General features: G+C 37.6%; 3 protein-coding genes across 9 annotated transcripts; all 3 read left to right on the forward strand.

Moving 5' to 3' along the window:
* The first annotated feature begins 2553 nt into the window (after positions 1 to 2553).
* Positions 2554 to 3072, forward strand: LOC145805272 (uncharacterized). Its single transcript, XM_082900382.1, has one exon. The coding sequence runs from the start codon at positions 2554 to 2556 to the stop codon at positions 3070 to 3072; it is 519 nt and encodes a 172-aa protein (XP_082756508.1).
* A 12337-nt stretch (positions 3073 to 15409) lies between these two features.
* HGL1 (heteroglycan glucosidase 1) lies at positions 15410 to 31795 on the forward strand. 4 transcript variants are annotated; one of them, XM_082901831.1, is made up of 23 exons: positions 15410 to 15966; positions 16645 to 16955; positions 17091 to 17159; positions 17239 to 17376; positions 17471 to 17588; positions 17973 to 18055; positions 18405 to 18500; positions 18630 to 18798; positions 18891 to 19033; positions 19109 to 19195; positions 19325 to 19510; positions 20202 to 20369; positions 25006 to 25126; positions 25226 to 25295; positions 26103 to 26190; positions 26303 to 26423; positions 26867 to 27060; positions 27186 to 27294; positions 28022 to 28177; positions 29438 to 29540; positions 30451 to 30624; positions 31003 to 31148; positions 31356 to 31795. In XM_082901831.1, exons 2-23 carry the CDS (start codon positions 16710 to 16712, stop codon positions 31547 to 31549), a joined length of 2979 nt encoding a protein of 992 aa, XP_082757957.1. In that variant the 5' UTR covers positions 15410 to 15966; positions 16645 to 16709; the 3' UTR covers positions 31550 to 31795. The 4 variants fall into 4 exon arrangements, with proteins under 4 accessions (XP_082757957.1, XP_082757958.1, XP_082757954.1 ...); XM_082901828.1 differs by having other exon boundaries at positions 15654 to 15966; positions 16673 to 16955; XM_082901832.1 differs by lacking the exon at positions 18405 to 18500.
* Positions 31796 to 37805: 6010 nt separating this feature from the next.
* LOC114294898 (protein NLP7-like) lies at positions 37806 to 42903 on the forward strand. 4 transcript variants are annotated; one of them, XM_082901833.1, is made up of 5 exons: positions 37806 to 38114; positions 38219 to 38727; positions 39195 to 39245; positions 39360 to 40254; positions 40370 to 42903. In XM_082901833.1, exons 1-5 carry the CDS (start codon positions 37904 to 37906, stop codon positions 42790 to 42792), a joined length of 4089 nt encoding a protein of 1362 aa, XP_082757959.1. In that variant the 5' UTR covers positions 37806 to 37903; the 3' UTR covers positions 42793 to 42903. The 4 variants fall into 4 exon arrangements, with proteins under 4 accessions (XP_082757959.1, XP_082757960.1, XP_082757961.1 ...); XM_082901834.1 differs by having other exon boundaries at positions 37807 to 38114; positions 39170 to 39245; positions 39357 to 40254; XM_082901835.1 differs by having other exon boundaries at positions 37807 to 38114; positions 39170 to 39245.
* Positions 42904 to 72089: the final 29186 nt, after the last annotated feature.

Below are 72089 nucleotides of genomic sequence, written 5' to 3' on the forward strand. Positions count from 1 at the left end.
TGAGCGAGGGCACCGTACTGAGGATTGTCTGCCTCTGAAACAGCATTTGGAGGAGTTAGTGGCTGTCGGTCACTTGGACCGTTACATTGACGAAGGCGTCAAGGTCGTGCCCCACGCTCCGGCTGAGCCAAATGGTTTGGCAAGCACTTCCACAAGGCGTGATCAATGTGATCCACTGTATCATCAAGCCAGCAAAGGCATGCGAGCTCCGAGGGATGATCAAAAAAGCAGAGCATATGAGGGAAGTCCTGTCTATTCAGTCTGTGGTCAAAAAGGACAAAACCGAGGTGAAAAATGTGCTCAGATTTTCAAGCCGGGATCTTGAACGAATTCAAACGCCGCACAATGACACCCTGGTGGTCACCTTTCGCGTAAGGGACTTCGACGTTAAGTGCATTCTGATCGACTGAGGCAGCTCGGTCAAAACCATGTATTATGACGCCTTCAAGCAACTTAAACTAAGAGATGCACACTTGGCCCTAGTGACTTCACCACTGGTCGGTTTCAACTCTCAACCGGAGTGGCCCATGGGAAAGATCATCTTACCGGTCAAAGTCGGGTCAGTGGTTAAATAAGTGGAGTTCTGGGTGTTAAAGGTGCCTTCCATATACAATCTTATCCCAGGCAAAGGATGGCTTCACGCCATGCAAGCCGTGGCATCGACCTACCACCAAGTTATGAGGTTTCCCTCCATTACGGGGGTGATTGAAGAGATTTGGGGTGATCAAGTCATGGCCAAGCAGGGTTTCGTTGCCGTAAATGGGAGCCGAGCAGCCAAAGGCTTCGTGCAATTGATCAAAAGACCAGAAGATCAAAGTGTCCTGGATGATGTGGGTACCAGGATCGAAGAAAAGGCTGTTGAAGACTGGGTGGAGGTACGGATTAAGAAAGATAATCCTGAGAACTTCTTTCTGTTGGGATCCAGTTTGACTGCCTAAGAACGGCTAGAGATAGTGGAGTTTTTGGTGGCGAATATCGAAGTGTTTGCATGGACACCTTATGACATGCCTAGCGTCGATCAAAACTTTATTTGCCACCAACTCAACGTCTTTCTAGATGCTTGGCCTGTTATTCAAAGAACGCGGAGATCGGCGCTGCTTCACGTCGAGGTAGTGGCAGAAGAGGTCAAAAACTTGCTTGAAGTAAGGGCAATCCGGGAAGTGCACTGCACTCGGTGGGTTTCTAACACGGTCGTGGTACCAAAGAAGTACGGCAAATGGCGAGTTTGTGTTGACTACAAGACGATCAACCGCACTTGCCCTAAAGACAGTTTCCCCTTACCCAGAATTGACCAACTGGTGGACCTTACTACCGGCCACAACCGACTCAGCTTCTTGGACGCTTACTGCGGTTATCATCAGATCGCCATGCATGAGCCTGACCGGGAGGTTACTTCTTTCACCACACTAAGGGGGTTATTTTGCTACCGGGTTATGCCCTTCAGGTTGAAGAACGCCGGGGCAACCTTTCAAAGGATGGTCATGAAGATGTTCGCTCATTTACTCGGCCGAACAATGGAGGCATATATCAATGACATGGTTGTGAAGAGCAAACGCGAGGCCGACCACCTGTCTAACTTGGCAGAGATGTTCGCTATTCTCAAATAACATAAGTTGCGTCTGAATGCGTCAAAGTGTGTCTTCGGCGTGGGGTCGGGAAAATTCTTAGGCTTTCTAGTCACCAACCGTGGTATCGAGGCGGACCCTTCCCAAATCAAGGCCATACAAGAATTAAAGCAACCCAACTCGATAAAGGATGTGCAACATCTTGTCGGGATGACAGCCGCGCTTAATCGATTTATAAGTCGGTCATCAGATCGTTGCCACTCTTCTTCCGAGCCTTGAAGTCTAAGTTTTCATGGGATGAAGACTATGACAGAGCCTTAGCCGAGCTAAAAACATACCTATCTTCCACTCTACTTTTGGTCACGCTGAAGCACGGTGAAGAACTCTATCTTTATTTGGTTGTTTCTTAACATGCCGTAAGTACGGTGCCTGTTCGGATAAAAGGCATCCAGCATCTACCGATCTTCTACGTGAGCAAAACTTGCTCCCGGCGGAGTCGAGATACTTGCCAGTGGAGAAACTTTCCTTAATACTAATGATGGCCTCAAGGAAATTGGCATACTACTTCCATGCTCACACGATCATGGTGTCTACCGAATTCCCTTTGAAAGCCTTGTTTAAGTGAGTAGACTTCTCTGGTCAAATCCTGAAATGGGCAGTCGAGTTGGGGCAATTCGGCGTCAATTTTCAACCCTGAACTGCTATCAAAGCCCAAGAATTGGCCGACTTCATTATTGAGTTCTCGCCCGGAATTCATCCAATTTGCCCGGTGGATCTTGTCGGTGCAACTGAGCTGCAGAGAATAGGCATGGTGAAAATTGCACAGCCTCCCATCCAACCGAATGTTGAAGACGACGTGAAAGTTGTGCGCCCGTCTATAGAACTATCACTCGAAGGCCCACTTTAGCCTGGTAATTCGCTGTCAGATTTGGGAATAACAGGGCAACCTATTGGATCCAACGCCGCATCGCTACGGGGAGATGAAGACATGCTTGTTACAATCGTCAACGACGTGCTCACCATGGAACTAGCCGAACAGCCGAGCAATTCTGATCACTTGGACTTTCAGACATCCCAGGACCTCGCTGAATGTTGGAAACTTTTCAACGGCGAAATGTGGAAACTTTTTGTGGATGGCACCTCAAACCGGCATGGAGCCGGGTTGGGAGTGGTCTTGATCTCCACAGACGGGCTAACTATTGAACATTCCATCACACTAGGATTTCCTGCGTCAAACAACGAGGCTAAGTACGAAGCGCTGCTAACCGAGTTGAAAAGCACACTCCAAATGCAAGCATCTAAGCTAATGGTCTACAGTGACTCCCAACTCGTTGGAAACAAAGTTTCTAGGGAATATGAAGCCAAAGATAACAAAATGGCTAAGTACCAAACTTTGGTAAAAGAGAAAATCAAGAAATTTCAAGCCATAAGAGTCCAACAAATTAGCCGAGAAGATAACGGTCGGGCAGATGAGTTAGCCGGTTTAGTTTCCATGGCCGACAAATAAACTCCCTGTAGCTTGGTTTTTTTTGCTCCCTCTTTCAGAAACTCAAAAAGAAGCCCTACAGTTTGGACTCCCGTGGTTCTGAATCTAATCTCACAAGTGCAATGTGAAACTGATAAACACCAAAGAGTTCAAATCCGGCAAATCGTTTTGAAAAATTGATTTTGAATCAAAAGTACCAAAATTAGACTGCTTTGCCAAATACAGAGTTGCCACCTAAATATTTTATTTTTGGAAAAATTTAGGAAACCCATGACTTGTGCCAAAGGCCACGTGTCTGTCATCACCAAAGTTGCCTCGGCTCGGGAAACTTAGGTACGAGAGGGGAAGGTCATGGATTGAGCACCCTCGCTCGTCTGATCAAAAATTGGCCTCTACTAATCATGATATAATTTTTTATCAATATTACGTGCTCTTATTTCGGTTATTAAACTAGCATTACTAGGTGATGCACACAAGCAAGTATAGACTAGTTTGCTCAAGTTGAAACAATTCAATTCATGTTTGTTTGCGAAAATGGTTTGAATTTGCCACCTCTAGTGGGCTTAAAGTTTGCGGATTTGCCACCAAATATAGTGGGCTTAAAACTTATTTGCCACTTAACAAAGTGGGCTTAAAACATACATTCGTTGAATTGTTCTAATTCAGGCGACAAGCCTTCATCCACAGGCATTCGAGCAATTTATCAAATAAGCATTTAGCCTCATGGAAAGCATGCTAGACATAGCAACATTTAAACTCATGTAAGTATGCTAAAGTATTAAAAACTCACCTAGTACTCCAAGCTAAGAAGATATGTGTGATAACCCTGTTGCGTATTATGCTAATTGGTCCTTATTATGAATATGATTATGTGTTTGATATGATTTTGTGTGCCATCTATGTGAAAATATGTGGTTTTGAATTTCTATCTGTTCACCGTAGGAATATCTGTTTGATTATCTGCTTTGGAATTTAAATTGAAGGCCCTATCGGCCACAGAAACTGAAATTGACTGCGCCATTGTGATTGGCGTAATTTTTAGAGCCTACGGTGAAATTTAATTGGAAATTGATTCGGATCAAATTAAATAGATTAAATTAATGAAATGGTGCCCAGTTATTTAATACTAAAGAAATGTATTTAAGGGAGCTTTTAAAGGGCCATTATACACTCTCATTTTTGTTTCTTTTGAGCTCAACATCTGAAATTATGCTCTAAAGAGAGGGAGGAGCCAAATTTAGTGAGAGAGGAGGCTCAAGGTAGAGATTTGGCTAGGGAACTTGGTGATCTTGAAGGCACACTCAAGAATTTACCAAAAATTGGAAAGATTGAGCTTCTAGGTGAGTAAATTCATGGATTCTAGTTTGTAACTTTGTGAATTCGAAGTTGATTGATGATCAAGAACAAGGATTGTGTTATAAGTGATGAAATTGAAGCTAATGTGTACATGCATGCATAGAATTACCATGATTTGGCATAATCAAGCATGTATTAAGTTGAATGTGGGAATATGAGCATTGAAACATATATGCAAGTATAGTTTTGTTGATTTTCATGATTATGAGCATCATTGGTGCTATTTGAAAGGGAATTGAGGTCAAAAATTTACATGCATATTTGGTTGTTGGAAATATGGAGCTTACATGAAATTTGAAGGCATGAGTTTGAATTAAACAAAAGAAGTGTTGGATAATTTGAGAATGTGACCATGATTTTGAGCAATTGACCTTATCTTGCTTGTATACTCATGATATATAATGTATTTGCATGTTTTGGAACCAAAATTATGAGTTTTGAACCTTTGGAGGTCGAGTTTGAGCTCAAGAATAAGTTCTGGAAAACCCAGAATTCTTGACGTCCGCTTGAGTGGGGGAACCGCCGCTCAAGCATAAAATACGAGCTCCCAGAATATTTTGCAGACATGATGTTTGCTCGAGCGGGGAAGTTCACGCTCGAGCGGGGAGCTATGTAGAATGACCTTCAACTCGAGAGTCCGAATTCACGATCGAGCGTAAAAATGAGGCAACCAGTACTTTTACAGACCTAATGGGTCTGCTCGAGTGGGAAAGTCCACGCTCGAGCAGGGACCCCTATTTTTGAAATTTTGTAAAGATATTTTGTGTTTCGTTTTCCGTTCTCTTTCACTTCTAAGTACTCTTAGGCATGCATTGAGCATTATGAATGAATTAAAAAAATCAGAAAGAAGCCTAAAGACGAATATGTGAATTAAGAACGAATTGGATTGTTTGTGACCCATTGTGTTCATAGAATGTGTAGGGTCGAGCTCCAGGGCAAATCATCCAACCGATCACTGTGAGTAATATCTTAATAAAGATATTTTGAAACATGTTATTTGTCCAATTACTTATTTCTCTATAAGTTTTATGAGTTTGTCGATTTGAATTGTGGACAAATGTGTTGCTATGCCACATGGTTGGGCCTAAGGCCGTTTGCTATAAGTGAATGGGCCGAAGGCCAGTTTGACATGAATGAATGAACGGGCCGAAGGCCAGTCTGACATGAGTGAATGAATGGGCCAAAGGCCAGTTTGACATGAAAGAATGAATGGGCCAAAGGCCAGTTTGACATGAATGAATGAATGGGCCAAATGCCAGTTTGACATGAAAGAATGAATGGGCCAATGGCCAATTTGACATGAATAAACGGATGGGCCAAAGGCTAGTGGACATGAATGAATGAATGGGCCAAAGGCCAGTTTGACATGAAAGAACGAATGGGCCAGAGACTAGTATGCCACGAATGAATAAATGGGCCAGAGGCCGTATGACACGAGTGAATTAGGCCCGAGGCCGTATGATGTGTTTGGAACCACAGTCACTTAATCTGTATTTATATATATATGCTAGATAGAAATACGAATTGGGCCCAAGGCCGTTTGAAGCACGTTATTCTAAATACCGTTTGTGTAACTGCTTTATTTGATATTATTCACTGGGCTTTCGCTCACGCTCATTCATGTACGCTCATTCATGTGTTTGTAGGTGAGCTAAGAGAGGTCCAAACCCACCCTTAGTGAAGTTTGTGTGGAACAACCAAGGTTTTGAAGAGTTAGCCCATACGTCTCACGCACGAGACTCGTCTTCGCCCTTTTGCTATTTTATTACATTTTGTCGTGTTGGCGAGGACCTTGGATTATGATTGTATATAGTTTCGATTGACTGACCTAAACTTGAATGATCCTGTATGTACGGAGCTTTGTGTTAGTACATAATTTGATGTGAGTTATTAACATGTATATGTATAGTTTGTTATGACGTGCCATATAAGCACAACTCTATGGACAAAAGTTTGAAATTGCTTCCGTTTGGCCCTTTTACTCTGATGAGTTATGTTTTATTTGGTTTGAGGCCGTAGGTAATCTTGTGATTACTGGCTGGTTATGTCCTTAACCCATGGGAGCGGGTTCGGGTCATGACAATATGATTTAGAAAAATATGCATGCTTCCTAACTATACAAAGTGCCTAATGCAACACATGCAATATGGAATTAATAGGTTCGACTACTAATATGGCATATGAAACAATTAAATAGCATGCGGCTAAACATATATTCAAATAAGTAATTGAAACAATAATGCGGTTTGAATGATGCGCCGAGTCTCGGTGTATTCAATACAAGATGAATGTATGCAGGCATAAGGTATGCTAATTTAAACATGTTCTTAATCTAACCAACAAAAATGATTAAATAAAAGGGAGAAAGACGTGAGGTTGAAAGACATACACATTGTTACATTTTGCTCTCACGAAGGAGAGTCCGAATGAATAAAGCTAAGTTAACTAGTAACTAATTAGGGCTAAGCTAATTAAGCTAACCTAATTAAGCTAATTATTACAAACCAAAATAAGAAGCTAAACTAATTAACTAATTATTACAACACTTGAAAGATTTAACTAGTAAGCTAACTAATTAATTTACAACACAAACGCAAGTAAACTAAGCAATTAACATTCCTAACCATGCTGCCACTACTCCGCCTCGGGAAGTGGAAGATGCATATGCTCGGTTTTTGCCCGAAAAGACCTCCACTTTGCTCTTGAAAGCCTCTGTTTGCAGAGTTGAACATTTCCAGAACCTTCATGCCCTAACTTACCAACATTCTGCTAAAGTTTACATCAGTGCCCAGCTGGCCATGGATGAATGCTGTCAGCCATCTGCCGGCCAAGAAGGTGGCCTGCCGGCCATAGATGATGCACTGTCGGCCATGGATGGTGGCCTGCTAGCCACTGATGCACTGGATCACCATGCTACAACAGAGTACAAACCGAGCAAAAAGAAGGTTTTTCCAAGGGTTGTCTGCACAATTCACCTCTCATTTTCATGGACAAATCCAAAGAGTTGTGAACTTAAACCACAAACCACCAATCTAAGGAATTTCATTGCATAATGGCTTGTGATTCAAGGTGTGCAAGCTCAATGAATGCAAAACAAGACACTCAAGAACCATCACCCTATCATGCATGATCAAGTGCAACGGAGACCTAGGACACTTGAGACAGTTGATCACTTTGAGTATGAAATGTCATAATTTTCCTTGTGTTTAATTAACGTCTGATTGAACACATAACACACAAGTTATTATCTTGCTCAATTTTAGTCCCAAGTTGTTAGTTATTCATTTTAACTTACCAACCATTACTTAATCTAATTAAGTCCAAAAGGTGAGTTAGAGTCCTCTAATAGAAAGAAGGCCCAAAACACAAGTTGCTTTGGGTATGAAAGAAGTCTCATACCGTTGGTAATGAACCCCCAAAGGGATTAAGTATGAATCCTCAATTCCACACTTAGGCGAACAAATAACTTGAAACAACTTTCAAAGCAAAAAGAAAAACCAAGAAATGAGGGAGGTTACAGAGGTGATTAGTGCTGAAACAAAGTGCAAAACAACACCAAATTCTGCAATCAACTCAAACAAGAGGTGCTTAATAGCCCAAAACACCAAACTTGTGAGAACTATTACATTACAACCATACAAAACAAGGCTCAACTGATCCAAACAGCCCAAAATAGAGCTAAAGCAGTTTAAAATAGAGGCAAAAACATATGCTGGAATATAGCTACAAAAATCTAGAAAATCATGCTAACATATGGAGTTAACTAGGCTAGCAAACAAGACACAAGGAGGAGAGGCTAACCCCTCCATGAATTCTATACAAGGAGATCTAGTCCTTCACGTGTGGACAGATATAAGCATCTGTGCAAACAGTTGGCAAAAAATATCTGCAGAAAACACTGGTGGCCAGCAAGCCATCAGTGATGGCCGGCAAGGCATCATTGATGGCCGACATGGCACATCAATTGCCGACAGACTAGAAGCTCTGGCCGGCAGCCCTCATAGATGGCCAACAGGGCACCAAAGACTGCAGGGGGGAGAGACAAGACATGGTCCAAAAAGGAGACAAAGTGGATGCAGGCTCTGAAAGGTTCAAACCTGTGGTGTTCCGCTGAGGACTTGGGGCACTCGGCGAGCAATCAGACTCGTTATCGGATGTACCTGCAAGAACATCCAAGTCTTGAAGGGCCGTAAAAAATATGATGTCTATAACCTCAACCCTCTCCTAATTGAATTCCTCCCAAGACCCAGTATTGAAGACTTCGAGCAAATAAAAGTTCTCTGTACCGAGCTAGGCCCTTCTTGGATGGACCCTATCATTCTTTTCCTTAAAGAAAGGATCCTGCCGACTAACAAGAAAGAGGCACACAAAATCCGAGTAAAGTCTGAGCGGTTTTGGTTTTCTCCATCTAGTGCTTTGTATAAGAAGTCTTTCGCCGGTCCATACCTCAAGTGCGTTCACCCAAACATAATCGGTGCTTTCCTTTACGAGATCCACGAAGGCATGTATGGAAGCCACATCGGTGGGAGATCTTTAGCTTACCGCACTATTTCACAAGGATATTGGTGGCCGTGCATACAGGCAGATGCACAGAAATATGTGAGAAAATGTGAAAAATGCCAGAAGTTCGCCCACCAAATTCATCAGTCGGCCAGAGAACTCCTATCTCTCACACGTCCTCGGCCTTTTGTAATGTGGGGGCTTGACATAGTGGGACCACTCCCAACTACGTTGCGAAACCGCAAGTTCTTTATAGCTGCGACAGATTACTTCACCAAATGGGTCGAAACAGAGCCCTTGGCAACAATTAAAGAAAAGGATGTAAAGAAGTTTGTCTGGCAGAACGTGATAATGCGGTTTAGACTCCCCAAGGCTTTGATCTCTGACAATGGCACCCAATTTGATGGGCGATTGTTCAGAAGATTTTGTGAGGAATTAAAGATAGAATTCTATAATTCCATACTGGCCTACCCTCAGTCCAACGGCCAAGTCGAAGCATCGAACAAAACCATTCTAGATGGGCTGAAGAAAAGGTTAGAGAAAGCCAAAGGAAAGTGGACCGAGGAACTTCTAAATGTTCTCTGGGCTTACTGAACAACACCAAGACGCTCAACTGGGGAAATGCTTTTCACCTTGGCACGTGGCATAGAAGCAGTCATCCCATTGGAGATCGGTATGCCCATAATTCGCAGCGAGAATTTTGAGCCCAACTTAAATGCCAAAGTCACTGCCTTAGAATTGGACCTGGGAGAGGAACGCCGAGAAAAGACCCTGATCCGTGTCGCAGCGTATCAACAAGAACTATCCAGAAAGTATAACAAAGCAGTTCACCCTAGACCGTTCAAAGTCGGGGATTGGGTCTTAAGGAAAGTGATGGACAACACTCTTGTGCCGGGCGAATGGAAGCTAGGGGCAAACCGGGAAGGGCCTTACAAGGTAACCGGTCTAGCGAGTAAAGGGGCATACCATTTAGAAAATTTGGATGGCATAGCTATACCCCAGCCATGGAACGCAGTCAACCTGAAGTTGTATTATTTTTAGTTTCAATATTTGAATGTAATTTTTTGTAAGGGATAAGCATTCCCTTCCATTTACTAATGTAATTCTGTTAGTCACCATGTGAATTCGTGAAAGCTATGTGTGATAGTAATGAATTACTGTACACATAAAATTTGTTGTGAATTACAATGAACAAAGGGGCAATTGCCCTTCAGTCGAGGTGATTTCGCCCAGCTTAAAGAGTTGATGAATTGTTCAACTCAAAGTTTTTAGCCAAGATGATTTTGCTCGGCTCAAAGAGTTGATGAATTGTTCAACTTCAAGCTTTTAGCCGAGATGATTTTTCTCTACCATTAGAGTTGATGAATTATTCAACTCTAAGCTTTTAGGCAAGATGATTTTGCCCGGCTCAAAGAGTTGATGAGCTGTTCAACTCCAAGTTTTTAGCTAAGATGATTTTGCTCGGCCATTGGAGTTGATGAATTGTTCAACTCTAAACTTTTAGTCAAGATGATTTTGCTAGGCTATTGGAGTTGATGAATTCTTCAACTCTAAGCTTTTAGATGAGATGATTTTGCTCGGCTATTAGAATTGGCGAATTGTTCAACTCTAAGCTTTCAGCCGAGATAATTTTAATTGACCAACTCTAAGCTTTTAGCTGACATGGTTTTGCTCGGTAAAAGGAGTTGGTGAATTGTTCAACTCTAAGCTTTCAGCCGGGGTGATTTTGCCCAACTCAAAGAGTTGATGCATTGTTGAAGAATGTTGACGTTTGGTTCAACTTTAATTTGACAGTGATGATTTGTTCGGTTAATTTACTTAATGCTTGTCCGGTGTGTGTTGAACGATTGTAGGGAAGAAACACAACATATATTGCTAGAATACAAGAGATAAGTTGGTAAAAACTTTCATTAATGGAGGATTTAAGTACAAGATAAGGGGCTTGTAGTCTAGTTACAAAAGTTCAAAGCAAAAAGATGGAGAATTCATGATTAAACTAGGGAGGAGAGGTCGGCGAATTCATCTTTGGCTTCCTCTGTAGCGGCCTCCAGGTCGACCACGATAGCTTTTTCTTTGTCACCGATCTCCTTTTGGCCGGCCTCCGCTTTGGCCTCCTCTTCAACTTCTTCCTCGGCCTCCTCGTGCAGAGAGTTGAAGACTTCATTGGCATAAGGCACCGTATAGATCGCCAGGAAGGCAGGAGGAGGAGACGTGAACACTTCGGTTTCAGATCCTTGGCCTAGTTTTTCACAAGCAGCCTTCCAACCGGACTTGAAGAAGATGTCCTTGGTGGCTTCAACTTGTTTGGTATAGTTATCTTCGGCCTCCTTGAAGTCGAGGTTGTTGGCCTCGTCCACGACTGTCTGCTTTGTTTTTTTTCCGCCTCTAGCTCGGCTTTCAAAGCGTCCTTCTCTTGCTCGGCCCTACCAAGCTGGCCAAGAAGCCTGGCATTGTCAGCATTGGCAATCTTGAGAGAGGTCTTGGCTCGGCCGAGCTCAACCGAGACGTTCTTGCCAGCATTATTCAGCTCGGCCACTTTATGATGCATATTGACAATTCGGTCCATGACGAGATGCTGTTTTTGGATAGCCTACAAGAAAAAGAAAGTTAGACCAAGCAAAGAAATAAACCGAGTAGAGACTTGATGAAATTCTAAATCATACCTTAGTCATGGATTTGATTGCCGATTTCACGAGCCGGGTGTTAGGGACATGATCGCTCCCGGTCACGTTGTTCGCCAACAACAATGCTTTTGATAAATCAAAAGCCAAGAGGTGCTCCTTATCTCCCTTGACTGATGCGTTGGCCGAGATCTCTTTACCCTGGTGTTTGAACTTTGGCCTCCACGGAAAGGTGGACTGAGCATTCTGTACTTGCTGCTTAGTGCTTAGCTCAGCCACGAGCTCGGCGGAGGGGTTAGCCGATCGAGCCTGTTTACCAGCTTGGAGAGACTCAGTATGTGGAGTGGCCGTGAAGGCCAGGGAAATCATGGTCCCTGAACTATGGCCGACGGCTGGAGTAGGAGGTGGCACGCTCGGTAGCTCGGTAGAAGTGACGGTAATTAGGTTTTTAATCTAGCTCCTCTTTGCCATCTCTTCCTCTTTGGTTAATCGTATTAGGGGCACGTTTGGCAGAGTTGGGTCAGGTGGAGGAGAAGGAGCCCGAAGAAATTCTGTAACCTTGCTTTTGCGGAGAGTTAAATAACGATAGGTCGGGACGTAACCGAGAAGCTCGTGGCAATCTCAGTGTCTGTAACTCAGTGCGACCCTGATTGCCTCTTCATTCGAACACTGATAGTTGGCTTGTAACTCTTCGATAGCTGCAAAAGGAAAACAATTAGCTTGGCACAATTAATATTGACAGAATAAATCAGTTAAAAAGATGGGCTTACAAGAAGAACTGAAGTTCTTGCTGATGTACTAACTAAGCACATCAGTTGTTTCGTAGTTACTAGACACCCAGAAGAAATCATCATCATGCATGGCCTTGTCCGCGTGCCGGTCACTAATCGTTCTCTGCCCGATCTTATTTTTCAAATAATAGTTGAAACGTCTTTTGTTCAACCGAGCGTGTATTGACGCAAGATCTCGGCCAGACCCAGATTTAAACCAAGCCAATGATTTAACTCGGCCATGCCATTTATGATTCTAAAAGTGTTGGTGGATACTTGTGTTGGAGTGAGCCCGGTGCGTCTTAGGAACTCATAGATCAAGGGTTGCACAGGAAAGCGTAACCCTCCTTTGACTATGCTTAGCACGGTGAAGGGGCAGGACTCCAACCTACCCCATGGGTTTATATCCTCTTCGCCGAGCTCCAGATGCACATCAATCGAAATACCGTATCTTCTTGGAAAGCGGCCAACGCACTCGACGTATTAACTAGGAAGCAGTAGCGCCCCATGGGAGGCCGGTTTGTTCAGCACAACAGTGTTAAATTTGTAAATTTTTTCATGGTGGTTACTCGGTCTTCGAGAGCCCTTATGTTGGTGTGTCTGGTCCCCTAAGACTCTGCAATTAAAAACCAAGTGTAAGTGATAGCGCGGGTGCGCAAATGAGCTCGACTTTAGCTCGGTCACTTTGGGCGCAACAGCGCCTCAGTCTCGATGGGTAAACTCAACAACTCGGTCACTCAAGCAGACCAAATATTAGTCCGGTCGAGCGGTACAGCGCGTTTCTTAGCTCGATTTTCACCTAAGTTCTATAAACAAAGAACTTGCTCGGTTCACTTATGATTTTGGATCAAACGAAGGTTTGTAGCCCGGTCGGCCCTAGATTTTCACTTGTTCATCACAGAAGATGATGAACAGTGTCAAGGACAAAGCGGCAAATACAACTGGCCTAACTTCGTTTGAAGCTATGAAACCTACTGTTATCATATCCTAGACTCATCTATGGGAGTTGAGTTTGAGAACACAAGGAAAAAAAGAGTATGAAGAACAGTGGAGGGATTGAAGACTTACTGGCTAGGGAGTGGATCGTAGCTCCAATCTGAAAGATAGAGCCCTAGTGATGGTAGCAGAATAGAAGCGACTTGAGAGAATGTTCCGATATGAGTACAATCAATGGAACTCGAAGGATGGGTGTTCTAGATTACTAGGTCGTCTGAGAAGAAGATGAACAATGGAAGAAGAAATATGAAGGGGCGTGCGATATATGTATAAGAGGAGAAGATGCGCCAAAATTTGAAACTGAGGCGGCGACGCGTAATAGCAAGGTAAGTGACACAACACCAATCAGTGAACGTCACGTGTCGATGACACGACTGGTGTCAGTCTTGAAAAGATAGTTTGAGAGATCGAAGTGCCGACCGAGCAAGTCATGGGGCCGAGCGAACGATTCAGCAGGGCGAATGGTTGGAGGTAAATAACCGAGCAGTTGAGTGACCTCAGCCGAGAAGGTAATCTTGGTCACGCTGGCGCAGACGGAATTAGGAAAAAATTGAGAGAGAGGTTTATGACCTAATATTGGGTGGAGTTGGTTTGGGCCAGGGGCAAGTCCTTGCTCGGTCAGACGTTGGTTGCATTCTGGACCGAGGACTCAGTTCGGTCTAGTTGGGCCAACTTCGGATTGCCAATCCAGATGGGATATGCACTTTACAGGGTTAGACAAGATTAGCCCTTTCAACATCAAGGTGACTAAGTAAGAGCTCGGTCATGACTAAGGAGCTTGGTTGAGCCACGGTATAGAATTGTCATGGACATCGGACAAGAAGCTCAGTCGGAAGGTGATGACGCGGCGCTACGCCAAGCATAGCTTGGTGGGGAGTACTACGCGATACCACGGGACTGCAGGAAGGAGATTTCGCTGTCCGTACGCATCCATACCGTTTGATGGTTTTGTTAGATGGTGTTTAGCTGTATTAGCGCTGACACGTGGAGAAACGTGAGAGGAGAGCAGGTCCACGCGTCCAATGGGGAATAGGTGCAGAAGTGCGCGCAGAAACTATATAAACGGTGCTGCGCCCTTATATTCAGGTCTGGAACATCCTTTGGTCAGAGCTTAACTATCACTCTGTCTCCTCTCTTTTCTCTCTCTTTAAGCATGCTAACTTGACCGTCGGAGGAGTTTTTCGGCAATACACCGTTGGGTAGCTCACTTTCATTGTGTTCTCAAGTTTATCGGAGTGAAGTGCAGCTTGGTCACGAGGAGTGCAGATAACGTCGAACATTTGGCTCCCGTACAAAATCACATATAATTCTTGAACTCTCTTACCCAATTTAAGTTGGCTTAGATCGAAGTCTCAAGATCTTGTAAATGTCATTACAAGAATAACCAAATCTAACATCACTTCTGATCATATTTTGATTTATGATAAAAACAAATTATTTCACAAGCATCAAAGGTAACTGCCTATTATTCAATCTTTTAGATTTTTAAAAGGAAAATTCTAACAATTAAAAGTTAAAAAAAAAAATTAGGGATAATTATTTTGACTCATCATTGACATATGACCATATCTTCATTGTATTAAAAAAATTATTATTTGATTTAAATAAAATTAAAAATATATAAACTACAAACAGTAATTTTATTTTTATGTAATAAAATTAGGTTATTATATTGTTACTATGAGTGTTTAAAATTTGATTTAGTAATATTTATTTAATTGAAATTAAATTAAATTTTTAACCTCAATACCGGCCCAACGAAGTGGGAGGAGCGGGGCAATGAGACCCGCATAAAACCCGTCCTGTTATCATTCCAACGCCAATCACCAACCCAACAGGTGTGGCCAAAAGTCACTTGCGTGGAGATCAGCGAAAAAGCTAGAACTCCTCCCTAGCTAGTTGTCTCGTTCGAAAGACTGTACTGTGTACTTAAAGAAGTCACCAAGGATTCTCTAGAGTATTTTTTTCCTAAAGTTTCCTAAAGTGGTATATTGTGTGGTTGAGATTTAATGCTGAAAAATTGATGTGACTTGTCATTAAATCTCAACCAAACAATGCACCACTCTAGGAAACTTTAGGAAAAAAAAACTCTAAAGGATCCTTGCTCCAAAGAAGTGGGTTCACGTGCTATCTCATCTCACCAACTAAACTCTGGCTCCGTTTGACAAGAAGGTTTAAAATTATTTTAATCATAAAAAATAAAATAAATTATTTTAATTATAATAAATAAAATATTATATTTAATTTATAATTATTATATTATTTTTTTATAAAAAAAATTAAAAAAATTAAAAAATCATCTTCAAATCAAACTTTTTAATCCTAATTAAAATAACTAAAAAAACAAAAAAATTAACTCACTTCCCGAACGGAAGCGGCTCCATCAATTGTTGTTATCTCCAAAAACCCATGAATAAGCAATTTTATCTTTGCAAATAGTTCATTATTTAATTCAATTATTTATATAGCAACGGTTTTAGAGCACAAAACCCAATGGAAGCAACACCATTATTGAGTAGTAGTAGCAAACTAGGCCTAGCACTGGTTCTCAGACCCTCCTTTTCTTGGGTTTCATCAGTTTCAAATACGGTACTGTACACGGGTCCTCAGACCCACTTCGCAGCAACAACAAATTCAACAGCAATTGCATTTTCTCTGTTGCATTCGATCAGGTGAGGCTGTAGTTTGACTTTGTTTTCCGATTATTTCATTCACTTAAAAAGATGGGTTTCACTCACTTGGAAGAGAAATTAATTGGGTTCAGTCCAAAATCTAAAATTAGTGAAGCAATTATTAGTATGATCAATATTGTTGTTGATGTTGTTTCTTAAGATGATGATTATAATATGATATGCACATTTGGTTTAGAATATGATTCACTTAAAATGTTAGTTTCACTCAATTGGAAGAGAAATTAATTGGGTTTTGTCAAAATTATAAAGTTAGTGAAGATATTATTGGTATGATCAAGGTGGTTGTTGTTTTTTTAAGATAATGATAACAGTATGCACATTTGGCTTGGAATATATATATTTTTAATGCTTATGATGTTTGGTTTTGTTATTGTTGTTTTATGATGATGTGTAGAGTTTGGGTGTAGCTTCTAAATGCATGAACTGTCTATAAACTGTTGATTACACTATCTATGTGCATTTCTGTTCCAATGTAAGAATTGGGGGATTGTTAAAAGTAATGGGTTTGATTCTATTGGTAGTTTTGTGAAAGAGGGGTGTAATTTGTTGTCAGTGTCTATTTCTGATATTTGGGTTTTGACTCTGCTTAACAAAATGGACTTGTGCTTTCCAAAACTCGATATGTAATTCTTTAGTTTTCTTTGATCACCGGGGCAGATTCCTGATAAAGTTATTCGGGCTGCAGAAAGAAGAGGATTAACAAAAGGTTGATAGTGTCTAAGATGGCTGAGTCTGAAGAGATGGCCGTGACTTCTGATGTGAAATCGGGAAATATGGTTTTTGAGCCTGTTCTAGAGGAAGGGGTTTTCAGATATGATTGCATTGCGGATCATAGGAATGCAGCATTTCCCAGTCTTTCTTTTGTTAATCCCAAAGATAGGGACAAACCAATTATGACTAGCCACAATGTCCCTTCATATATCCCTACTTTTGAATGTGTTCTTGGACAACAAATTGTTCAAATTGAGGTCAGTTACATAACATCATTTATTGTCTTCCTCACCATAAGTATTTACTTTATTCTTTGTAGATATTTGTGGTTATGCATTTATAAATTTTGCTTCACATTTCACTGATGTAATTGAATTTTTGTTTTGATTTAGCTTCCAATCGGTACCTCATTCTATGGAACCGGAGAAGTTAGTGGACAGCTTGAACGGACGGGGAAGAGAGTAAGTTGAATTAGTTTGTGATCACTGAAAACTTTTGTTCTTGTTCTTCATGTATTGAGCAATTATCTTATATAAACAGGTTTTTACATGGAACACGGATGCCTGGGGTTATGGGTCTGGTACTACGTCCTTATACCAATCGCATCCTTGGGTGCTAGCTGTTCTTCCAAGTGGAGAGGCACTAGGGGTTCTTGCTGATACAACACGACGATGTGAGGTACTTGTGATTTTTTATTTATGTCATTTTGTCATGTATATGACTATCAAATGGATAGCTGCGTTAATGGTCAATTTTATTTTTTTTTATGCAGATTAATTTGCAGAAAGAATCAATAATAAAGTTTGTTGCTCCATCATCATATCCTGTCATTACATTTGGTCCATTTTCTTCACCAACTGATGTTTTGATATCTTTATCTCATGCAGTTGGTAATCTTCTAAAGCACTTTATAATTTGTTCATTAAATCTACTGTATAACGTCTTTGAATGCTTTTATTCAGCTCTCCTGTAATTTTCTGTCGTAGTTCTTGGAGACAAAGAAAGAGAGAGGATGCTTAAATTATGTACTTTTGATTCTTTTCAATTTTTTATCGTTTTCGGCCGCTGATACATTTGTGCTTTAAATAGCTGCTTCATTTTCACTGGAGATTGTGGTGTCTGTATTTACCAGTTCAAGAAAATGCAAACATTTGGATTTTGGATGATATGGCAGATATTTTTTTCTTTGCTAGTGTTCTGCCATTGTTGTTGTTGTCGTTTCCCACTTCTGGATAGTAACTTACTACCAGTATAACTGGTAATTTTCTCACCAGGTACTGTATTTATGCCACCAAAGTGGTCACTGGGGTATCATCAATGTCGTTGGAGCTATGACTCTGATGCACGAGTTCGTGAGGTTGTTACTTCTGCATTTAAAGCGCTAAATAAATTCTCTCTCTGTCTCTCTCTCTATCTGTGTATAAATGTTTGTTTGTGCATATCTATTCTTTTCCACTGTTTTTTTTGTTTTGTTTTTGGTATCTTATGACCAAGTTCACAATCAAGGTGGTATTTGACATACAATATATGTTTGGTTTCTTGTTTTTTTGATGAGTAAAAGCTGATCCTCACATTTATAATTGTGGAAGTCATTTTATTTTTAAGTTTCAAAAGAAAACAGAAGAAAGCTGTGAATTTTCTATAATTGCCTCTACTTTCTAGATATTTTGATCCTTGTAGTTTCACTTATCCATTCACATATGCAGATTGCCAGAACATTTCAGGAGAAAGGTATACCTTGTGATGTCATATGGATGGATATTGACTACATGAATGGGTTTCGTTGTTTCACTTTTGACCAGGCATGTCCTCATTAGACGATCTTAGTATATATATCCCTGGTACCATAAATGATTAGAAAATGGTTAGCTATTCCCTAGACCCTCCTGCCATTATTGACATGGAAAATGAACTATTGTGATTTTTATCAGGAACACTTTCCGGATCCAAAATCTTTAGTGAAAGATCTTCATCTCACTGGATTCAAAGCAATCTGGATGCTTGACCCAGGGATCAAACATGAAGAAGGATACTTCGTTTACGATAGTGGTTCTGAAAAAGATGTCTGGATTCAAACAGCTGATGGAAAGCCTTTTGTTGGTAGATCACTTTATGCCTTTACATTCATGCTTGACCCAGGGATCAAACATGAAGAAGGATACTCATTTTCAAGCTTTAACTCTGTTTTTTAGGGGAGGTTTGGCCTGGGTCCTGTGTTTTCCCTGACTTTACACTGTCTAAAACACGTTCATGGTGGGCTGGTTTAGTGAAAGATTTCATTTCTAATGGTGTTGATGGTATTTGGAATGATATGAATGAACCAGCTGTTTTTAAGGTGATGCTCAGAACTCTTCCTCCCTTGCTTGCATATTTTTTAATTTGTTCATGGTCTTAGCATGTTTCTTCACAGGCTGTAACAAAGACGATGCCTGAGACCAACGTGCATCGTGGAGATATTGAACTTGGAGGTTGTCAAAATCACTCGCATTATCACAATGTATTATCCATAGCTCTATTCTTATGCTTTACATTTTACATTTTTATAAAGATCTTCAGCCCCATCTTATGGTTGCCACTATGATAAGCTTTAGAACTTATATTTATTTATATTTGATGTCCTTTGTAGGTTTATGGGATGCTGATGGCACGATCAACATATGAAGGCATGAAATTGGGCAAGGAAAATAACCGTCCTTTTGTTCTTACCAGAGCTGGGTTTATAGGTAGCCAGAGGTATGCTGCAACATGGACAGGAGACAACCTTTCTACTTGGGTGCACCTTCATATGAGTATCTCAATGGTCCTTCAACTTGTAAGTGGACGGGATTTTGTGAAGCTTGACCAGAAATTTTGATTTTTGTGTTTTTGAGCTTGTTTTAAGTTTGAACTTTAAAAGTGTTGTCAATAGTTGACCTTCTCCTTGGACCTACCTATAGCTTTTTCTTTGGAAGACTTGGAACTACAAATTAGTTAAATAAACCCAACATGCTAGGCGACGCTTTAGAAAATCTATCAACAACAACAAAAACGTAGTCCATACCTCTTTCTAAGGAAGAGAGCATGCTCAGTGCTTCACCCACTCTATTATGAATTCCACAGTTGTGTACTAAAGTGAAATTAAACACCTGCAGGAATGAGACCTATATTTATCTAATTGTGTCTAGTACTTGTGTTTTGAAGGTTAATAAAATCTCTTATTGTTAATCTTCCTTTGCTTGTCACTTGATTCTTTTGGTCTTCCATTAGAGTCTTTATTTTTCTTTAATTCAAGGAAGTTTTAAAACAAGACATTGAACCCCACAAGCAATTGTCTGCCCTTGTGATTGTTATGTCAAGAGATTTCTTTGTTGAGAAAGAGAATAATGCTTCACATACCCAGATTGCTTAAAGTTGGATTAGATATATGGGAGAGAATTAGGTTTCTATTTTAAGTTAAACATGCTATCATGTCGAGCTTTTTGAATATGAGACATTTTGCCAACGAAAATTAATTTTTCATTCAGGGGCTCAGCGGTCAGCCGCTTTCAGGACCAGATATTGGTGGGTTTGCGGGGAATGCAACCCCTAAGCTGTTTGGAAGGTGGATGGCTTTGGGTGCAATGCTTCCTTTTTGTCGTGGACATTCAGAAACTGGCACCATTGACCATGAGCCTTGGTCTTTTGGGGAAGAGGTTTGTCTGTACTTCACAGTGACAATTAACAATTTTACTGCTTTTGAACTTTGTGATTTGGGTTCAAATGTTTATTCAACTGATGTTTGTAATCAGTTCTACAGAAATACTAAAAGTGATTGTGGATAACATAAGCTTTGGGAGGAGGCTAGGAGCTTCACTTGAATGAACTAAGATGCTAAAATATGCATGTTTATGGTTAAAGAGTTCATAGTGCTTCCTTCTCTTTCTATATAGGAGTTACAAAGTATTTTACAGAAATTGTTCACCTTCTGGAATTACCTGAATTTACTGTGAATAGCTTGGCGCATTTGAAACTGCCAAAGAAGCGTCTCTAGTATCCTTCTGGAGCCATTTGAAAGGGTCTTTCACAAAATGACCAAAATATCCCTTGGATAGGCCAAATTCTGTGCTAAAAGAAGAGTAGGTGATTTTGAAAGGTAGGACAGGTGGTGTTAAAATTGATGTATTATTGATTGATTGATTACAAGATTGATGTATTACAATTCCTATACAATCTATATATAGAAGAAAATGTGGTAGTAGGTGTAGTGGAGGTGATAGTGGGTTAGGTGAAGTGGAGTGTGTGGTGAAGTGGAGGTAGGTGAAGTGGAGTGTGTAGTGGAGTAGGTGAAGGTAAGGATGGAAAATTCTAACAGCCCCCCGCAAACTCAAGGAGGAGAGAAACTAACCAACTTGAGTTTGGAGAGAGTAACAAAACAAGAAAATACATAAAAATAAAAAAGGATAGGAGACACGGTATGGTCGTGTCAGACCGTTGGTGAAGACACTGTATGGGGTGTCATAACGTTGTAGAGGACACTGTATGGTGGTGTCAGACCAATGTAGAAGACAGTTTATGGGGTCATGTCGGACCGTTGTAGAAGACAGTTTTGTGACAGTTTACGGAGTCTTGCTGGACCCTTGTAGAAACTAACCGGAATCAATGTCGGGACAGTTTACAGAGTCTTGTCGGACCCATAAAGGAGCTAACCGGAATCAATGTCGGGACAGTTTACAGAGTCTTGTCGGACCCATAAAGGAGCTAACCGGAATCAATGTCGGGACAGTTTACAGAGTCTTGTCGGACCCCTGTAAAAGTTGCACCCTCAAAAGGTGTGCCCAAAGTTGTCAAAAAAGGCGTGCCATCAAAAGGCGTGCCCAATTCATCAAAAGGTGTGCCATCAAAAGGCGTGTCCATTTTATCAAAAGATGTGCCATGAAAAGGCGTGCCAGTGTGTCGGGCGGCAAGAGGCGCGCGATGCGCGTGGCTGCCTCAGCTATTTAACCATGACAGAGCCTGAGGCCGAGGCAGAAGCAAAAAAAACTGCGAAATCCTCTGTAAAACTCTTCGTTGTGCTGAGAGAGAGAGGCTGTAACACTGTTGTGCTGAGAGAGAAACTCTGTAATACGCTGTAACACTCTGTTGCCCAGAAAAATGGCCTCGTCCTCGTCTTCCCGTGGACTGCTCACCCTCTTTCCCGACCTCAACGAGTCAACGAGAGAGAGAACTGGTGCGGTGGCACTGGAACCTCAACCAAACACCGCTGGGTATACTCCGTTGAACTTTCCGATGCGGTCTGTGGAGCAAAGAATGGCAGTGCTGTCAGATGTGGAGGCCAATCAGTATACTTTGAAGGCATGTGTGGAAAGCATGACGGCGGTCACAAATTTGTCGAACCGGCTGCAGAGTAGGACAAATGAGGTGCAGCATTTAAACTCCCAGCTGGCTCTGCTCCAGCGCATGTATAAGGATGCGCGAACAGAGATAAGCGTGCTGAAGGCGGAAAATAAGGAGCTGAAACGGAAGGCCACCGTGATGTTCCGTTTTGGAGGGCCGCCATATGCTGCAGTGGAGGAGTATGGTGGAGTGATCGTGCCCAAGGGAGCGGGAAACACGGAGGCAACACCGTCAAAGGCCGTCCAGGACGGAGGCAAGAAGAAGAGATCGGCGGCAGAGTAGAGGAGAAAAATCCCGCTTGTGTATGTGGTTGTTTGGGTTTTGGTTGTGGGTTGTTTTTTTTTTTTTTTTTTTTTTTTTTTTTTTTTAATGTAAAATGGTGATCGGGGTGAGTCCCGACATGAATAAAATAAGGGAAGGTTTGGTGTGCAATTCTGCCTCTGTTTGGTGTTGTTGTTTTTTTTTTTTTTTTTTTTTTTTTTTTTTTTTTTTTGGTGGTGAAAATAAGAATAATAATAATAAATAAAAGGAAGTGGTGGAAGGTAGGGGAATCAATGAAGGCTAGTATAATATATTGGAGTGGGGAAAAGAATGATGAGAATGTTGAGTATATAATAAAAAATGGGTATTTGAAAGAGATTAAAAAAGGAATTTAGAGAAAAAAAAATAAAAATAATAGATTTAGAAATTAAACGGAAGAAAGAGTGAGGAGAAGCCCACGTGGGTGGCTTTGTTTTTTTTTTTTTTTTTTTATATTTATATTTATTTTTATTGATTTATTTATTTTTTTTTTAAGATAAAATAAAATAAAATAATAAAATAAAGAAAGTGTCATAAAAGGATGCACATGGGTGAGGGGGTTCATAATAATAATAAGAATAAACGGAAGTGGGAATAAAAGGGATGCACATGGTTCTGAGATAAAGAGAATAAAGAAATATTATAATAAACATATTAAAATAAAAAATAAACAGTGCTCTGGATTATTATAAGAAACATATTATAGTCTCATGCTTCTGATAAAGTGGAGAGAGAGAGAAGAGGGCCTTTATTTATTTGTGTACCTGAGGCTTTAACAATTCATGATTTAGCCAAACAGATTCAAGGAGGGCCAATGTCTTTATTAACGGTGGCTGTAGGGGTCGACGCCGATGCAGCGGTAATACCAACCTTGTTTGCAAGATCCAAAGGAGGAAGCAGAGGCTACACAGATCCCCCTTGTTTTAAAGAGGGAGATCAGGAACCGATTGCTGAAGATTTCCACCATTCACAATGGGATAGACTCAATTCTTCGGAGAAAACAAAAACAAGAAAACTTCTAGAGGAAGAGAGAGAAGAGACTGGGCTTGATGACAAGATTGTGTGCTCTCGCTTAGTGAAAAAAAAAAATTGAAGGTATGTGTAGAGGTCCGGCGGGCGGCCAAGGCGAGGCTGCCGCCCGCCGGTGAAGCAGAATTAGTAGCTTCTCAACCTTGCTCTGATACCATGTTAAAATTGATGTATTATTGATTGATTGATTACAAGATTGATGTATTACAATTCCTATACAATCTATATATAGAAGAAAATGTGGTAGTAGGTGTAGTGGAGGTGATAGTGGGTTAGGTGAAGTGGAGTGTGTGGTGAAGTGGAGGTAGGTGAAGTGGAGTGTGTAGTGGAGTAGGTGAAGGTAAGGATGGAAAATTCTAACAGGTGGTATTCTTTTAAGAGCTTTAAAATAAGCACAAATAAAACCATTTGCATGCAATGTATACATGAAAACAAATGCAAAAGGTGAACTATACAAGATTTTCATTTTCCTAGAAGGTTCTCCTAGGAAAACTTCTAATGGATAATTGCCATGCCTCTCACCACATTCAATCCTGAAAATTTTTCCATTTTTCTAGAGGGTTCTCCTAGGTTAATTTGGTTTTCTGTTATGTTACTCGATGTTGAGAAGGGAATCAAACTGCAGATTGTTGGCTACAATTTCTTGTGACTTGAGAAGTGCAATTTGTACGACATCCCTCATATTCTGAATGAAATTACTAGTCATGATATGATTGGTTGCAATTATACCAGATAGAAATCAATGCAGTCACTCTTTTCTAGCTTACTTTTTCTCTTTTTCTGGCCAAGGCTCGTGCATCTGTAGTACTGTACCCAGGTTATACTTCTGATTTGTAATTTGTTAGTGTCGGGTAGTGGTCCTTGCCAAATCACAACTTATGCACTGTGTCTTTTTCTATAAACGAAACTTTGAAAAGAATTTTGGCATGAGAGTAATGCCTAAAGAGATTATCCTTTTCTATAAAAGAAGAAATTTGTCACCAGATATGACTGCTTAAAAATCAACCAACTGGTTTCAACATATTACCTTTCTTTATTTGTGAATTAACATCTTCAATACTATCCTTGACAACAATAACAGGAAAAATAAGTTTAAAGTCTTCCTGAAGGAACTTTTTGTGGTATGGGGAACAGTGTTTATAATACTTACCAATGTTACCATAGATTTTCATTGATTAACGGCTGCCGTACTTCTAATGATGGATAGAATAAGGTGGGAGAGGGGCTGAAGGATGGAAAAGATTGGATCTCAGCTTTATCCTATTTTTCTTCAAGTAGGAAGGAAGGGATTCTCGTAACGACAGGACATGGACAGATCTGTTATTGAGAACTAACAAAGTCAATTGCTGAGGAACTTATGTTCTCAGAATCTCTATGCAAACACGTGCGACCGGACACCCACCCACACAGAGAGAGGGGGGGTGGTGGGTGGGGGCAGGAAATCGTCCTGTATTCAACTGGAAGTGATGTTTTGTGGTCTAAGAGTGTGACAAAATAATCAATCCTTTGCATAGAAGTTTAGCTGTCACTCATTGTTTTTTTTTTGTTTGAAATAACTACAATGCTTTTTGAGTTTGAGTTTCAACTTCCAATTTTCACTGAGTTCAAGCTCCATATTTGTTACAGTGTGAGGAAGTTTGCCGCTTGGCTTTAAAGAGGCGCTACCGGCTTTTACCACACATATATACCCTTTTTTATATGGCACATACGAGGGGTACTTCAGTTGCAACTCCTACTTTCTTTGCTGGTGGGATGCTGTTGAATTACTTTATTTCAATTGTATTGAATTTTAAAGTATTTTTTGTTTTATTCTGGAGAGTGCAAGTTTTTATTAATTGTTGTGCAGATCCTAAAGATCCCAGGCTAAGAACACAGGAAAATTCATTTATGTTGGGACCATTACTAATATATACAAGGTTGCCATTCTTTTCCTTTGGAGATGAAGCATTAGTTCATTGTAGAATTTCATATGTATATGTATTCTCTTTTCCTTGCTTCTTGGAATTGCTAAGTATTCGTTTGAATGATTCCCTCTTACATTTAATTCTTGGTTGCACTAAGTGGGAGAGGGGGTAATGGAGCGAGGGCACATTACAGAGTTTGAGGTTGGAAGGGTCTAGGGGGGCAATTAAAAATATAAGTATATACTATATATTTGCTTGTAATATATACATTTAATTTATGCATAACACTGCCACTTGAAACATTAAACATAAGCATAGTACATTTTTATATGTTGATATGTTCATCATTTTTTGTTGCACATATTGTATATCTAGAAAGCATGGACACTCCAAAATGGGTGCCTTGTCGGTGTCCAACATGTATCAGACATCGACACGCTGCAGACGTGTGTCCACACAGTGGTGGACATAAATGGATGTCCCCCCCCCCACCCCCCTCCCAAAAAAAAAAAAAAAAAAAGTTTCCCAAATCTTGATTAGTTCCATACAATTTTAAGTATTTGTAAGAGAAATTACACATTTTGACACCCTCAAAATCTATATAAATTTTACTTTGGGCGCCCAAAAATCTAATAATTTTACCTTCTAAAATATAGATAGTTATTGTACTTTTTGATCATATCTTCTTCCTTTCACTTCCCACATGTTTTCATGGTGGGTGTTTTTTTTTTTGTTTGTTTTTTTCACCTGTGGGGTTGGGAGTGCTAATATATCTTGATTCACAGAACTTCAACTAACTTCTGGTTTCATATATATCAGCACAGTGAGTGACCAGGGGATCGATCAACTGCAGCTTGTGTTGCCTAAAGGCATTTGGTTGAGTTTTGATTTTGATGATTCACATCCGGTATTTGTTCCCGTATATCTAGATCTCATTCTTTGTCCTTCTTGTGTTCACTAGTATTCAATTTCTTGGTCTCATTTTTTTCTTTTTGTACAATTTTCTGAATATACATCAGGATTTACCAGCACTATATTTGCAAGGTGGATCGATTATTCCTTTGGGTCCTGCTATTCAACATGTTGGCGAAGCTAATCCAACAGATGATTTATCACTACTTGTGGCTTTAGATGAGCATGGTAATTTTTCTGTAGTTCAATGTCATAGGAGAAGTCTTGGAATGCTACTGTAGGTTCAATATATCGCCTCATTTGTAGTTTAATGTTTAACATGATGAGTTATTGTGGTCTTCAATGTCTGAGTTATATTGCCTCATTTTTTTTTTTTTTTTTTTTGTGCGTGTGAAGCATCAATTTGTTCTCAAGTTTTCACTGTTTGGCTATGAGACCAAATATTTGGGGAATTATGTTACTATGAAAAAAAAAAATCCTAAAATTTTGTAGTAACAAGGGCATCCTGCATTTCTATTATGACAAACTTAAAATAACAGAGAATATCTAATTTGCACAAAAGCATCTCATGGGTGTCCTGATTTAATATAAACTAGCATGGCATACGACAAAAACTAACTGATACAGCTTGGTTAATAGCTTCTATACAACTTGGATTCTGATGATTGCAGGTAAAGCTAAAGGTGTTCTCTTCGAAGATGATGGCGATGGATATGAATTCACTAGAGGTGGATATCTTTTGACAACGTATGTTGCTGAACTTGAGTCTTCAGTTGTTACTGTGAGAATCTCCGAAACTGAAGGGTCATGGAAGAGACCAAAACGTCGTTTACACGTACAATTATTACTTGGTCGATGTGCAATGGTATATCTTCTGTCTGCAAAGTACAAAGATTTGTTTGACAAGAATTCCTTGTTATTATTATGTACTCCAGCATTGGATGTGTGCATTTTATTTGTGTTTCTGAAATTCCTTGTTTCCTCAATCAGCTTGATGCATGGGGCATTGATGGAGAGGTTCTTCAAATCATGATGCCTTCAGAAGATGAAGTGTCTAATTTGGTATCTATGAGTGAGAAACAATACAAGATTCGTATGGGTAATACTGCTCGTTCAAACTTTCTGAAGTTTTTACATTTTTTTTTCTTTTCTTTTTTTCTTCACCTTCAACCTTCTCCTTAATTTCTTAGGGAGAATTCCAATGCTTCAAGTGATTGATTTTTTCTTCTCTTTTCTGTTTTCCTCGAGTGGAATTGATCGTAATGAAACTGTTTATGTTATTTAATGTAGTTTACTTTTGAAGCTGTAGATATGTCCTAATTAACACCTTCATGATGTTCACTAAATGAGCTGAGTCCTTGTTTATTTTTATTTTATTGTTCACAAAATACATGCTTATGTCTGCAACATGTGTTCTTCTATACTATTTTTTTTCTTTTCTTTTTTTTGGAAATTTAATTTTAAGTAGTCTTGTATCATCTATGATTTCATGAATGGAACATTATGCTCTATGATGCATTTCGTACGAAAGTTCATTCCTGATGATGCATTATTGTTTCTTTCTTTCTTCTTTTTGTGTGTGTGTGTGTGTGTGTGTGTGTAGAAGATGTAATATGCAGAAATTCTAATATGGGATATCATATCCCTTTTTGCCATGGATTATGTTTCTGAAGAATTTAGTAACCTAATGTGTTTTAAATTATTTATGTTAGTGGACACTTAAAGTCAGAAAATCGTTAGTCATTTGAAACAAGTTCTTTTGTGACATGTGATTTGTGAATATGTTACCAGTGTCATGCTGTTGTGTAATAAGACGTTATATGCAGAAAATGCTAAGCGTATTCCAGAGGTGGAAAAGGTTTCTGGACGGAAGGGAGTAGAACTTTCAAGGACTCCTATTGAACTGAAAAATGGTGTTTGGGCTCTCAAAGTGGTTCCTTGGATTGGGGGAAGAATTATTTCAATGGAGCACCTTCCTTCAGGTAAAGCTTACTTAATCACTCAAATGTTTGTTTTATTAATTGGAGAGACTCCAGATATTTTCTTTATCTTTGGATTTGTGATTTTCCTGAAAAGTGGATTTTTAGGTCTCCTGGTTGAACTTGTTTCTTTCTTTGTTTACTTTGCTTTTCTTTTTTGTTCTGTTTTAGTTTTCTATCTGTTTCCATGTCATTATGGTTCTCAACATCCTAACAACCTGCTCTTCCTCATCCAAAATGCTTAAGATTCTTTTGCAACTATCAACATGGGTGCATTCCTTTGACTGTTAAATATCTGGCTGTTGGGTTTTCTATTACTAATTTAATATCTGGTGCAATACGTAATTTTGTAACAATGTCTGAAGTGAAGTTGTATTTGTATTGTTGCCATACAATTGAGGAAATCGTGATTGCAGGAAATCCTTACCAAAAGGTGATGATGGACCCTGTATGCATGTTTCTAATTATACATGTTTCTTAAAGGAGTTCAAATATGACGGAAGTAGGATGAGTACCATATTATTCTGCATCTAAAAATGAATTGGTTGAGGTTTGATCAGAGCTGAGTTTTGCTATGAAACTGAAGGATAGCCTTTCTGTTTGGGTGGGAAAGGGAGAGTGGGAGTTAATAAATAAGACTAGGGTTTGAGGATTGAATGGATATGTTTTTAGATGAATATGAGTTTGTCTTTTTGAATGCCTGATTGTAACTGCTAATTGTACGCAACAAATTGACAAAAGAAAGATAAAGACAAGAAAAAGAAGAAGAAAATGGAGAAACCTTAGAACATCCTAATGCCTTTTATGAGTTTCACCTAAAAGAAATCAGTGGAGTCTCACCATAAACACACAGCAAAATTGGTAAGAATTATTGTTAATCAAAGTTGTTGAACTATTATTTGCTTGCTTGTGTGAAAGCAGAGATTTTTTCCTCAATAGACAATGAAGTTCCTTAAAGCCACTTGACTAAAGGTTTCTTACACTAATTTATGGCTAAAGTTTTTTTTTTTTTTTTGATCGGCCACTGATTTATGGCTAAAGTAATTCCAGATAAGTAAGGACTAGATGAAACCTGTAACCAAACACCTGATTAACCTGTCCAATTGAGCATATTATTACTGAAATAATCCTTCAAAGTTGCTCTTCTGTTTGTTTGAAACCTGTAACCAAACACCTGATTAACCTGTCCAATTGAACATATTATTACTGAAATAATCCTTGAAAGTTGCTCTTCTGTTTGTTTCTTTGCTTGTATTGTGGCAGGAACTCAGTGGCTTCATAGTAGGGTTGAAGTTGGTGGGTATGAAGAATTTAGTGGTACTGAGTACCGGTCTGCTGGATGGTCTGAGGAATATACTGTCATTGAGTGAGTTATTCAATCTTTAATTGAGTTTTTCAAATGAAAAGAAATAGTGATATAATTGCATTCATAATAATTTATATTTGACCCAAATAACCACCTTTAAATTTTTGTCCTAGCTGACTACATATATAATTGATGAGGACGTAAATATTAGGTCACCCATTTACCTTGTGTTAAAACCTGATATCTTGTCCTAGTCACGCGTGGAAGTTTGTTAATGTGCAATACATGCTTCTGTTGAGCCATACTTGCTTGTAAGGCATTTATTATTTGAATCAATATTAACTACTTGATGTGTGAATTGCAGTTTCCATTCTTATTGGAATACTTGACAATGGCTTGCATTGTTTCCCTTGCAACTAAAAAGGAATTTTGCAGTTTTTAACTATTTCATGTGGGACAATGCCGTACTCGTCTTTAAATTAAGTTCTTTATCTCTTATGTTTATTACAGTGTATGGTAAATAAATTCTTACCACTCTTCATTTTTTCCTCAAATATTTTAGTTATAAACTTTTTCCTATCTGTGAGTGAAACGAAAGTTTTAGAACTGTCTAAAATTGCCCTCTCAACTATATATATTTTTTGGTTTATATGTTTCCATCATCCAAAATTTCAAGAGACTTTAGGATCGGATTTTCATGATATTCTTCAACAGATAAAAGTTGAACTCTGTTCATGTGTTTGCCTTGTTTATCCTGAGAAAACACAGTTTAGCATCAGATGATTAATGACTACTGTTTTGTAATGCAAATGCTTTATACATATGGGTTTATAGGGTCTTAAATCTGGTCAATCAAAGAGACAAAGTGGATGAATTAATTTTGGGTTTACTAATCCAAAAATAATAGATACTGTTTCCCCCCGCTTAAAAAGTATACCCGTTATAGTTTTAAAATTTTCTTTCTTTATAGGCAGAATCTTGAGCAAGCAGGAGAGAGAGAGTCTCTTATGTTAGAAGGTGACATTGGCGGTGGAGTAGTTATTGAACGGCATATATCTTTTCCAAAAGATAATTCAAACATTTTGCGGATTGACTCAAGCATTGTAGCCAGCAAAGTTGGTGCTGGTTCTGGTGGATTTTCAAGGTTTACTCTTGCTTTTCAGTTTTTTTTTTTTTTGTTTTTTTTTTTGCTGTGTTTGCTTTTCAGTTTTAGATATATATTGTAAACTTGTTATCCATATTCTTTATTTAGCTTAGTCATATTGGGTTATTGCATATTGTACATTTGACCTATGATTCTTCCATGTCATCTATAGCAAGTCCAAAGAGGTTTTCCGTATTTTGTTGGAATGTTTCCTTGAAATATATGCAATTTGTATTTTTCATTGGCATTGAATAGTATATTCAACAGAAAATCTGTTTGGATCAATTTTTGAGTCATTTCTCTTCATACTACAAGATTTTATTTTTCCCTCTCATTGGCCTTATTGCACAGAAGTTTGTAATTTACATTATTTTGTAGGCTTGTTTGCTTGCGAGTGCACCCAATGTTTGCACTGTCGCACCCGACGGAAACTTATGTCTCATTTACCTCCGTTAATGGTTCTCATCATGAAGTTTGGCCAGAATCCGGTGAGAAATTTTTTGAAGGGGACCTGCGCCCTAATGGTAATACTTCTCTCTCTCTCTCTCTCTCTCATTGGTTCGTTAGAAAGTTAAGCTGCTTGGCAAGGGCATAGAAAGTACAAAAAAGTGTTGTTTGCAAACCCAGAAATTAGGTTAAATGAAAAGGAAAAATTGTAACTGCTACTATATGCACAATGAGCTGAACTTCCCATGAGTTCTTATTTGTTCCCTTTGTTGTTTTTATTTCAGGTGAATGGATGCTTGTTGATAGATGTCTTGGCTTGGGTTTAGTCAACCGGTTCAATGTCAGTGAGGTGAACAAGTGTTTCATACATTGGGGAACCGGAACAATGAATTTAGAACTTTGGTCTGATGATAGGCCCGTTTCAAAGCAATCACCTCTTAAAATTTCTCATGAGTATGAGGTCAGAGGAATCGCATAATTATTTTCTCTCTAGATATGAAAAAAACTCCTGTCAATGGATGCTGAAATGTGAAGCAGCAAACTACAACTGATATTTGAGTATGTGTTTTTGCTATATCCAATGACCTATTTTCTCTCTAGATATGTAAGAAACTTCTGTCAATGGATGCTGAAATGTGAAGCAGCAAACTACGACTGATATTTGAGTATGTGTTTTTACTATATCTAATGACCTATAAACTACTTTTTTCTCCCTTTACCCCAATGAAACCTCGTCGTCCTCCTATTTTATTTTATTTTTTGTGACGAGAAACTTCCTGAGGTAAGAACAGACCTATAAATTCCAGATATTGCCATGGAAACTTTTGTGTCGTCTTTCCCTCAGTGGGCTATTTAGGGGAAGACGCTTGTGAAAGTTCCAAGTTATTGATGCTTAGGCCTCGTTTGGCAAGTGGTTTTTTCAGTCAAAAAGTCATTAAAAAAATCAAAAAGCCAACAACCCATATCAAAAAATCAAAAATTTCACTTTCTTTCTAAAATAACCAAAATTTTGACCACCATATTGAAACCCTTATTTTCCCTTTTTCTGTCCATTGATATGAGAGAATTCATAAATTATTATACAAATTACATCTCTATTTTATTTAATTCATTCGTTGATGCTCTAATACAAAACTTTTGAGCAGAACTCTCACGCTTGAAAATCGCCTTGCAAAGAGAACGTATCCAAATAACTTATATGCATAGGCCACAGTTTTTGTTAACTGATATGGGATCGTAAAACGCTATCTTTAGTCTCTAATGTGCGACAAGCGACCTTCGATTTTGTTATAGTCAAACCACTTTTGGTTTACTACTTTAGCAGATTAATAATAGTCTCTCACACTGATTCTTGTAATATCTATTGTTAATAAATCGACTTGTGATATATATTGTTAAAAAATCGACTTATAATTGTAATCAAATCAGGTCTAAATTAGTTTCAAAAACATAAAAAAGACATCTAAATTGAGTTTTTAAAGTCAAAATGTCACTCAAGCCATTCTACTATTCCCACACGCGCATGAACCTACTCATTCTTGAGGTTTCGAGGAAAGCTATGTTTATGGATGCTTGTAATTTGGTCGGACTACTTATATTCGAATCAATTCTAATTCTATTAGTAGTTAAAATAGATAAAAAAAAATTATAATATTTAGTATATATTTCAACACTGTTTTGTATCTAGCTCTTTGATTACAGTTATATTTCTCCATTTTAACTGGCTAAAAAATTGAGATAATTTTTAGTTTTTTTTAGTTGATTTGATAGTTGTGAGAGAAAAATAAAATGATTGTAATTTAGATTTGATATTTTATCTTATTTATTATTTTAACTTATTTTATCTTTATTGATTATTTTAGCAAAGAAGTTGCGTCTCAAAACCTGAGGCCTCTTTTGAATATTACTAAAAAGGTTAATTTATTGGCTTATTGAGGTCATGTTATCTTTCTATTTTTTATATGTTTTTTTTGTAATAAATAAAAAAAAAAGACTCCATTTGGTTTAGTTTTTAAATCAACTTTTGGATTGAAATATTCAAAAACATGTTTGGTTTACAATTTTAAAAATTGTTTTCAAAATTATTTTCTTCCTCCTCTCTCTTCTCTTCTCTCTTATTTTCTCATATTCTACATATTAATCAATTAATTTTTTCTTACACTCATCTATTCAACAACTTAAAAAAAAAAAACAAAAATGATACATTCCTATAATTTTAAAGTTCTAAACAGAGCTCTAATGACTTGACAATGAAAAAAAAGCACAAGACACAAAAATCACATCATTGTGAGGCCCACACATCATTAGAGCCCTCTAGAGCTCCATCATTAGAGCTCTCAATCTTTTTTTTAAAAAAATATATATAAATCATTCTAAAATTATTTTCAAAATATGTAACCAAACAAAATTTTAAATTTTACAAATTCTTTTAAAAAATTCTTTTTTAAAATTAAACCAAATGAAACCTAAGATTATAAAGATCTAAGACCATCTCCAACGGTTCATCAAACCTGGTATCAAATTCAAAATTTGATGAAAAAGTCACTTTTTTGAGCTCCAACGATTTCACCAAATCGATATCAAATCGAGAATTCAGCAAATCTTTTACCAAAACGAGAACAGGCGAAGCATTTCACCAAATCACTGTTCCTGACCGTTGGGAGAGACCAACCGGTCGACCGCCTAAAGGTTCAAACGGTTCGAAGAAAAGGTTCAAACAGTAAAAAAAAAAAAAAATTTTTTTTGCCTAACCGGTCGACCAGTTGGTTGACCAACCGGTCGACCGCTAAAAGGTTCAAAAAGTTAAAAAAAAAAAATAAAAAAAAAATATATATTTTCGCTTAACCGGTCAACCAATCGGTTGTCCCTGGCACAAATTTGATGAAAGTGCACCGTTGGAGCGAGTGGTATCAAATTTGGTAAAATAGGTCATTTTTGACTCAAATTTGATGAAAAATCTGATTCACCGTTGGAGATGCTCTAAGTAAATGCATTTTTTAACCTTTTATAAAAAAATATATATATAAAAAAATAAAATAATCTAAAAAGTTAAAAAAAATGTGCTTATATATATCACACTCCAAACAAAGCTTTTGGCCCTGTTTGGTAGAACTGTGGGAAAGTGCTTATAGCTTATGCCTAAACAGCTTATAGTTTATAACTATGAACATAAATTGATTTCTGACTTATAAATTAAGCATCTCCTGCCCCACTCAAAGAATAAACTGATTTCTGACTTCCAAAAAGCTATAAGTTATAAGTTATAAGCTAAACCAAACACATCAAAATAACTTAAATTAAGCTAAAAACTGAAATAAGCTGCTTTTAAGTTCTGCCAAACAAGCACTTTATCCTTGTTGACTTCCCGTGCTAGTATAACATTAATATAAATTTATTTTATCTTATTTTATTTTTAGAAATGATTGAAACACGTGTTTTTTTTTTTTTTTTTTGGGCCAATGAAACACGTTTACCTGATAGAACCTCATGATCTTTTTTGTTCACTTTTGAACCCCTCTTGCCGCCAACCTGCTCTCACCTTTTTCCCTCTTTGAACCACTTTGAAATTATAAGGGTAAATCACACTGGGACACCTTTATATTGCTATTTAATATAGATGCTCTTTATATTAAAAAAATTAATTTATTTCTTATCAAATTAAAATGATATCTTTATTTTTCAATATATATATATATATATAATAATAATAATAAAATAATATAAATATTTTGTTCATATCATTTCAAAGAAAATAACAATTATTTTTTGGGATATTTTTTTAAGATCCCTGATATTATGATTTTATAGTCTAAAGGACATCAAATATTTTCATGATGTCTAAGGTCCCTCAACATCAATCCAGAGAAAATTGGTCCAGAGAAAATTCAAGTCAGAGAAAATTAGTCTATAGAAAATTGGTCTAGAGAAAATTTAAGTCAGAGAAAATTGGTCCAGAGAAATTTTGGGAAGAATTTCTCTGGACTTCCCTAAACTTCCCACTGTAAATTTCTCTGCCTTTTTTTTTTTTTGAACATAAGAATTCCCCTACCTCAACCCACTTCCTTGCTTAACTGAAACACTACTCTTATTTCCTTGCTATATCTTGTTTCATTCTTTTCCACATATCTAATACAGAAGAAGCTACTACTATAAAACCAACAAAAACAAATATATAGCGGAAGAAAGTGCTCCAACAAAAACAAAAATTTTGAAACAAGTTCTGAAATCCAAACCAAACATGACCGAATTTTGCAGCCATTTGATGCATTTGTGTAGTAGCCAATGTGTTTCGTAGCATCATGGACCAAACAAGGAACTGATAATCTATTGGCCCTAGAGAAATTTGATAGCATCAAAATGTGTTTAACCAATCATATTACTAGCAACTGCTGCACACACGATGCATGGAAAACAAGTGTCCTATCAAACAAATGAATGAGCGCAATTATTTTACGCGTGATAGTCATGATCCTATAATAAAAAACATTGACACAGCTTTTCTCTAGTGCCTTCACTGCAAGGTGAGCACCAATGAAAATTTTCTATTCCTTAAGAGACTTTAAAATGTTTGAGCATTGCATTATCAAAAAACCCAATTTAACATGCATAGCTCATCTATTTTCCATTTCAACTAAAAACTAAATGACCCATCATTCTTAAATTGAACATACCATATCATTGAAGATGGTGCCTTGGTGAAACATTTCGTTTTCATTAAGAACTTCTAACCTTGCTTCAAATAATTCGACTGCAACAGAATTCATGGAACCCTATCTGAAGTTGAAGTCCATCCTTTGGACAGATTACAATCTCAAACTTTGTGTTCTTGCATAATTTCATAACTAAAAAACATTAATGAAAACGAAAATTTAGAGAAATTTGAATTTCTCTGGGTTTAATCCAGAGAAAATTCAAAATTCTCTGGATTGAATTCGAAGAAATTTGAGAAATTCTTGGGGCCTCTGCTCATGAGTTGTTGCCTTCGACACTTCTGAGAATGCATCAAGCAATGAAGCAGCAGACCAGCGCCGGAAACATGGACAGTCCAGCGCCGGAAACAAACTCCCACCTCTTCACAACAACCTACACAACGTACCCCAAACCAGCGGCACGCGTAAGAAGAGGACCCTCAGAAAAATGCCATTGGCACCGAATTTTGAGAAGCGAAGCCATAACCAAGCTTCCATGCACCACCGAAGCACTAAGCATTGCCTAATACCTTCACAGGAAGTGCACTACCAACACACCACCAGTGAAATAGCTTCATCAACCGAAATACATCATCGGCTGAACCAATAATCGCTGACAAAAAGATCTCGAAAAAACCCACGGCAACCAGCAAACACCTGATGTCGGAACTGTAACAGAACCAGTGAAAACCAGAATACGTAGCACCGACAACAGGATCAGAGCAGAGCTTGTTGAGGAAGAGGTCGTAGAGGAGGGTGGAGGAGTAGAGCTTGTTGCCTTGGATCTGGAAGACAGTGGGTGAGAGGAGAAGAGAGAGAGAGAGAGTAGAGTAGAGACAAAGAGTCAAATTTCTATGATATATGTTTAGGGACCTTAGACATCAAAAAATAATTTTGTGGATCTCTTCCATTACGAAAAGTGGGAGAGGGACCCTAGACCAAAATTTTCTTATTTTTTTAATTTAACTCACACAAAAAATTGAGTTTTTTTTTTCCTCGTATTATCATTTTTACTTTTACTGAATTTTTTTAATATTTTAAATAATTTTATTAATTTTTTAGATATACCTCGAGATATACTTAATAAGTATAATATTATATATATATATATATATATATATATATATATATATATATTAAATTCATCAAATACAAAAATTTAATACATTATCTTATTTTGTTATATTCAATGAAATTTTTAAAAATTTTTGTACAAATTTTATACTTTTTAAATATATGTAGATTAAATTGATCCAATCTAGATATAATAGTGGAAATAAAAATAAAAAACTATATTCACATATAAAAATTTATATGAAAAAATATCATAAAATGTTGTAATAATGATTTTGTTATAAATATAAATCATGTTTATAGGTATTTTGTTTTAAAGTGAAAAGTTACCATTACATTATTGTGTTTAAAAATTTATATAATATTTATATTTGTATATCATCATTCAATAAAAATATGTTCAAATAAAATATAATGATAAAAAATTATAAAATATAGTCATAATAATAAAAAAAGAAATGATAAAAAGAACAAGATAATTATTTAAAAAAAGGACCGTGCTGCGTAGCTCGAAACATTGCCCCCCTAATCCCCTGAAACCAAAAATGCAGACAAAGGGAAGAAGATTGGGAAGAAGAAGGTAAGAAGAAGAAGCAGAGGCAGACGGCAGACGGCGGACCGACGATCGGCGGAGCTGCGACGATCGGCGGATCGGCCGGAATGCAGGGGCCTCTGTGTGTGTGTGTCTCCATTCCCTCTTCTCTTTTCTCTCCCTCTCTTTCCCTCTCTCCTCTCCGCTCTCCCTTTCTCTCTCTTCCTCTCCCTCTTCCCCTTGCGTTTCAGATCGAAAATGGTCGAAAATGGAAGAAAAAAAAGAAAAAAAAAAACCTAATACCCAAAATGACATCATTTTGGACATTAAGAAAATTCGAGGGTAATGTTTCGAGCTCTCAAATATTATCCTTAAAAAAATTCCAAATATGATATCAATAATTCATAAAATAATTTATAATGAGATTAAACAGAAATACTAGGGTGTCTGTGTGATTTACCCTTGAAACTATAAATAAAAGGAGAGAGAGAAGAAGAGGAGTAAGAGAGAGAGAGAGAGAGAAGCAGAAGGAGGTGAAATGAGTGCGATAATGGCCGACGACCAACAACACCTCCTCTGGAGAGAAAATCGTGTCGACGATGATGACAATAAGATGAGTGATTTCCCTCACAATCTCATATCATATGTGAACGACAATCAATTCCTCTGCGATCGCGGAATCTTCAACAGAGGCTTTGTTTTCTCGACTCTACAGCACCACCCCCCTTCCCAACCTCCTCCTTTCTCCAGTCAGTATCTCTCTCCTCCTCTCACTCCCTATTATTACTGCTTCAATTTATTTGAATCACTTTTTTTTTTTTTTTTTTTTTCTTTCTTTTGCAAAATCATACAGAGATAATCGATTTGGATTCCGAAACCCCAATCGCTGCAAATCAGGAACTTATAGGGAAGATAAAATCAATTATGAAATGGATAGTATTCTGCCCTGGACAATTTCTAGTTCAGTTTTGGAAAGTCATGGAAATTGGGGGTAGGCGTTTACTTACAACTCAAGACCAACCTTTTGGTCTTTCCACAACCCATGAAGGACTTTGTTTCTATAGATTGATATCACTGAATTATCAATTTCATGTGGATGGGGTGAGTGACGCAGACCTTGGCCTCCCTGGCCGTGTTTTTCGACGTCGAAGACCCGAGTCTAGCCCGAATGTTCAGTATTACTCTTGCAAAGAGTATCCACAGCGCGATCATGATGTGATTAGCAAGGTTAGAAGATCTTGGGCTTTGCCAGTGCTTGAAAGTTCTGGGCAGTGCTGTGTTGGTGTACTTGAGTTAGTAGCGGCTGCTGAACCAAAATATTCCTTTATTAATTTAATAGATGGGATCTACAAACGGGTTGAGGTTTGTTCTTTTATCTCCGTAATTGGAATTATTAGTCTCATTTTTATGTTTTGTTCTTTACTTTTGTTTTTGTACTTTGTTTATTCTCTTTTTGATGCCCATCACATGATTGTTTTTGCCGAACTCAATGCCTATTTTACTTGTTGGTTCCATTTTACTAGGCTAATCGGATAATTTTGCCCTTCCATAATTTTTTTACATGGATTTAACAACACTTCTCATGAGCTTATTGAGCCATTTATTCTGTATCGGATCAGTGATATGTGCATAACCATGTGCATTACTCTATAAAAATAAACTATGTTTGGCAACAAAAACATCCTATACTAGAGTAAGGTGGTGGCAACTTAAGTTGGTCTGTGTCTGTGATTTTCCATTTAGAGTATGCAATATATGCTTCTTTTAAATATCTTTCATTTCAAATCTGCTAAAGATTCTTCAGTTCCATCATTTTTGTTCCCCTGCAGGAAGTTGGTCTAAGAAGTTCAGAAACCTGTAATCATTTGTATAATAAGCATGTAAGTGGCAAACTGTAACTCAAATGTCAAATCTTGTGTTGTTTTCTTCATTAGATACTGTAGCAACGCTGGTCTGACAAATATCTATTCATGAAAATGCTTTCAAACAAGAAGAAGTACGAGGATGAAGCTCTTAAAGATGCACTGGCTGAAATCAAGAAGGTGCTGATAGAGGTGTGTCAAAGTCATGATCTACCTTTGGCTCAGACTTGGGTCCCGTGTAGGCTTTGCAATCCTGCAGTCGCCGGTGGTAGCTTCAATGTAAGCTGCAGGGAACATCTCATGCTCAGATTTGATATTGCCTGTTGTAGGGATAATGATAAGCTTCCTTTCGTAGATGTGTGTACTTTGCATTCCTTAGGAAAGGGGCAGGGGGTTGTTGGAAAGGCATTTTCGTCCCATAATTTGGTCTTCTGCAAAGATATTACTCAATTTAGCATAATTGAGTACCCCTTGGTACACTACGCATGCAAGTATGGACTTACTGGCTGTTTTTCAATTTGCTTGCGGAGTAGTTATACTGGAGACAATGTTTACGTGCTAGAATTCTTTCTACGCCCAAGCAACACTGAAGGTGGTGATCCCAAGATCGCCTTGGTTCCATTATTGACAACATTGAAGCAGCATTTTCGAAGTTTTAAGGTCACTTCTGGAGAAGAACTAGGGGAGGAGTTATCTGTCACAGTTATTGATTCTTCAAAAGATGATAAACTCGATTCTTTTGAGATATCCCAAATTGCAAGATCTCCAGATATGATGAAGAATGGAGGAGAGATGGACTACTTGGATTTATCAGATCAACAATTAATGGAAGAGGATGTAATAGACACTAGAAACAATGTTGTTCTTAACACACAAATAAACGACATCGTTGTTACTTCCTCACAGCAAAAATGCATAACTAACTCGTCCCAGAGACAACAAAGAAAAGCAGGAATTCCAATTAGTTCTGAGGATATCCAGCAGCATGTTGGAATGAAACTTGACGATGCTGCAGCAAGCCTTCACGGTAAGCTTACAGCTTGGGAAAGATTGTTGCTAGCTCGATTCTTGGGAAAATTCATATACTTTTCCTAGTAGCAAACATAGAGTATTTTTTCTTATATGTATTGTTCCTTTTGCAGATAGCCAAGCGACATTGAAGCGTGCTTGTAGTGAATATGGTATCACCGGGTGGTCATGTCGCAAGAGAAACAAGGATAACCTCGCCCTTTCCAATAAATTTGTCCAAGGTGTTGCTCAGGAACAAATCCAAGAATCTAGTCAACCTCCAATTTCCGATCCACCTTGTAAGCAAGATTTGGCTACTACTTACACAAAGGCACATTCTATGGCAACACAAGATACAAGTATTGTGACCATAAAGGCAAAACATGGAGAGAATTTTATTAAATTTAAGTTCCCGGTGTTGTCGGGGATGGTTGAGTTTCAACAAGAAGTGGCAAAGAGGCTGCACTTAGAGGATGGAACTTACAGTGTCAAGTATCAAGATGATGGCAATAATTGGATTTTAATAGCTTGCGACGAGGAACTCCGAGATTATATTTCCAAATCCAAATCCTTGGGGAAGAATATAGTCACAATGTCACTTGAGCCAAATTACAATAAATTTGTTCAAGGTGTCGCTCAGGAACAAATCCGAGAATCTAGTCAACCTCCAATTTCTGATCCACCTTGTAAGCAAGGTTTGGCTACTACTTGCGCAAAGGTACATTCTATGGCAACACAAGATATTGTGACCATAAAGGCAAAACATGGAGAGAATTTTATTAAATTTAAGCTCTCGGTGTTGTCGGGGATGGTTGATTTTCAACAAGAAGTGGCCAAGAGGCTTCAATTAGAGGATGGAACTTACAGTGTCAAGTATCAAGATGATGGCAATAATTGGATTTTAATAGCTTGCGACGAGGAACTCCGAGATTATATTTCTAAATCCAAATCATTGGGGAAGAATATAGTCACAATGTCACTTGAGCCAAATTACGATGAACTTGTCCAAGGTGTCTCTCAGGAACAAATCCAAGAATCTAGTCAACCACCAATTTTTGATCCACCTCGTAAGCAAGATTTGGCTACTACTTGCGCAAAGGTACATTCTCTGGCGACACAAGACACAAGTACTGTGACGATAAAGGCAAAACATGGAGAGAATTTTATTAAATTTAAGCTCCCGGTGTTGTCGGGTATGGTTGAGTTTCAACAAGAAGTGGCAAAGAGGCTGCAATTAGAGGATGGAACTTACAGTGTCAAGTATCAAGATGATGGCAATAATTGGATTTTAATAGCTTGCGACGAGGAACTCCGAGATTATATTTCTAAATCCAAATCATTGGGGAAGAATATAGTCACAATGTCACTTGAGCCAAATTACGATAAACTTGTTCAAGATGCTGCTCAGGAACAAATCCGAGAATCTAGTCAACCGCCAATTTCTGATCCACCTCGTAAGCAAGATTTGGCTACTACTTGTGCAAAGGTACATTCTCTGACAACACAAGATACAAGTACTGTGACGATAAAGGCAAAACATGGAGAGAATTTTATTAAATTTAAGCTCCCGGTGTTGTCGGGTATGGTTGAGTTTCAACAAGAAGTGGCAAGGAGGCTGCAATTAGAGGATGGAACTTACAGTGTCAAGTATCAAGATGATGGCGATAATTGGATTTTAATAGCTTGCGATGAGGAACTCCGAGATTATATTTCTAAATCCAAATCATTGGGGAAGAATATAGTCACAATGTCACTTGAGCCAAATTGCGATATACTTGTCCAAGATGCTGCTCAGGAACAAATCCGAGAATCTAGTCAACCTCCAATTTCTGATCCACCTCGTAAGCAAGATTTGGCTACTACTTGCACAAAGGTACATTCTCTGGCAACACAAGATACAAGTACTGTGACGATAAAGGCAAAACATGGAGAGAATTTTATTAAATTTAAGCTCCCGGTGTTGTCGGGTATGGTTGAGTTTCAACAAGAAGTTGCAAAGAGGCTGCAATTAGAAGATGGAACTTACAGTGTCAAGTATCAAGATGATGGCGGTAATTGGATTTTAATAGCTTGCGATGAGGAACTCCGAGATTATATTTCTAAATCCAAATCATTGGGGAAGAATATAGTCACAATGTCACTTGAGCCAAATTGCGATATACTTGTCCAAGATGCTGCTCAGGAACAAATCCGAGAATCTAGTCAGCCTCCAATTTCTGATCCACCTCGTAAGCAAGATTTGGCTACTACTTGCGCTAAGGTACATTCTATGGCAACACAAGATACAAGCATTGTGACCATAAAGGCAAAACATGGAGAGAATTTTATTAAATTTAAGCTCCCGGTGTTGTCGGGGATGGTTGAGTTTCAACAAGAAGTGGCAAGGAGGCTGCACTTAGAGGATGGAACTTACAGTGTCAAGTATCAAGATGATGGCAATAATTGGATTTTAATAGCTTGCGACGAGGAACTCCGAGATTATATTTCTAAATCCAAATCATTGGGGAAGAATATAGTCACAATGTTGCTTCAGCCAATTACTAGTTGTCCACCTTAAATCCTTGTTGAATATCCATCTACCACTTTATATGCTTGTGGAATTCGTGGTTTATGAATTTGTTGCTGGTCCATTTATTAATGAAGTACATTAATTGTAGTTCTCATCGAATATTATATGTTACAATATAATTGCCTTAGCATATCACCTATGAACCCCAACAAGAGAACAAAGGCAGAGGTTCAAAAGCAAGCACGTGAAAGCATGGACTGGAAATCAATAAGTACACACCGCAAACTTCATAGTGTCTTATTAATATTGGGTTGAAGAAATGTACTTCTGAATTTTTATAGTATCACAGCTCAACATGTCATTCATTAAGCGGATTTCAGATACCCAAGCGGTGCTGGAGCTTCCTTGATAATGTATGTCCTACAATTCATTCCAATAAACCATTAATTGCCATCTAAACAAAGCTTCAGGGAAAAAAATACAAGGTTTAGCTTCTCTTGACGTGCTTGGTTGGAGAATTTAGAAAGAGATTTGGAAAGAAAAGGAGAAAATATATGTAAAATATAAATAAAATATATTTACATTTTACTCAGTTTCATACACTTTTTCCTTTTTATTTTTTAAATCTTTTTTCAAATCTTCTAACTAAACATAGGCTTAGGTCTCGTTTGGCAACAAGTTATTTTAGTAATTTTTTAGCTTTTTGGCTAAAATATGAGGTAAAAAAAACTAGTATGTTTGGGATGACTATTTGACTTTTTATGAAAATATGTACAAAAAGTAAAGAGAAAAAGAAATCTTTGATTTTTTGATATAAGTTGTTGGTTTTTTGATTTTTTTAATAATTTTTTTTACTTTTAAATTAAAACAGCCACTTGTTAGACGAGGCCTAAGTGATTGAACAATCTAGTCAAGTATTTTCCCTCATAAGGGTTGGACTATCCAATCACCGGAGAGAAGCATATGCCAAAAAAGGAATGCAAAGTGGTTAACATCACAGTGATGAGCCTCGTTTGCTCTTACAACCATGACGACATCATGGAGAGTGAAGTCAGGTGGCAATTGCTAGTAATCAATGGCTATTGCCAGAGCAGGGACATTCTCAATATTTCCCTTGTCCAATTTTTTGAGGAACTCAATGTAGGAATGAATTGCCTCCTCTTCCAAGTGCCCAACCACACGGTAAGCCAGTTTTGGCAAAATGAGGTATGCAAAGAAGTAAGCATTGAAGAGAACCCCCTGGCTCGTGAACACAAGCGCATACTCGTACCACCTTGGGTTGGCTACCTCCATGATTTGAAACCATGGTCATCCTAACTAATCATCTTAAATTGTCAACAAATATTTTGTCATTTTACTGATTTTAGAATCATAGATATGTGCATGTTGTTTTGAAATAATCTTTGCTTCACCACCGGCCTAACTGAGAGTTCTTTTTTACTGGCCTAACTACAAGTAGGAGCATGGAAGCTGAAATCAAGGGTTCAAAAATGGCTGCTAGTTTGAAAGTTTAGAAATTGTTATATTTGCATTTAATGATTTTATATTGTCAAGTTTATTTGTAAATAGCTTATCTATCAGAGCGATCGAAGTATGGGAGTTGAGTCGAAGAATAAGAGTGTTAGAGAGTGTGAGTGTTTGAGAGAGAGATAATTTCCTCTCCTTGTTTGCATTCTAAAATATTTTAGTGAAATAAAATCTATTTTTTCAGATTATAAATTCTCTCTTTTGTGTTTATTTTTGTGAACCACCATAAATGGTTTGCACCCCACTTCCTCCAACATTGGTATCAAAGCTAGAAAAGCCAAGAAGTGGTTGAATTTCACAAAACAAATTGCGAAGCAGAGCAAATCTCAGAATCTAAAATTTTCAAAGTTCTCAAAATCCAGTTCTAAATATACCGGGTTGAAGTAGTTGTTGAGAGGATTCCAAGGACGCAAAAATTCAAGCAAATCAGAGTTAAAACGAAACCATATAGGCAGGTCAAAATTTGCACAGAAAAGTCAACTATGTTAGAGAAGACGACTGTCGCTGATGTCATATCACTGTTGTTGATGTCATCATTACCACCGTTTGGTAAAAATTATTTGGTGCTTCTCGTGTCACATATTTAACAGATATGAGCCAACCAAATTGTTTTGGTTTGATCTAAGCCATCCAGACGCCAGTTTTAACAATCCAATAGTCATTTCCAACTATTTGGATTATTTCGAATACATCTGTCTGGTCATAATTTGCAAATTACGTTTTCAAAATTTATAGATTTTATTTGAAGATTAGAAGATCAACTAATGGCCAACATGTAGCACCCCCGAAACAAATCCAATGAAACAACCATTAGGAACAAGTTCCACAATTCCAAACCATACATATCAATTTCCAATATTTCTCTTTTTCACTGAACTATGTATTTCAATTTACATAATTACACATTTCTCTTTCTCATTGTCCTTATCTGGTATATTAATAATAGTCCACATCGAAGTGTCGCATTTATGGTAAGAAATCATGTAGAGATAAAAAGAGGGGAAGCTCGAATGATTATAAATTACAAAAAGGTTAAATGATAACACAGAAGATGATAAGTATAATATACCAAATAAGAACCAGCTTATAAATAGAATACAAACAGCTTGAATATTTAGTAAATTTGATAGTAAGTCAGGATTTTGGCAAATAAAAATGGATAGGGAAAGCATACATTGGACAACCTTTTGTTGCTCACAAGGACAGTGTGAGTGACTAGTTATTCCTTTTGGATTTAAAAATGCACCTTTCATATTTCAACGTATGATGGATAGTATATTTGATAAATATAATTTCGTATTGATATATGTTAGCAGGTATTTTAATGTTATAATGTGTTAATGTGTTATTGTTGGTTTTTCTTTTCTTTCCCTCTAAGTTTCCAAGTCTTGGTCTTTGTCCACCAAAACTTATCCATCTAGTCATCATCAAGTCTTCACCAAGACTTTCAAGTCTAAGTCTTCTAAGCCCACCATGCTTATCCTTTCAAGTCTATTCATTCCTTATCCACCTAGAACCTTGTCTATTAAGTTTTGATTTCTATATATATTTGAGCTTAGGTCCTATCTAGGGGGACACGAGAGGTGAAGAAGTTTTGGGTTGCTTTGTTATGTCTAATGTGAGATTATCAGGCAAATAAAAAGGGCTATGTGATAAAGTTTTGGGTTCAACCAATTGTGCAGTATTGGTGAACCATACGACTTAGTCGGGCTGTTGTATCCTGGGGGGGACAAGTCAAGGTTTTTTCTGCTGCACCGGTGTGAGGCTTTGCCTAATCGCAGAGGGCTTGAATCTCCTTAAAGAGAGCGAATTTCCCGCGCCTCAGCCCTTATATTAGTTATTGTAACTTTTATTATTTGTATTTTCTGGTGTGTTATCTATAATTATCACAAATAATTTTAAGGAGATTCAAATAGCAAAAGTTCATGGAGCCAGTACTAGAGAAGCCCAACGAGAATACCGGCGATCTCAACAAGCCCTTCCGGTTCGAGGGAGCTCATTTCAAGAGATGGAAAGGCAAGGTGCTTTTCTACCTCAGTCTCCTCAAGGTGGCATATATCCTGACCGAGAAAAATCCGAACAAAGTCCCCACTGAAGAGATGACCGATGAGGAGTATACTGCTCATCTTGAAAAAATCGAAAAATACAACACAGATGTGTATAAATGTCGATACTATCTTTTGAATTGTCTTTCAGATCAATTTTATGATTATTATGATACTACTTACACCACTGCCAAGAAAATTTGAAAAGCCTTGCAGAACAAATATGACACTGAAGAGGCAGACGCTAAAAAATATGCTGCAAGCCGTTTTTTCCACTATCAGATGATAGATGGAAAATCAGTGGTGGAGCAAGTTCAAGATTTTCAGATGTTAATAGCTGAAGTTAGATCTGAAGACATCAAAATTGGAGACAATCTTGTTGTAACAGGTATTGTTGACAAACTACCATCGTCTTGGAGGGAGTTCTAGAAGTCGATGCGTCACAAGCAAAAAGCGACGTCCTTGGAGACTTTAATCACACGGATTTGGGTGGAGGAAGAAGCACGAGGACAAGATGAGCTTATGACACAAGAGCATTCCACTGCAAAGGTAAATTTAACTTTTGGAAATACTTTACCTAAAGGTCGATTTCATAAAAATAGTCACTTGACGCCAGTTAAGAAAATTTGGAAAAATACTGGAAGGCCACAAATAAAAATTACCCAAGACAAAAGAAATGGAACCAAGAACCCCCTTCACAAGATCTGACAAATGTGATGGAACCAAGAACCCCCTTCACAAGATCTGACAAATGTGATATGTTTTGTGTGTGGCAAAAGTGGGCATATTGCTCGAACTTGCAAATTTCGGAAACAACAGTCTCGACCACAGGCTAATGTTACCGAGGAACTATTTGTGGCTATGATTACAGATATTTTTATGGTTCAATCTGTAAAAGGGTGGTGGGCAGACTCTGGTGACTCTAGTTTAACCAAGGTGCTCGAGTGTGGGGATGTTGAGCTGAATTTTACCTCTGGACATGTGCTTGTTTTAAAAGATGTGTTGTACACACCGTCCATGAGGAAAAATTTGATGTCAAGTTATTTGCTCAACAAAGCTGGTTTCAAACAGACTATTGAATCTGACCAATATGTAATCACTAAAAAAGGCATATTTGTGGAGAAAGGGTATGCCTGTGATGGAATGCTTAAATTAAATGTTGAGAATAAGAAAGCATATGTTTCTGTTTACATGATGTCTTCTATGAATTTTTAGCATGCTCGTCTATGTCATATTAATAGCCGATATGTAGGAGTCATGAGTAGTTTAGGATTAATTCCCAGACTAACAAATAAGTTTGAGAAATGTAAAGTTTGCAGTCAAGCAAAAATAACTAAAAGGCCTCATAAAAGTGTGGCGAGAAATACTGAATTGTTAGAATTAATTCACACTGATTTATATGAATTTGAAGGAATTTTAACACGTGGTGGAAATAGATATTTTATCACTTTTATTGATGATTTTTCAAAATACACTTACGTATACTTGTTGAAAAATAAAAGTGATGCTTTTGAAAAATTTAAAGAATTCCTTCTTGAAGTTGAAAATCAATTCGGTAAAAAGATTAAAAGATATAGAAGTGATAGAGGCCGGGAGTATGAATCTTTTGGATTCAACTCGTTTGCTCAGTCTTTGGGAATAATCCATGAAACTACTCCACCATATTCACCTGCATCGAATGGTGTAGCAGAAATAAAAAATAGAACTCTAACTGATTTAACAAATGTTATGCTAATTGAAGCAGGTGCTCCTTCAAATTTGTGGGGAGAAGCAATTTTAACTGCATGTCATGTCATGAATAGAGTGCCATATAAAAAAATAAAAATTACACCTTTTGAGTTGTGGAAAGGGCATAAGCCAAATTTGAGATATTTGAGGGTTTGGGGTTGTCTAGCTTTTGTTAGACTTGTGGACCCTAAAAGACCTAAATTAGGTGTGAAAGCTGCCACTTGTGCTTTTCTTGGATATGTAGCAAATAGGACAGCCTATAGATTTTTTGATATGGAAAATAAAATAATTTTTGAATCAGGTGATGCAATTTTTCATGAAGAAAAATTTCCTTTTAAATTTAAAAATAGTAGGGGTCAAAATTGTCAAGAAAATATTTTATCTGAAACCGGTTCCTCTACTCCTCTTTTACAAAACCAAGATCCTATAGTTTTTGAACCTAGAAGGAGTACAAGAGCCAGATTAGAAAAAGATTTTGGCCTTGATTATCATGTTTTTAATGTGGAGGGAACTCCATTAATTTTACAAGAAGCTTTGGCATCTCCTGACTCTGTTTTTTGGACCGAGGCTGTAAATGACGAGATGGAATCATTATTATCCAATAAAACTTGGGTATTAGTAGATTTACCACCAGGTTGTAAAACTATTGGCTGTAAATGGGTTTTGAAAAAAAAAACTTAAACCAGATGGAACTATTGATAAATATAAAGCAAGGCTTGTTGCAAAAGGTTTTAAACAACAAGTAGATTTTGACTTTTTTGATACATTTTCTCCGATTACTAGAGCTACATCCATTAGATTATTAATTGCAGTGGCTGCAATTCATGATCTAAAAATTAATCAAATGGTTGTTAAAATAGCCTTTTTAAATGGAGACCTGGGTGAAGAAATCTATATGGATCAACCTAAGGGTTTTGTGGAACCCAGTCAAGAAAGCAAAGTGTGCAAGTTAGTTAAATCCCTCTATGGCTTAAAACAGGCCCCTAAACAGTGGCATGAGAAATTTGATTCCTGTATGATTGAGAATGGCTATAAAACGAATGAATGTGATAAATGCATCTACTATAAATCTGAAGAAAATTCACATGTCATTATTAGCCTCTATGTGGATAGTCTACTTATATTTGGCTCTAATTTGCATATCACCGTGGAAACTAAAAATATGTTTAGTAGCCATTTTGATATGAAAGATCTTGGTGAGGCTAATTATATTCTAGGAATGAAAATTACCAAAACCTGTGATGGTACATTTTTTGATCAGTCGCATTATGTTGAGAAAATTTTGAGAAAATATAATTTTTATAACTGTAAGCATGTTCTTACTCCTTTTGATCCTCATGTGCGTTTATTTCCTGTTGAAAATGATGAGGATGTAATTAATCAAAAGGAATATGCTAGTATGATTGGTAGCTTGCGTTATGCGACTGACTGTACTAGTCCTGACATTGCCTATGCAGTTGGAGTACTTAGCAGGTTTACTAGCAAGCCTGGCAGTGATCACTGGCTAGCAAATTGAGTGTATTATGAAATATTTATCTGGTACCATAAAATATGGCTTGTTTTATAATAAGTATCCTGCAGTACTTGAAGGTTACAGTGATGTCGATTGGAATACCTTGTCAGGTGATTCATTATCAACCACTGGTTACTTATTTACATTGGGAGGTGGTGCTATAAGTTGGAAATCGAAAAAACAAACCATTATTGCTAATTCAACAATGGAGGCTAAGCTTATTGGTTTAGCTACAGCTAGTGAAGAAGCAAATTGGTTAAGAGATTTGTTAATGAAATCTCTTGTTGGGAAAAACCGATTCCACCTATATTCATTCATTGTGATAGCACCGCAGCAATTGGTCGAGTTAATAACCGTTATTATAACGGTAAATCAAGACCTATCAGAAGAAAACACAGTACTGTGAGATCTTATATGAATAATGGCATTATAAATGTGGATTATATTAAATCTGGTGATAATCTTGCAAATCCATTAACTAAGGCCTTAGCAAGAGATAGAGTCTGGAATACATCGAGGGGGATAGAGTTGAAGCCCATTGAATATAGCAGGAGCCATGTATAAGGATACTCAACCCAGGGACCAGAGATCTTGTGACTGGGTTCAATAAGAAAAACGATCATATGATGGCCGTGAGAAATGCACTAAATTATCTTTTACCCATCTCTATGATGTAAGTGCATTTATCCTGTAACGTTGTAGAGGTTGAGTTATTAAAAAACTCTTAATGAATTTATGTAGCTCTTATTGAGTGGGGTGTCGTAGTTACAGGAACACCCTTGACAGAATTCACCTATGTGAGTGTGGTAGTGGGGCCGCTACCTATGAGATTTGGGCTAATTCTCAAACACACTCATGAATCCTGGGATCGCACAAGGCCGTAATGTGCTAGCTTTTAAAGCTTTTGTGAACACCTGGAATATTATGTGTGTGCAATAATTATTTATTTCCTTCAAGTAGTCATAGTTCAATGCTGAGCATACTATTGGCTCTGGAGTAGATATTACTGTTTCACTAATGGAGGTTCAATGCAGAGCACACCTACCATGATGCATAATATCCTTATTTTCTTAATAATATCAGTTTTGTTACCTATAATATTAAAATAGGTGGAGGGAATGTTAGCAGGTATTTTAATATTATAATGTGTTAATGTGTTATTGTTGGTTTTTCTTTTCTTTCCTCTAAGTTTCCAAGTCTTGGTCTTTGTCCACCAAAACTTATCCATCTAGTCATCATCAAGTCTTCGCCAAGACTTTCAAGTCTAAGTCTCCTAAGTCCACCATGCTTATCCTTTCAAGCCCATCCGTTCCTTATCCACCTAGAACCTTGCCTATTAAGTTTTGATTTCTATATATATTTGAGCTTAGGTCCTATCTAGGGGGACACGAGAGGTGAAGAAGTTTTGGGTTGCTTTGTTATGTCTAATGTGAGATTATCAGGCAAATAAAAATGGTATGTGTGATAAAGCTTTGGGTTCAACCAATTGTGCAGTATTGGTGAACCATACGATTTAGTCGGATTGTTGTATCCTGGGGGGGACAAGTCAAGGTTTTTTCTGCTGCACCGATGTGAGGCTTTGCCTAACCGCAGAGGGTTTGAATCTCCTTAAAGAGAGCGAATTTCCCGCGCCTTAGCCCTTATATTAGTTATTGTAACTTTTATTATTTGTTTTTTCTGGTGTGTTATCTGTAATTATCACCAACAGTATATATAGATGATATATTAGTATTTAGCCCAGATAAAAATAGCCATTTAGATCATTTATATATAGTATTAGAAGAATTTATAAACAATGGAATAATAATTAGCAAAAGAAAAATGGTATTAAATAAACCCCATATAGAATTTTTAGGAATGGAATTAGGAGATGGAAAAATAAGACTACAACCACACATAGTAAAAAAATTTTTAGACTACCCAGAAAAATTAGAAGATACAAGACAACTTCAGTCATTTTTAGGAATTCTAAATTATGCAAGAATGTACATACTCAACCTTAGTAAGATAATAGGACCATTATATAGCAAGACCACACCCATAGGACAAGAGTATTTTAACCAACAAGATATAGCATTGGTAAAGAAAATTAAAGATAATTGTAGGAAGCTACTTGACTTACAACTTCCATTAGAATCAAAATATATAGTCGTAGAAACTGATGCAAGCCAGCTCGGATGGAGAATAGTACTATTAGCTAAAACCTAGTAAATATGATAGTAAGAATAAAGAGTGTATTTGTAGATATAGTTCTAGAAAATTTAAAGAAAAAGATACAACTATAGCTAGTTTAGACTTTGAAATATTAGGAGTAGTATATGCAATAAATAAATTCAGATTATTTTTATACAAGCCTTTTACAATTAGAATTGATTGCGAAGCTATAGTCAAATTTCATAATAAACTTAATAAGCGTAAACTTAGTAGTAAAAGATGGGCAAAATTTTTGGATTTTATAGTAGGATAAGGATATAAAATAGAATTTAAACATCTTAAAGGGAGTGATAATAAGTTAACAGATTGGCTAAGTAGAAAAATTTATTTAGAAAAAGGAAATAATCAGTTTAATTTTTGTGCAGATAATGGAGAACATCAAAATAATGAACTTTGGGGATTTGCTTTTTCCATCTATAAGGGCAGAGCTAAGTTCAAACCATTAACAGGAATCCAGCTAGACCTGGTTCAACAGTGTCTTTTAGATAACCTTTGGAATAATCTTAACCACCTAGCTAAACATTTGTTAGTCCTAAACTCTCTCAGTATATACTTTTCAAAAATCCAAAATAAACCTTTGTCTAAAAGTTTTTCCTTCTATGTCGTAGTTAAAGGAGCCAAACTTGGCATATACCATGACTGGATAGAAGTTGAACCTTTAGTCAAAAATTTTCCCTCACCCTAGTTTAAAGGATTTTATAATTTTGAGTAAGCCAGTACATATGCCCTCAGACAAATAGGAACCGGTTACGTTATTAGCCAGGCAGCTAAAGATTGTTTGGATACATTGGGCAAGATGCAGTCCTCTATTCTTGCTACAAGTGGAGTTCCAGTTAGCCAGATAACAAGAAGTTGTAGTACTAACCCTCAGCCTAACACAGAATCACAAAATTCTCTTCAATTGTGTAGACATTGCAAAGGCCTTACCAAAAATTTGAAGAAAATCATGAATAAAGGCAAAAGAGTCAGTGAAGAGCTAGACTAGCTTTGAGATGAAGAAAAACAATTGAAAGTAGCCATTCGAACCTTAACTAGCCAGCTTAAATGTAACAACCCCGATCCGTAATTAATTACTAATCCGTAATTAAGGATGTTAATTAAGCGGTTAAAATAAATTATGTGTTTATTATGTATTTTGTATGTTATTTGGCTTTCTATCTATTACTTATGGAAATATTTGTCTGGAATTTTGCTTTGATTTGAAAATTGATAGCCTTATTGGCCTCCGAACTGAAATTAGTTACATCAATATGTTATTCGGAATTTTTTGAATCATATGGCAAATTTTATTAAAAACTGATTCAGTTTAATTAATTAAGTTGTGTTTGGTGGGCCAAATGTTTTAATTATTGTATTAAGCCACTACAACTATATAAACATGAGCCTTAAGCTCATTTGAGCTCATCTTTGCCCATTGTTGAGTGAAAAAATCTGAAATTGTATTCTAGAGAGAGAGTGAGTTCACTTTTAGAGAGAGAGAGTATAGGAATTGAAGAGAAATTGAAGGCTTTGGTTTGAATTCTTCAAGATTGTGCAAGTATCTAGCTAATTAAAGACTCTAGGTAAGAATTCAATCTCTAAATTGTGAATCTAAGTCATCTAGCATGAGATTTCATCAAGATTATGAGTTTAAATGCATAAAATAAGCTTAAGATGAAGGAAATGGTGCTAAGTCATACATGCATGTATGAACTTGTCAAGAACTCTCAGGTTTGAACATCATTCATGCCATTAGAGATGAAATTAAAAGCTAGAAGTCACATGCATGCATAATTCATAAAGGTTTGAAGCTCAATTGCATGTGTTTAAAGTGGAAGGAAAGAATTTGAATGAATTTGAGACATAAATGCATGGAAATATGAAGTTTGGCCATGTTGAGTTTGGTTTTGAGCATCTAAATTGTTATTGTAAGTTATTTGGCACATGCATGTTTGAATCATCTTGTTTTACCATTTAAATTCATGTTTTGAAAAGGAATTTCTTACATGCAAGAACTTCGGAGCTCAATCTTGGAAAAGTTAAGAGGTTTTGAGCAAATAATTTGTGAATCATCTTGTATTTGAGTTTTCTAAAATGTTTTTATGATTATCAAAGTGTTTTCATGAGTTTGGAATGGCCATGCAAGCTTCTAAAGTTATAATACATTTTTGGAGGCCAAACTTTTTGTTTTAAAACCTAGAAAATTCATAGTTGGCTCGAGTGACCAAGTGATGGCTCGAGCCAACATTGTGAGCTCCTAGTATTTTGAACTCTACAAAAGCTGGCTCGAGCGACGAAGTGGTGGCTTGAGCAAGCTCAGTTTTTTCCTTCAGCTGGCTCTAGCGACGAAAAACTGACTCTAGCCAATAGTTTATTTTCAGCATGTGTTTTAAAAGATATTTTAAGTACATATGTTTGTTCCCATCTCTTTCCGGGCATTCTTAGGCATGATTTATGAGCCATTAAGGATTAATAAGCTAAGAAACATCATATGTAAGTGGATTAGAAAATATGTGTCGAATTCGATTTTGTGGTTCAATATGAACAAGTTATGTGACATGGAATGAATAAGAAGTTAAAGCAAGAAAGCTAAGCCATGTATGGCCATATGAATGAGTAATAATGAGACGTGTTTTGTGCTATGTACATTTGTTTTTGTAGGTCAAGACTCGAGACTGACCAACCCCCAACCGTTTTTGGAAGCAACCGTTTCTAGAAGCCCACTGTGAGTAACGTTATTATAAAGATATGTTCATATGAATTATGTTCCAAATGTGATTTGATAAGTTATGATTTCTGAAATGATATTTGTTTACGTGAACAAATGTCCTATGTTTGAAATCTATTATGGCATTCATAGATAGTCCGAAGTCATGGGGGATGGCATGTTAATGCGGGTCCATGACATATATGTGATTACGAGATCTCGTTAGCCACTTGTCAAGTGGCGATGTGTTTAATCGGTATCCGGAACCGATTACTCTAGTTGGATGACGATGCGATATGTTCTATTGGATGTACCATTATTATGTTCAGATATGAAAATTGAATCTGTTATGATCTGTTTTATGAATATGATATGTTCGGAATTTGTTCACTAACTGATAAGTGCCATAACGTTACATATTTAGCCTGCTAATATACACTTTATTAGTCTAATAACGAGTATTATTTTATAATTTTGTGTGATTTTGAGTGTTGTATACAAATTATTATAAATGATATATTTTCATATATATATATATATATATTATAATATTATAATATAAAGAAAATATAATTAAAAAATTGAAAAGCCACCCATTTGTTAGTTTCTATATAAATATATATATATATATATATATATATATATATATATTATATAATATATTAAATAAAGGAGTAAAGAATAAAAAAAATAAAATAAAAAAACAAGAAAGAAAGAGAAAGTTTCCAACCACTCTATTGACTTAGTTGTGCAAATATGCAGGTGCAATAAATTCATTTCCTCAGGCTCATGAACATAATCTCTTAACAATATCTTTGAATTAAAGACTGAATGCAATTGCGGAAGACAAGGAGAAATGGAGACAAAGATGGAGGCGTGCGATCTGTTAATGGAAATCGATGCATCAAATTTCAACAATTTTAGACTCAAAATCTCAATAATACTGGCTTCTAAAGATTAGACAACTTAAGGAGTGTGTACTGAGCTCTATGTGAGCTCTAAAAATGAGATGAACTGGATATGAGAAAAGGGAGGAGAGCTTTTGGAAAAAAGAGAGCTCGGTCTTGTATTTAATTTTCTCCTTTTAGTTGTAAGTTTTATTTTCATGTTTGACTTTAGTGTGTATGTTAAAATAATTATGAGTAGCTAAATTATTAACTAAGGTTAAGGATGAAGCCTCTTGTATGGTAGTAATTGAATACATGATCTGATCATATTCCCTAAATTGAGGTTTTAGTGATTAATTGTTCTTGTCACTTTTAAATTAATTTAGTGAATTTTGGATATGAATTTAATTTGGTTTCTTTCATGATTTGAAATTTTCGAGTTAATTTACTTGCCTTGATCGTATCCTTATTAAAAATCAAATATTGGATATCTATTGTGATTTGTTGCCAACAGATACATTAGATGATTTAATTTTGAATAATTAGGCGAGGAAGAACATACATAAGATTATTATTTTAAATAAACTAAACGATGATATCTTTCATAATAATTAAGATTGAATTCTAAATTATTGTGTTGGACATTAAGGGAATTGATCAAATTATGTTATTTGATTATTATTTATATTTGAGTGTGGATTCTGAGACCTTAGTCCCGTTTATTTGATTACTTTATCAATTCCAACTTTATCTTTGTCACTGTGTTGCATTAGTAGAATTTAGAATAAAAAATTTCAGATTTGTTAACTAGGTTAAGGTAATTTAAATTCCAAAATAATTAATTTTCACAAGTCTCTATGGGTTCGACTTTGTATTCATTTGCCTATACTATTATATGGTTCGTGCACTTGCGAGTACATTTAAAATTTCACAACATGTTTTTGGTGCCGTTGCCGGGGATTTGATATGAGAGAATTTATTAAAATTGAGTTTAATATACCTTTATACTAGTTTGTAGGACTTAAAAAATATCTACATAAAAAAAAATCTAAAAATTATATAATTGGAATAGTGGTCTGTGCTTGTTGGCTTGTTTTGTTACATTGTTATCTATTTATTTTTGTTTTTATTGTGAACGCTTTTTGAATCATTTTGTTGCATAATATATATATTTTGCTGTAGTATATTTTAGTCATTAGCTTTAGATTCCCTTAACACCCTAAGTTAGAAGGGTTTTGTTTAAGTGTGCAACCCCCTCAAGGTTGCACACCATATGCAACCCAATTGTTAGCCGTTAGATTACAATAATTGATCAAGACCATTGAATTGTTTAATTGTGAAAAATTTGAAACCGGGGCAACCGGTTAATGCTCGTATTTGCATGATTGCATCCCACTCACTCTCTGTATTTCGTCCCTATCTCTCTCTGTTTTCCTCTCTGTGTAAGGTTGGGTCAGTGTAACTGTTGATTTCCATTAACAGCGAGAAGCCCCTGCCGGGTTCGTTCCATTGACGAAGCTCTATAGGGAATAGTATAATGGGCGATTTCCAACAACAACGTAACTACAAGCCTGTGTTGGTTCCATTGCTGAAGTGAAACCCTTCTCTCCAACTAGATATGAGGTATGGAGCTGTCTCCCTTTCTCTGTCTCCCTCTTTGTCTCTCTGCCCTTTTCACTTCAGCTATTTTCCGTCAACTAAACCCCCATCCTAACTTCAACCGCTCTACGCTTCGCTCAAACGGAAACCCCTCCATTGGCAACTAACCTTTCTCTTTCTCAAGCGAGTGTTTGTGTTTGCACAAACAACTAAACCGTGTGAAAATGTCATGTTTGTGTTTGTGTTAACATTTTTCGGTTATCAAGTAATTGTTTGTACTAATGTCATGTGCAGTATGGCTCGAGCGGAAGTTAAAAGGGAAGGTGATGATTATGACATTCCAAATGAAGCAAATGACATTGTTTTGATGAATGAAAGTCTGGTGGAACCTTATCATGGTTGCGAAGCTGGTCCAAGCAATGAAGAAGCAACCAACATGAACGTTGAAGATGGCGGAGCTGATGTGAAAAAAGAAATAGTTGACGATGCTCATGGCAATGACATGGTTGGTGATGTTGAACGTGCTATTCTGGAACAAAAATTTGATTCAGTCGAAGATGGAGAAGCTTTCTACAATGCGTATACTAAAGCCAAGGGATTTAGTATACGAAAATCCAGATTTAACACAAATAAAGAGGGAAAGGTCGTTAGTAGGCTGTGGTTGTGTTCAAGGGAAGGTCAGAGATTACCAATATACTTGGACCGTATTGCTGAGAAAAGTAGAGCTCCCAAGGCACTAACAAGAGTAGGTTGCAAAGCCCAATTTCGCATACGGTACGATGCAGATGCTGGTGAAGGGGGAAAGTATGTTGTGACTCACTTCGTCGCAGACCACAACCATGAATTGGCGGAACAACACTGTGTGATGTATCTGAGGTCACATCACAGTTTAAACAGCGCTGACAAAGCTCAAGCGATGGCTATGCACAACGTCGGTGTGAAGACTAGCCAAATCATGGACTATATGGTAAATCAATCCGGGCCTTATGAGAATGTTGGTTTCATCCGTACGGATCTGCACAACCATATTCAAGCCGAACGTAGAGCAGAAGTTGAGGATGGTGATGCGCAGGGTGCGTTGGTTTACTTATGTGCAAAACTTGATGTTGATGCACGTTTTTTTTACAAGTATGATGTGTGTAACGATAACAAGTTACAAAATCTGTTCTGGGCAGATTCAAAATCGTGGGCTGACTATGCAAAGTTTGGTGATGTGTTGATATTTGACTCAACTTACAGAACCAATGCATACAAGAAGCCTTTTGTCATGTTAGCTGGTGTGACTAGCCACTTTAGGACCACAATATTTGCATGTGTTTTGCTAGCTAATGAGACAATTGAGACATACACATGGGTTTTGGAAACATTTATGGAGGCGATGGGCAATAAAGCACTTGTGTCCGTACTGACAGGTGAGGATAAGGCGATGCGAGAGGCCGAAGAGTATTTCTAGACGTAAGACATCGATTTTGTAATTGGCATCTTGGGAAAAATGTTGTTTCAAATGTTCACATAAGTGGCTTTGCACATGCTTTCAAGCAGTGCATGGACATGGAAACGGATGAGACAAAGTTTGAGGATGGCTGGATGACAATGGTCGAAAAATTTGGACTTCAAACCAGCAGTTGGGTGTTGGAGACATATGAGAAGTGTCATATGTGGGCTGAGGCATATATGCGTGGACATTTCTTTGTTGGGATGAAGAGCACTCAGCGCTCGGAGTGTATGAATGCTTATTTCAATCCTTTCCTCCAACACAAATTGAAGCTATATGAATTTGTTAGGCACTATGATCGGGCTCTTGCAAGGATAAGGTATAACGAGGCTGGAGATGATGCTGAAACAAATAACACTTTTCCGGTATTGATTACTCCATTGCGAGATATAGAGAGACATGGAGCTGAGCTATTCACCCGAAATATATTTACAATGTTCCGTGATGAAATCTTAGAAGAGGGGAAGTTGAATGTCAAGGACGTGTTCCCTTTGCCGGATGGTCAGAAATGCTACTATATTCATAAGTACAAAGTGAAGGACAGATCATGGATAGTAACACACAGTCCAGTGGATGCTGCAATGAGATGTTCTTGCATGAAGTTTGAGTCGTTGGGGCTACCTTGTTGTCACATGATATGTGTTATGAAAGCTGAAAATTTAACGCAAATTCCCCTAACTTGTGTGCTGCATAGATGGACAAGGGCTGCAAGCAAGGATGGCCAGCAATGGCCTCAACCCTCAATTGATAGCACTACAACACACACGACCCGGTATGGGATATTGAGTTCTTCCTACAACGAAATGTGTTTCTATGCCTCGCAATCAACGTAAGGTTTCAAAGAGGCTAGGGATGCATGTCTTCCGATGACGAGCCGGATGAAGGAGTTATATGAGAGGAATCTGAACGATGGAAATAGAGACAAAGGGAAACATTCATTCCCTCGACAATTTGGAGTAGAAGATCCTGATGTTGTGAAGACAAAAGGGAACCCGGGATGGGCCTCGTCCAACTGTCGAAGACCAAGAAAATGTGGGAATTACAAATGCATTGGGCACACAAAGCGAACGTGTCTTAAGGTTCGTTTTAGCCGAACAGTGGGTACTAACTCGGATGTAGATACACCCCACATAACTGAGCGTGAGTACAATGCGGAGTCATTGCTCGTTCGCTGCAAAACTGGGTTGGTGGATCCAAGTACACCGCACATTAAGCAGCGGCGACTATTTTTCGATGCTTCTCCTGATCCCAAGCAGCCTGCGGGCCAATACGATAGTGTTGAAGCAGCAGTGTGCAAAAATGATTCGACCACAATTGATGAGGTGAATCAGGTAATTGTATAATTTGTATGATTTACTTATTCCCTTAATTTATTAGGTAGACAGTACTAGCTATTGAAAACACATGAAAATAATGTATGTAGTTTTCATTTTGCACGGATTGCTGTACGTAACGTGTAAATCATTGGTTACGTACAATGCCAGGAAATGGCACAACGTTACCTATGTACAAGGCCACGAGTTGTAAATTTCCCATATTGTTTAGAGTGATGTTGTCATTTGTGTTTGCAGTGACTTGTCATTTTGAAAACTAATTGAAGGTGAGATATATATGGGTTGTTTGTATTGTTTTGGGTGGGAAATTGGCTTACGTCTGTATTCCAAGATTCCTATTGCGGGTTTCTTGTTTGTGTTCCATATTTGGTTGGATCTAACTGAAGGGTTTTTTGCGGTGTGGTTTATCAACTAACGATGTGTTTGGCTTCGTATTGATTTGGTATGACTTTTTCGGTAAATTAGTATTATATTTCGAGTAAAATACGAATTTTGTCCATGTGGGTTTGCAAAATTACATACCAGCACATGCATTTTGTATATAATCCAAGTGGCAGTTAATTTTGGGTGTTACTTGGAGAAAGTAACCCAACGAACTCGTTACTTTATCTCCATGCCGATTGCTATATGAATTACGAGTTACGAACAGGAGTTGTGAAATTATTTCATGTTAACTATGAAAGTATGAGTTTATTGTTAGTCAAATTATGGTGGGCCTATGTCGACAACAACGAAGCAGTAATTTAAAGTTGACAAGTTGAAGAAGAAAATCAAGCAATTGTGGTATTGGTTCGAATGCCTGAAAAGGATGAAGACTTCTTTCGATGAACTGATGGTAACAAAGTAGAAAGTACAAAGTAAGTTGTTGTGTTGTTTGTAACAAAGTAGAAAGTAGAAGGGAAAAAACTACTCAGAAGTTGCAATGTAGAAAATAAGTGGTGTTGTTGTTCATGTCCTCTCTCTTTGCAAACATTCTGCCCTTTATAGCTATTATTTCCCAGGACCCCATGATCTGCTAATTCTGCAACTGCTTCTGTGCAACTTCTGTAACTGCATGGTCATTTCTGTGTCTTCAAACCACATAAAACCTTCACTTGTACTTGTCGAAGTGCATATAATTGAAGTTGCCACCTGTGCCCAAGTCCTTTTAGCCTTTCCTCGACAGATACAGACTCCCAATTCGTTCATGTTTCCTCTTGGAGGTTGGCCACTAAATCCATGAGCACTGCCAGTAACTGCTCCAGTGTGTAAGTCAGGTGGCATGCAAGATTCAATGTTAGTTGAATGGAGCAGCTGTTGGGAGGATGTTGGAAAAATAGGTGCAAAGAGGAATTTTTAATCTAATATCCAATAATAATTTAGCTGAAAATATGAGTGAAATTTTTTTTTAAAAAAAGTAATTTCGGTTTTTTTTATTACAAACCCGAGATGTATATTTTGTTTTTGATGTAAATAAGTTGTGTATTTTCGTTATGTAAAATGTAGGAAAACAATTGTGTTTAAGTCGTTACAATACAGAACAAGGTTATTTCAAACATAATTTCAAGTTTACCGACACTGAATATATTTTGATTAAATTACAGGGGAAATTAATATTTGGCAGAGTCTGATGATTCAAAGTCAGGGCAGTAACAGTGAGTGGCCAAGTGTTGTGGTTCAGTGGCCCAGTTTGTAAGGATTGTGGTTATGTTTAGTGGACAATATTCTATCCATTTTTGTCTCATAATGATGAGGGACATGCCCCACAATGGTGAAAAGGTAGGTCGACAGGGAAGAGCCAATATTTGGCAGAGTGGGCTTGAAAATTCGAAGCCAGGGGGCAGTTATAGTGGCAGTTATGGTGTAGACGTGTGGGATCATGCAATGATGGGCCACAAAAATAGTATACGGATATCGAAACGAACGATCTCCCTTCTAGGCTTTCCAAGTATACTAAACCTCCACTTCTATCTGTCGATCTCCCTTTTCTTGTGTTTATTTCATGGCCACCAACTGTTTGAAACTTCTGTCGACAGAGCAAGGCTCCTGTTTCGTCTCATACTTCCTCCTGAAAGTGTGCCCACTAATGATGAGGGACATGCCCCCACAATGGTGAAAGGAAGGTCGACGGGGAAGAGTCAATGTTTGGCAGAGGGGACTTGAAGATTCGAAGTCGGGGGCAGTTACAGTGGCAGTTATGGTGTAGACGTGTGGGATTATGCAATGATGGGCCACAAAAACAGTATACGGATATCAAAATCAACGATCTCCCTTCTAAGCTTTCTAAGTATACTAAACCTCCACTTCTATCTGTTGATCTCCCTTTTCTTGTGTTTATTTCATGGCTAGAAGCTGTTTTAAACTTCTGTCGACAGCTGCTCTGTCTCATGCTTTCTCCTGAAAGTGTGCCCACTAACTCCATGACTGGTGCTAAAAACTTCCCTTATCACTTTTAGGTGACCCACATGCAGAGAGCCCACTTTAAAGTGGTGGACATTCCTTCAGACTTGGCCACGTGTCCTCGATTAAGTGGACCATCTGTCCATAGAGATTGGCAAAACTTGGTGCAAAGAATGGCCCCCTTGTTCAAGTTAAATATCATATGAATTAACCTTGTGGAAGTGATTAGGACCCCCTCCAATCACCACCTGCACCTCCCCTCCCCACACACACACACACACGTGGGGGCTGGTGATTGGAGGAGAAAGAAAAAAAAAAAAAAGAAATTTTTTTAAAAAAAATTGGCGAATCAGAGAGAGAGGGGTCATGGGGGTGCGCTGTCACGCCCCAAAATTTGGACAATTAAATATTAAATTAGGACTAAACCCCAATCAATATTCCATCATCCAAATCCTAGGGGTGAAACAAAAATCTAAACATTCTAGTCTCAATAAGGTAATTAACAAAACACCAATCATACCATGCACCATAATTTCATAAACTATCTAATATATCCAACGTTACAGTAACAATAAATACTTCAAAACAACTTAAATAATGTAAGGTTACAACCCAAGCCAAATTTTCCAAAATACTAAGGTCATTAAAAAAAAATAATAATTACATAAATTAGTATCAACCCTAAGCTCAAGAAAAATAAAATAAGTCCAAACGACAGGTCCTACGATCACGGTTATTTCTTGTCACCACCAAAGCCCTTACTAATCCTGCAAAGGAAACTCAGCTGTGCTCAGCAGAACGCACCCGAGTTGTCAAGAGACAAAACGGGTCAGTATACAGGTATACTGGTATGAGTACAAGAATTGACACCCACGTGTCCACCAGACACAAACAAAAATACATTAAATTCTTATTACAGGACAAGACAAGTAGTTCCAACCGCACCGAGATGAATGGGTAGTTTCTCGAGACACGGTGGCATTTAGTTTCTTGTCCGTACACAACGAAATATAAATATATTATAAAATAAACAAAATAGAAATAGAAATATGGTGGGTCAGCCCTGCATAAAAAGTTAGTAAGACCCACCATCCTGCAAAACAAATAAAGTTAGTATAATTTAATCATAAGTAACTTGTTGAAACAAATATAAAATTACACCGTTTCATACTTAAATAATTCGAATTGATCAAAACTCAAAGAACGAAAGTTGTACAGAATCAAATTTCCTATAAGACAACGCGAACGAATTTAACAGAAACTGAACAGGTTAAGAGAAAAACTTGATATAAAAATCTAGACAGAATTCAATCGAAAAATCTGAAGCTGAAAACGAACCAAAACTGCCCCAAGATGATTTTTTCCGAAAAATTTCAAAACACGAAAAGTGTGCAGAATGATGTTTTACTTCAGTTTACGCAAAACCAATAAAAATGAGCTCGTTTCATGGGTTAAAACAGCCTATAAAATCTGCATTACCAAAATGAATCAAACCGACAATAACCAAGGTCATCCGATTATAAGTTCTAATCGATCTTTTTAATAAAAAGCTACAACACAAAAGTTGTCCAAAACCACGTATACATGCCTCTCCTCAAATTTCATAATTTATTGTTGCAATGGAGTGAAGATGAGAACGACATTACCTGGGAGTTAGAAGAGAAAGTTCGGCGTATGCACCCTGAACTTTTTGCTTAGTACCCTCTCCTCTCGAATCTCGGGACGAGATTCTTTTGAGGTGTGTATATTGTAGCGATCCTAATTTTCTTAAGTCATTTATTTATTATTATGATTATTATTATCTTATTTTATTTTTGACTTTATTAATTGTGTGGTCACATGAATATTTAATGTGATATTTAATGAATTTAAGGTGGTGATTAATTAATTTAATTTGTTACTTAATTATATATATTTAATCCAAATATTTATATATTTATATTTGTTTTTGTTAAAAAAAAAAGAGGTGTTATATATATAGGTATATATATATATACTTTATCTTATATTTATATTTATATATATTATAATTATGTTGTATTATATAATATAATATATTATAATAATTGATTAAGTTCTAATAGGATTAGGTTTTAGTATAATATTATAAAGTGAATTAGGTTAGATTATGAATCAGGAAATCAAAGAAAAGAAAAGTGAAGTTGCAAGGTGAAGGCAGCCACGAAGAGAGAGAGAGAGAGAGAGAGAGAGAGAGAGAGTGCGAGGTTTATCGTCTGAGGGCTTAATCACATAAGCCAAGCACGGAAGCCGAGGGTGAGAGACGGGAAAGAGAGAGGAAGAGAGGAAAAAAATAAAAAGGATTAGGGTTTTGTTTTGGTGGCTCTTTTAGTTCTCTAAATATTTCTTTGATCTTCAAAATAATATTGTGAGTACAAAATCCACTTCCCTTGATTTATCTTTAATTCTTTGTTTTTATTTATTTATTTAATATTAGTTTGATTTTATATTTACATAAAGATGATAGATTGATTTTAATTATTTTGATTAGTTGTGTAGGTAAAGTTTAGTTTTTTTTAGATGATTGATTAATTTTAATTATTTTGTTTAGTTATGTATGCAAGGTTTAGGGTTTATAGATGATTGATTAATTTTAATTATTTTGATTAATTGTTTCTATAAGGTTTAGGGTTTTTAAATGATTGAATGATTTTAATTATTTTGATTAATTGTATATGCAAGATTTAGGATTTTTTATATGGATTGATTTTATGATTGTAATCACACTCATGATTATATAAAATTAAAATAAACTTAGAATCCATAGATATTGGTTAAAGGATTGATTAATTCGTTGTTTTTATTTATTTATTTTTATTTGATGTTGGATTAATTTTGTATTTGCATGTAAATGAAGGATTGATTTTACTTATTTGGATTAGTTGTGTATGCCATGTTTATGATTTTTATATGGATTTATTTTATGGTTGTAATTACACTCATGGTCATATGAAATTAAAATTAATTATGAACCTATAGATAAATTCCTTATACTCCACCATGACTCCATGGATTGTTGTTTTATTTGAGTGATGGGGAGAAAGAGTGTATAAAAAAGTGAGGATTATGAGAGTTGTTTAATGCCTTATGCCCGGCATTGTTATATTTGTCTCATGATGTTGATGAGATGTTATTTATATTGTTGCATCGTTCTCATGAGTAGACGAGTGCTTTGATTTACGCGCGTACGTATATGCTAACCATCCGGGGAGTGTGAGTCAAACTCGGGACGATATCCCCGTGCAAGTTTGGCTTCGGAGCGGTGTTAGATATACAGGAGGCACATGGGATATATGTGTAGGCCGGAAGGGGAGGGCCGAAGTGGTGGAGTTAAGGTACAAAAATTTAATTATGAGTTTATTGATTTGTACATCTTGAAAAATAGTAATCGACCTCAATAAATTATGAAATTTGAGGAGAGGCATGTATACGTGGTTTTGGACAACTTTTGTGTTGTAGCTTTTTATTAAAAAGATCGATTAGAACTTATAATCGGATGACCTTGGTTATTGTCGGTTTGATTCATTTTGGTAATGCAGATTTTATAGGCTGTTTTAACCCATGAAACGAGCTCATTTTTATTGGTTTTGCGTAAACTGAAGTAAAACATCATTCTGCACACTTTTCGTGTTTTGAAATTTTTCGGAAAAAATCATCTTGGGGCAGTTTTGGTTCGTTTTCAGCTTCAGATTTTTCGATTGAATTCTGTCTAGATTTTTATATCAAGTTTTTCTCTTAACCTGTTCAGTTTCTGTTAAATTCGTTCGCGTTGTCTTATAGGAAATTTGATTCTGTACAACTTTCGTTCTTTGAGTTTTGATCAATTCGAATTATTTAAGTATGAAACGGTGTAATTTTATATTTGTTTCAACAAGTTACTTATGATTAAATTATACTAACTTTATTTGTTTTGCAGGATGGTGGGTCTTACTAACTTTTTATGCAGGGCTGACCCACCATATTTCTATTTCTATTTTGTTTATTTTATAATATATTTATATTTCGTTGTGTACGGACAAGAAACTAAATGCCACCGTGTCTCGAGAAACTACCCATTCATCTCGGTGCGGTTGGAACTACTTGTCTTGTCCTGTAATAAGAATTTAATGTATTTTTGTTTGTGTCTGGTGGACACGTGGGTGTCAATTCTTGTACTCATACCAGTATACCTGTATACTGACCCGTTTTGTCTCTTGACAACTCGGGTGCGTTCTGCTGAGCACAGCTGAGTTTCCTTTGCAGGATTAGTAAGGGCTTTGGTGGTGACAAGAAATAACCGTGATCGTAGGACCTGTCGTTTGGACTTATTTTATTTTTCTTGAGCTTAGGGTTGATACTAATTTATGTAATTATTATTTTTTTTTAATGACCTTAGTATTTTGGAAAATTTGGCTTGGGTTGTAACCTTACATTATTTAAGTTGTTTTGAAGTATTTATTGTTACTGTAACGTTGGATATATTAGATAGTTTATGAAATTATGGTGCATGGTATGATTGGTGTTTTGTTAATTACCTTATTGAGACTAGAATGTTTAGATTTTTGTTTCACCCCTAGGATTTGGATGATGGAATATTGATTGGGGTTTAGTCCTAATTTAATATTTAATTGTCCAAATTTTGGGGCGTGACATGCGCCCTTGTGGGGGTCCAAGTCATATGATATATAACTTCAACAAGGGGGCCATTGTTTGGGCCCAATAGCAAATTTATTAGTACGGGCCCCATCATAAGCTATAAAAGACCCACCCTTTCAACTTCAAACCACTTCATTTCCCTCTGATTCGAACTCCCCAGACTGTACTCCTTCTTCTCAAGCATTGCCGTTCAAAACCCGAGCACCACAAAACCCTAAGCTATGGCGCCAAAAAAATCTCAACCATCACCATCTGAGGAGAACAATGAAGACCTACTCCGCTTCCCAGACCCTATCAGAGCACGTATCGGTCCTCTAAAATTTGGTGCAACCCTATTGCCCAGCACAAGCTCTGTTGCTAAGGCTACTCTAGGCCCTACCTTCGCGTCTTACTTCCCAGACGAGCTAGCTTCATACTATCCCCTTGGTAATGGTGAGAACCTTTTACTCAACCAACCTGGACTTAAGTAGACTAACTGGAATGTCAGCAAAAACCCACTCAGATCGTGGAGGTCACCAGACTCCGTTTGGCGAAGCTGGGCCAGGAGAATTGAAGGTCACGACGGTGAAGTATGGAAGCACCAGGGTATTAGTGAAGTAATTAGACTATCAACTAAAAATTATGACATGGACAAAGGGCTAATTGCTGCTGCTGCATGCTTTTGGTCGCAATCTTGTAACTCCCTACTCCTCAATTTTGGTATGATTTCCCCTACTATCTTAGATGTAGCTCATTTGACTGGTCTCCCAATCTTGGGCAATCCAATTCATGCTCTCCTTAAGCCTCCAAAAGTGAGCTTTACTTTAAACACTGACATGTGTTATACAGATTTCGCCCGAAAATACAAAGGCAAGCCTGGTTCCCCTGTCCACGACAAAGAAAGAACTGCTTTTTACTTACTTTGGCTTTGTGAGTTTCTTTTTTGTGTCCCTGGGTACAAGATCACGAAAGAGTACCTCCCTCTTGCCTTATGTATGCAAGATGGCCAATTTATGGCTTTAGCCCCTTATTTTCTTTCCACCCTTTACAAGGCCCTATTTTCCTTTGTCCACAAGAAGATTTCTGGCAACTATGGTGGCCCCTTCTGGTTCTTCCAGGCCTGGTTGTATGCCTATTTCCCTAAGGCACGACCTCCACTAGCTAACACCGTGAAACCTATTTTCTACTCCTATGCTGAGCAACTGCTCACTTATAACAGCCAACCCATCCTCACTTTCAGAAATCAGCTTACCATGTTTTACAACCTTCCTTCGAAGAGACCTTTCAACCTGTACATGCCATTTCAAAACTTTGAATTCTCCTCCAGCAGACTTCGCTTCCTTTTCGTAGACCTTTCTGATTTACACAATGAGCAAGTCCAAGAACAAAATGAGACTTAGAGACACATTCTCACCTCTAGACATGTGTTGGTTGGTTGTTCCATATCCACCGCCAAGATGTCCAACTGCAGTTTTGAGACATACTGTCCCAATCAATGGGCCAGGCAATTAGGTCTTTCCCAAGGTATCCCTTATCCTTATTTCCACCCAACCATCCATAAGGAGATTGGCTCCAGAATCTTCTTCAAAGATCCTACGCAAGCTGAATCCATTTTGACAGAGAACACCAAACTTTTCCAAGATTTTGGCCCCTTCTTTAAACCTGCTGCGGATTGCTCGACTGCTTTTGACCATTGGAGGGGACTTATGTTTGCCATTATTTTCTGTACGCCACTTGAAACCTGCCTTCACGACACTTGTATTCATAATCAGGGCCCCATATCTTCGCCTTCCAAGCTTAAGGCTGCAGGTATTCTTCCTTTATATACTTCATATCCCTGACTGTGTCATGTAAATTTTATTTTTTTTCTCTACAACACTAACTTGTTTAACCTTTGACAGCCAAAATTGAGCCTGCTGCTGAACCATTGGTTAGGGACCAACATAAAGGCAAGGCTCCAATGGATGCAACTACTCAGACAAACACCCCCTCAGTTCCGAAATTAATGGTAGACTCTTTCGCAGCCGCGCAGACACAAGCACAGAGAGGAACTACCACCCATACCCCTGTCAAGACAGAGGTCACGGCGAAGAAGAGAGAAGAGCCTTCCACTGCTCCAGCTCTAAGTACAGACCTAAGTGATTGGGATATCCCTCTCAGCCAAATGGTTGGCCAAACAACATCAAATCCTTCAGGGCAGCTCTACCAAGTATGCCTTCACTTTACATATTTACATCATCTCAATTTCCATTCACGCCCGACTGATCACTTACTTTTGTGCAGAGAAAAAGAAAGAGATTACTCTTTACTGCTGCTGATGATGAGGATCCTTCCACTTCTCCTTAACACATTCATCCAATTCCCAGTCCCATCAACAATGTACCCAGAGAACCCACTGTACAACCAACTCCACCACCACCTGAAGCATCGCAACAAACTTCCTTACAACCTACTTCACAGTCTTCGCCACAGCAATCTACACAATCTGCATCACAACATCATTCCACTTCTCCTCAACACATTGTCTCTTCTGTCTTTAGCCCTCAACCATCACCATCCAACCCGTCCAATTTCCAAACTTCAAACAAAGAATCAGAGAGGATTGAATTTGACATTTCAATCAATAACCAATCCTCTCCAACAGATGACAATACAAAATCCCCTGAACCAAAAGTTCACAACAACCAAGGTAAATAGAAATACAAATGTGACTATTCGTTTGAAAAAAAAAAACTTCTCTTTAAGTAACTGCTATTGTTCTCCAATTACAGGGATGGACATAATACATGACTCATCTCCACATCCAATGTCTGAGACAGAACTTGAAGGTCCTCATCACTTTCCCTTGTTAGCAGAACCATAAAAGGAGCTTGAAGGAGCTGATGCTGCCATTTCATCAGTACCAGAAACAACCCCTCCTGCTGCCACAACCGCAGCCGAACAAGGCCAACCATCTGCGCGCACGCTATCAGGACAGGTACTACCATTTCCAACCTCATCCTATTTACTCTTTATTACTTGCAAGCATATATTCTCACCAAACTATTTATGTTCACAGGCCATCGGTCCATGTCAGGATATTTGGACCGAACTTTCTATTCTTCAACAACATCTAGACGAAATATCCCTATTGCCTCAAAGGCTGTATCTCTTTCATGCTGAAACTCAACAAACCTTAACCACCTTCATGAACCTCATTAACACCCCTGTTGAAGAAATCATTCTCCACAAACCTGATGAAACATTGGCCTGTCTTACTGCTGTTCTAAACCTCTCCCCTAATCCTTTCAACCCCATTCAACTGAAGCAATTGGCCATGATCATCACGGAATGGCCAACCCTTTCAGAGATGGTTTGGACTTGCTCGAAGGATATTCAAACCAAAAAATATTTCCTAAACGAAGCCCACACCATATCTACTTCACTAAAACTCAGCCAGCAAACCTCTACAGCCATTATTGAGCAACACTCAGCACTTGAACTTTAGGAAACCAAACTCATGGCAGAACTTGCCTCTGTCCGGCAAAAAAAGGCTAATCTGCAGCAACAACATGACCAGCTTAATCAAGAAGAAAGGATGATGCTCTCCCAAATTACACATCGTTCTGCATCAATTCAGACAACTAAAGCTGAGTTGGACCAAGCCCAAGCCATGCTGGCAGATGCTTAATTAGAATGGGGTGTTCTAGCCATTCTGTTCCCCAAATCCTAGGCTACTTTATACATGTATTCTTTTGTATTGCACAGCTAGGATTGATTTGGAAAGCTAGGAATGATTGCCTTTTTAATGAGAAGATTGTTGATGGCCCTGAATTGGCTGAGATGGTAAAAGTGAGGGTTGCACTTTGGCGTAAGCAAGGTTATAAAGGCCTACAGTATTCAGTGGAGGACATTGTCAATAATCTGGATAGGATCAAAGTCTGATTGAGGGGGTGGTGTTTGGTGTTTTTTGCAAATAGGGTGCAGGATTTTGGTCAATCTGTGTTATGCTGATGGAAGCAAGGAGAAGTGGGTGTATACCTCGTATTAGCAGATTTTCTTAGTGGCTAATTTTGCTCTGTTGTGCTTCAATTTTGCTATGCTTTGCCTTATTTTTGGGTTGTTGCTCTGCCTTAGTTTATGGGGTCAAGCATGCTCATTTTTGGTTGCTGCTCTGCTGTGCTTCAACTCTGCTCTGCTATATATGTACTCTGCTGCTGCTATATGGGATCAAGGAATAGGCTTAAGTTTGCTACTGCATATTAGCCTTTTTGCAATTGTTGGAATGATGTTTTGGTGTGCTGTATTGGAAGTCTGCTGCTGGATTGGGGAAAGTTATTGGAGGTCTGCTGCTGTAGTTATTTTTTAGTTTTGGACGTTGAAGGATCAGGCTCAAGTCTCAATGGTGGCTTCTGTTGTGAGGTTTGGATCAGGTCTAATGGATCAGGCTTGTAGCTGGTGTCTGCTGTGATCTGTGTGAATTCAGACTGAAATGGGGTCATACTTGGTAGTGTGATGCAGCAGTATATCTTTAGGTGATTTCCTGGTTTGGTTATATCCATTCAGCGCAGAAGTGCGGGATCTGGGTTGTGTAGCTTAAGTTGTAGGGCTGCAGTGCATGTCATGGTTCTTCTCTGCTGCAGCTCTGGTGTTGGTGGCTACTGTCTGGAGGTCAAATAGCAGTTCACTGATCTGGAGCTGCTGTCAATGGTTCAAACTGCTGCTGTAAACTGCAGATTTGTGATGTTAACTGTAAATTTAAATCCAAACTGCTGCTGTATGTCTTTTGGTGGTTGCTGCTAAGTAGCATATTTGGTCTGCTGTTTCACCTCTGTGTGCTTGTTTCGGTTGTGTGGCTGTTGGTATCTTGTTCATGGTCTGAAGTTGGCCATGGTGCTTGTGGCTGCATTGTGCTCTTCATCTAAAGCCTGGCTGTATGGTCTCAAGTTTGTTCATGCTGCTTTGGAGTTTCATCTAGTTGTCCTGTTATGCGTTTTTGTGAGGATGGGCTTTGAGTTACATTCTTATTGTTTTCCTTCTGGTTTTGTTTCTCTTCGTTGGTCTCTCACCAACTAGGAGGTTGGAGCTTTTTTAGCTCCAAGCTCCTCTTTATTGATGTATCATTCACACCTTGTATGTGCTTTTTCATCAATAAAGTTTTTTCTTTTGCTGATAAAATAAAAAAATGAATGTCATTACTTTGTGTTTTAATGGTATGTTGTATGGTTTTTTTTTATTTTTTGTGCAATTTTTCTCCGTTTGTGCATTGTTATGAAGTAATCAACTCCCCTTCAAAGTTTCCCACATGGTTGGATAATTCTTCTTCA

This window comes from Camellia sinensis, chromosome 13 (genome assembly GCF_055761805.1).
Source record: "Camellia sinensis isolate YWXY chromosome 13, ASM5576180v1, whole genome shotgun sequence".
Classification (NCBI taxonomy): Eukaryota; Viridiplantae; Streptophyta; class Magnoliopsida; order Ericales; family Theaceae; genus Camellia; species Camellia sinensis.

Coding starts and splice junctions, on each gene's coding strand:
- HGL1 (XM_082901828.1), top strand. CDS start 15,788: ATGGAAGCAACACCATTATTGAGTAGTAGTAGCAAACTAGGCCTAGCA. Junction 18,501..18,629: donor GTTGTTTCACTTTTGACCAG/GCATGTCCTCAT, acceptor GATTTTTATCAG/GAACACTTTCCGGATCCAAA. Junction 19,196..19,324: donor ATCACTCGCATTATCACAAT/GTATTATCCATA, acceptor TGTCCTTTGTAG/GTTTATGGGATGCTGATGGC.
- LOC145805272 (XM_082900382.1), top strand. CDS start 2,554: ATGCTTGTTACAATCGTCAACGACGTGCTCACCATGGAACTAGCCGAA.
- LOC114294898 (XM_028239099.2), top strand. CDS start 37,904: ATGAGTGCGATAATGGCCGACGACCAACAACACCTCCTCTGGAGAGAA. Junction 38,115..38,218: donor CCAACCTCCTCCTTTCTCCA/GTCAGTATCTCT, acceptor AAAATCATACAG/AGATAATCGATTTGGATTCC. Junction 38,728..39,194: donor GGATCTACAAACGGGTTGAG/GTTTGTTCTTTT, acceptor GTTCCCCTGCAG/GAAGTTGGTCTAAGAAGTTC.